The 72,089-nt window shown below is 39.2% G+C and overlaps 3 protein-coding genes across 5 annotated transcripts; all 3 read right to left on the bottom strand.

Moving 5' to 3' along the window:
* Positions 1-4,825: 4,825 nt before the first annotated feature.
* On the bottom strand, positions 4,826-14,219 carry LOC121926746 (pulmonary surfactant-associated protein D-like). 2 transcript variants are annotated; one of them, XM_042459971.1, is made up of 5 exons: positions 14,062-14,219; positions 11,762-11,931; positions 11,105-11,203; positions 9,106-9,189; positions 4,826-5,587 (listed from the first exon to the last, which is right to left on the bottom strand). In XM_042459971.1, the coding sequence occupies exons 2-5, from the start codon at positions 11,919-11,921 to the stop codon at positions 5,211-5,213; spliced, it is 720 nt and encodes a 239-aa protein (XP_042315905.1). In that variant the 5' UTR covers positions 11,922-11,931; positions 14,062-14,219; the 3' UTR covers positions 4,826-5,210. The 2 variants fall into 2 exon arrangements, with proteins under 2 accessions (XP_042315905.1, XP_042315906.1); XM_042459972.1 differs by having other exon boundaries at positions 14,067-14,217.
* Positions 14,220-17,584: 3,365 nt separating this feature from the next.
* LOC121926745 (pulmonary surfactant-associated protein D-like) lies at positions 17,585-42,279 on the bottom strand. The gene is made up of 8 exons (XM_042459970.1): positions 42,192-42,279; positions 41,049-41,260; positions 32,804-32,920; positions 28,474-28,581; positions 25,738-25,854; positions 24,786-24,902; positions 23,439-23,522; positions 17,585-19,650 (listed from the first exon to the last, which is right to left on the bottom strand). Exons 2-8 carry the CDS (start codon positions 41,242-41,244, stop codon positions 19,274-19,276), a joined length of 1,116 nt encoding a protein of 371 aa, XP_042315904.1. The 5' UTR covers positions 41,245-41,260; positions 42,192-42,279; the 3' UTR covers positions 17,585-19,273.
* Positions 42,280-56,807: 14,528 nt separating this feature from the next.
* Positions 56,808-63,246, bottom strand: LOC121926990 (phospholipase A2 inhibitor alpha-like protein). Of its 2 annotated transcripts, none has more exons than XM_042460436.1 (4): positions 63,134-63,246; positions 62,006-62,102; positions 59,961-60,044; positions 56,808-57,382 (listed from the first exon to the last, which is right to left on the bottom strand). In XM_042460436.1, the coding sequence occupies exons 2-4, from the start codon at positions 62,082-62,084 to the stop codon at positions 57,042-57,044; spliced, it is 504 nt and encodes a 167-aa protein (XP_042316370.1). In that variant the 5' UTR covers positions 62,085-62,102; positions 63,134-63,246; the 3' UTR covers positions 56,808-57,041. The 2 variants fall into 2 exon arrangements, with proteins under 2 accessions (XP_042316370.1, XP_042316371.1); XM_042460437.1 differs by having other exon boundaries at positions 63,138-63,244.
* Between the last annotated feature and the right edge of the window lie 8,843 nt (positions 63,247-72,089).

Below are 72,089 nucleotides of genomic sequence, written 5' to 3'. Positions count from 1 at the left end.
TCTATACCCAAGACAGCAGTGTATCAGCAACCTTTAAAATTTTAGTCATATGTCTTTAAGGATGCTGAACTGAAATACACATCATTAAATAAACTGTTGTTGGCAATTCATCTGGCTACTTTGATTGATGATAATATAGTCCAGGGTCAGCCAATAGACCTTTATTCAACATTAAGAATAATGACAAGATTATAGACTTTGCAGTCGATGAAAGCAAAGCATTGCATAAACAATGGTTAAATTGGGCTTTGATGCTGGAGAATACACAGATTGCCTTTCCGACATGAGTGTCTATGTTCAGGCAAAGAAAGATTTCTTGCTGCAGAAACAGCCTAATGAGGCATATGCTGCTATCTTATATACAGATTACTTTTCAGCCACATCCAAGGTAACAGGAAAAAGCAAGTCTCCAGCAGCAATATGTATTAAAGCTCAATGGATCAATGGACACATGCAAGTCCTGAAAGAATGGAAAAGTCCCGGTTGTTATCATTCAGCCCAGTATGGTGAGCTAACCGCCTTGGAAATAACAGCTTAATGGAACAACTAAAGAGCAGCAACCCACATTAATTGTGACTGATTCTGTGTATTTACACTAGGCTTGCAGAGACGATCTGGCCATATGGGAGTCCAGTGGATTGTTGATGAATAAAAAGAAACCACTGAAGTAAGTATGTAAATGGAAAGCTATTGCTAAAATTAAGCTGGACACTCCATTAATAGAAATTGTATATGAACCATGGCACCGGGATATAAAATCTGCATCTGTAGGTGGGGGGACTTGGAATCCCCACCAACAGTAACAGAATCTTCTTAGTACTGTATTTTGGGAAATGTTATTAACTAACAGAAGGCCTGTGAGAGGTTAGGTAACTTACAAAATCTTTTACAACTATGTATACCAGTACTAACTGCAGAAAGACTGCAATATTTGGTGAATAAACATTTTTATTTAGAAATGTGCAAAAGGGTATGCAAACACACAAAACCAATGCACCTTGAAGAACCATATGGAGCTATCAGAAAGATAGACATGAAAGGTTGGAAAGCAAGAAATCAGAAGTTAGCAGGGGTGATAATTACCAGTCCTTGTTTCATGGAAGACAGGGAGTGGTTCAGACGGGATCTGAGGGCTATATAGAGAGTGGAGCTCTGGTCTTTGTGACAGAGCTTCAGTCTGTAGCAGTGAATTGTCACAGTGTGGGGCCAATATTTATATCTGATTTCTAGTTTCGAGGCATGCTTGGTGCTATCCTGAACTGTACCTAGACTGTTGGGGCAAATTAGCTTACAGTTGTAAACTGCTTAGACACTGCTTAGGCGGTATGAAGTGGTATATAAATGAAGCTTGTTTGTTTTGTTTGTTTTTAATAGCTTCTGAGGGAATCGACAATGGGATTCTGGAACAACTGATAGCTTTAACCTTGGAGTAACAATACATTGAATGGAGTGGAAACAACCCATGGATGAATGGATGGATCAGAAAGGTAAATTGGGGCACAGCCCAAGGTAAGATGGAAATGTGGCCCGTAACTGCTTTGTAATGGGAATCACACAGTTTCTACTATGAGACGATATGCAGAGAGCCGGGGGGGGGGGGGGGAGAAAATGGAATGATCAGAAAACCCATTTAACCTTTATTTAGTGATGTTTAGATCCCCCACAGGTCTTCAGGTCAGCATGCCTTTCCCATAGTGTTCCAAAGGGCATCATGACCTCAAAAAACATGCCTGGCTCTAGATAACAAAATATGAAAAGCTGAAGCTATATATTCAGTGTGTGTGTGTGTAGAGTATGCTAACACGTCCCCGCATAGGAAGGGCAACACTCTTGTACATGCATTAACACAGACAACATTTAATGCAGCAGCAATACAAAGGTTAACTTTAAAACAGAGCAGCAGCATCTAAATGTTACATGGAAGTCAGTACTAGAACAGTGGTTGAATAAAACAAAGAAAAATCTGCTTGGGTTTTAATCAAGAAATTAATATTGAAACACTTTCTCTTGCACTCTCCATTTCAGATTTATGAACATTTCCCATAAATTAAAAAATGGAAACACTGAAGAGTTTATTGTTATCATAGATCTGCTCTGTGGTGGAATACACACTTAAAAAGTGGAGGAGAATAGAATGACACTTAAAAAACTTCCCTTCAACCAAGTAACCTCACTTGATTTCAAATATATCAGCTTGCCTCAGGCTTTATGTCAATGGAAGAAACTCCATGGTTGCTATCTTTCATTTAAAGTAAGATAAACCTCACAAAAACGGGACTGCAGCAAGCATAAACAAACACCTACTTGAACATACACATGAAAGGGCCAATTTGTTCATTCAATTTGGCAATCAGAACTGAAAACAAACATTTTAGATACCGAGTGGACACACATTTGGTCTTCCCATATAAGTATAGATCAACATCTGTAAAGGAAAATGTTTTTTAAAATCACCCACAGATCGTACCTCATATCTGCCCAATTTTCTAAAATGTTTATATCAAGTTGTAGAAGGGGTTGTAAAAATAGTGGCTCTTATCTATACATGTGGGTTGAATGCCCAGGGTAAAAGAATTTTAAAATGCAGTTAATCTCACACATTTATATGTACATTTTTGTCCTGCTGTGATCTTACTCTCATTCTATGTTCGCAATAACACCAAACTGAAAGACAGAAGATAGGTTGCCTTTTTAATTGTTGTGTTCTATTTTTATTGTTCTTATGTTTGTTGTTACCTGCCACAATCCAATACAGGGAGAAGCAGGATGCAAATAATAATAATAATAATAATAATTATTATTATTATTATTATTATTATTATTATTATTATTAATCAAATACTCCATATCAGAGATGGCCAAATGTTGTTAATCTTCTATGACAGAAACTGTCAGGTGATCTAAGTAAACCCTGAACTAGGTGACCACCCACTAATCTGGTCCAGAGAATGCTGGTATGGAAGTGAATGAGGTATTTATATACTGTGTGACCCTGGGTGGGGGGAGTGATTTCCATGTTAATCTTTAACCAATGATTTGGTGGCCAACCCTTTTGTCTCAGTTCAAGAGAAAGAGAGATAATTGAGGACTAAACACAAATAAGGACATTATTGCACTGTTCTTAAACAGTGGGATAGAAGCCTGATTGTAACTGTAATCATTGGATCTTAACACACTAGATGGTGGTTAGGCAATAGGAACAAGTTGCCCGGCTGCCTGGACGTGAGCTGGGTTCTGGGTGCTCCGGTGGCGCAGTGTTTATATGCTGCACGCTGCTGGAGCCCTTAAAGTCAGCTTCCAGTCATAGCGGGGAGGAAAAGCCGGCTTTTTGTTGGCACAAAAAGGGGCGGCTCACAATAAGGTAGACTGGGGCCGTGGTGTGCAGTTGCTGCAGCCCCGATCCGTCTTCAGAAAGGGTAGCTTAAAGTCACTCCTTTAGAGTGGTCTGTTTCCCCCCCACAGTTGTCAAGACTTATATTTTTAGGTTTAAGACAGATGCAGGACTGTGGAAACATGTCAAAAGAGGAAACAAATATGGATTTTCATAAAGGTAGAATGTTGTTCATTGTATAATATGTCTGGAGAGTGTGGACGATGTGCTAATTTTACCGAGAATTTCATATTTCAGTTTATTAACACTTGCTAATAGCCACGTCCTGATTGTCAGCACCACATGTCATGAATTTTGATCATCCCTTTTTGCTATTTGGAAAACCTGGCAGTCCCAGAGAGGTCAGACTTCGAAATGAACAAGATTAAGTTTTGCCCATTCACTCACTCCTACAAAAGATACAGGCAAAGACATATGCAACAGAAGTTTTTAATATCATTTCCTGTAATGCACTTCAGACATTATCCTGTCACAGTGTTTGCTTGTTTGTTTTGTTTTATGTATAAGCCACTTTTCTCGCAGCATGGAAAACAAAGCAGCTGACAAAGGGTAAAAACATGACAATCAAAATTAAAACACGAAGAAATCATCACATTTACACCATTACATTTCAAAAAGGATGAAATCATTCAAAAGTGTAACAAAGTTCACTATGGAGCATACCCACCCTGGAGTTGCTCATTAAAAGCCTTCTTGACCAGAAAGGTTGTTGCTTGCCAGTGAAGGGAATTCCACAGGCTGAGGGCAGATACTGATGTCCTCATGAAATGAACCTGTAATGGTGGTGGGACCAAGAGAAAGCTCTCCCTGGAGTATCTTAGGGTTCTGGGTGGATTGTATAGGGAGATAAATTTAGGAGAAGTGGTTCCCAGTTTTGAACATTTCTCACCAAACATGCAAGTAGAAAATGAGACCATTGAGAATATTTGGAGAGAATACTTGTATCTGATGTGATAGATTTTCTTTTAAAAAAATTACTTTGAGCTTTAAGAAATTAAAACTTATTTGAAATTGAGGAAACCTTGAAAAAACTGGGTCCCAGAGCATGATCCTAGTATTGCTAACTTGTGGATTGTTATTACATTGTTGTTGTTATAAGATGCTTTCAAACAGACTTATATGATAAGGCTTTTTTGATAAAATTTAGCCAGATATGGTTTGGCATTTCCTTCATCATAGACTAAGGAGTTTATCAGACAAGGGAAATTGGAAGTATAATCCAATGGCAATCTGAATGCAATCATGTGGTTTAACGTTATTGCGTGATAACCCACTAGATGCAAATTCGGGCAATGGAAAGTCAGTCCAAGTGCAATCATGGGGTTTCATGTTATTGCGTGATTGACTACCACACGCAAATTCGGGCAATGGCATGCTATTGTTGGGCAATGGGAAGCCAGTTCGAATGCAATTCACATTCATGTAAATTTGCTGAACTAGCGAATTCACGTGAATGTGTTCTGGCCCCACTTTCTTTTCACCCGAAATTATGAGAAATTCCTCACGTGTGATAAAGTCCTAAGAGAGTATGACTTGTGTAAGGTCACCAATGGGTTTCCAGAGCTAAGAAGAGATTCATACTCTGGTCTCCCACAGTCCTAGTGCAACAGTCAAACCACTGTACCACCCTTGCTCTCATGTCATTATATTCCTTCTTTTAAAAAGAAAAAAAAATAACCTTCTATCTAAGCTCTGCCAAATGGGTCACTTCATGCTCCTAGGTGACAGGAGCAGCTACAGGGTTCCCATTGTGAATTCCCAAATATGACTGATTTTAAGGTTGTAGTTGTGCAGAGGACTTCAACTATAAGGGGAGATATTAAAATTCACATACAATTAGCCGTCTCTCACTGCAAGACCTGTCATTCCACTTGCCATCCAGGTAAATTTCAATGCAGTCCTCTTTCCCTCCAGCGTTGTTGGGCTCTTCGTTTGCCCAGTTTGTGTGTTCTACCTCATCACCGTTCAGATGTTTAAATGTGCCTTCTGACTGCAAGTCATTCATCCCCAGGTATGCTGCCTTGTTATGTCGAGCGACTATTTGCTGGATGGCTGAGTTCTCAGCAGGAGTCCTTGGGGAAGCAAGCTGACCACCAGCCTGGAAGCAGGTGGCCTTGGAAGCCTCAAAACTGCCTTGGGAGCCATCTGTTTTGAAGAGCTTTTGATGAACACTTCTGCCATTTGGGAATAAGTGAGCTAAGGGGACACAGGATCAGTAAGTGAGTTTTGCTTCTGTCACCTGAAGTCCAAAAAACTTGCATGCAAAGTTTCAGGAAAATGTTTTCCAGATTTGGTTAGGTATTTCATTCCACAGCAGTTTGTGGATCTCAGGGTGCATCTACACTGTAGAAATAATGGAGTTAAATACCACTTTAACTGTCATGGCTCCATCCTATCGAATCTTGCATTTTGTAGTTTTGTAAGGCACCACAAAACTACAAACTACACTTTGGCAGAGAAGGGTAAAACCCTTATAAAACTACAAACCTCAGAATTCCATAGCACATAAAGTGGTATCAAACTACATTATTTCTAGTGTGTAGATGAACCCTGATTAGAGAAATCCCCACAGAGAAGACTGTTAAGCCATGAAGCCCTCTATAGAGTTTATCACACGGGACAGATCCTGTGTAGACACTGATTTTAAACGGGAAAAGCCCCGCAAAAATGGGTAGATTTTCAGATGATGCCGGGGGTTAACCCGAACAGAAAGTGGACACAACCCACAAAAGCTGGTTGATTTTCACATGACGTAAAAGTTAATGAGTATTAATGCAACATTAATCCGAACAGAAAGTAGACAAAACCCGCTCCTTTTTACTTTCAGAAAATCCCAAAAGCAAAAAAGGAGTGGGCTTTGTTGAGTTTCCATTCGGGTTAATGTTGTGTTATTGTTTATTAACCCCAGTGTGTCTGGGTTTTTGCAGGTTTTTTCTGGATTTCTAAATCCTGTTTCTGCACAGGATCCATCTCACATAATAAACTCCTATGTTTCCACTCATAAATTAGAAACAAGAAAAGGAAAGTGCTTTTCAGCTGACAAATAACACAAGAAACAGAGACCAGAGCTTGTGAAAGTTCCTTTTTGGATGAAAACTCCTAGAATCCATCAGCCAGGCAAAAATAACATTTCTAATTCTTGAATTTCTAATCCATTTCCAGCTATTGTTCTCTGTGACTAATGTGGCCTCCTAGACTCCAGAGCTGCTTCCAACTGGTAAAGGGATATCTCATGCCTTTACCAATGGATACAATATTGACGACACCCTTCATTCACGCCAACCCACAGCTATGGAGAAAATAAAATGTATGGTATTTATATCTCATCTTTCTCCCAAAATAGGATTCAAGGCAGCTAATCGTCTTAAATATATCTTTTGAGCTAGAATAGTGGTATTCAAACTTTTTACCCTTGGGATCCCCTTTACATCTACATATGGGTGTCATGTACCTCTACTCACTGTAGTCTATGAATAAAAATATTTTGTTTATCTAGTGTATTTTCTTTCACACATTCATGTATATTCATAGTTTAACATTTTATAGGTAAATAACATTGTTCAAATTAGAACAGTTTTATTTAAGTAAATTAAATATTTGGCTCAATGCATGTGTATATGTTACACATGAACAAGTCTGGAAATAGGAGAAGGAGGAGGAGGAGGAGGGATCATAGCCTCCAAGTCTCAAGCCCCCCTTGAGCAACTCTTAAACCCCCTCTGGAAGTTCTGCTTCACCATTTGAGAACCACTGAACTAGAGAGATATAGATAGGTAACACTATTTCATCAATGGGAGGAACGTGCATTTTGCCACATTTGTTAAATAGTACAACAATTTCATCTAGTTAGACAATGTTGAGTGGACTTCGACCTTAGAGGGAGCATCGATATTTTCATTAATATTTTTATTCAAGGCATCACACACACACACACACACACACACACACACACACACACCATAACTAATCTAAACCAACAGGGGAAGGGGGGGAGCAGATGACTTTCAATTTAGGAAGGAGTCAGAGTATATCTGTGGCTTTGTTTGATTGCTATGTCTGTAGTCAGTGGAAAGTACTAATGGCCAAATGGCTGCTAAATCTTCTTTTACTTTTGAGATGGTTAACTATATATATTTTAAAAGTTATATCATTGTGCCAATTGCATTCCATATTTGGTTTTGCATCCCCAGGTCTATAGTGAACTATTTGCTGGGCTAACACAATAACAGCAAATTGAATCTCACTATTTTTTCCAAATCCAATTATTAGTTGAACTAGAACAGATCAATTGATTGACCAACTGCCCATTGGTTCAAATGGGCCTATTGTAGCTGGGGCTGACAATTAGCTTTAAATCCTTATTAACAAGTACCATTTCTTCTACCCTATATTAAGCCATATCCACCAGCATAGCTCAGGCAGTCAGGAAAGATTCTCACTCAGACCTTTCAACTTTGAATTAAGGGAAAATGATTAAAAAGAGCCACTGGTCACATTGGCTGGGGTGATCTGGAAAAGGCTGCTCGAAAATGTCATTTTTACAGGCTGTGAAGAAAGATATACAAGTGCTGAACATGACTGAGGTTTATTTGGTGTGGCAGGCATCCTCAGCTCAATCCTTCCTACCTAACATGGAACTTTATTGCACTGTCCCTAGAACGGTCCCATCGTGTACCAAAAGGGGGGCATGATGAGAACAGGATGGGGCTAATAATGGATCTTACCACACAGGGGAAAGATGCTGCCGCCGCCGCATGTTCCCATCATGTTCTACATCCATTCCAGAGAGTGCAATTTTTGAGAATGCTTTTGAACATTTTTCAAAAATCGCACCCTCTGGAATGGATGTAGAACGCAATGAGAATGTCTGGTGGCAGCGGCGGCATTCCCCTGTGTGGTAAGATCCGTTCTTAGCCCCATCCTGTTCTCATCATTCCCCCTTTTTGGAACGTGATGGGAGCGTTCTAGGGACAGTGAGATAAAGTTGTTTGTATCTTACTATACATAAGGTAAGTTTCTTCTTCTTTTGCTGAGATGATATACTGAATCTGCAATTTAAAGTAACAGAGGGGCTGTACATACAGCTCCTAAGGGGTGGCACACCGCCTCTTCTTCAGCTGGAATGGGGCCATGGCAACCACACGCCATGGCCCCAATCTGGCCTTTCCAGGGCATGAAAAGGAGCTGTATGTGTCATGAGGACGCTACACCCCAACTTCACCCCCATGCCTGCCTTAATGGCCAGTGGGTACAGGGCCAGAGTTCTAAATTCTTTTAATCACAAATCAACCAACTGGATTAATTAGACATCAAAAGTTTTGGTTTAAAGAGCCAGAAACAGCTGGATTACAGTTGTGCCTGGTCAACATATAAATTCTTTGTCTTTGTCTTTCACAGATGGAAGTGAAAACATTCAGGGTATTCAACTGAAAACAACACAAAATCACCATCACATCCAGTTCAACCCAGGCTACATATGCACAGCAGAAATAGTCCAGTTTGACATCACTTTAACTGCCATGGCTCAATGCTATGAAATTCTAGGAACTGTGTAGCTTGTTGTGGCACCAGAGCTCTCTCACTGAGAAGTCTAAATGTCTCACAAAACCACAATTCCCAGAGTTCTCTAGCTTTGAGCCATGGCAGCTAAAGTGGTGCCCAACTAGATTATTTCTGCAGAACGGATGACACCCTAGTTTATTCCATTTTCTCACCATTTTGATTTCTGAGGATAGCATTTCTCAAATCTTCTAGTTGTTCTTTCAAAGTGGTCACCTCAGATTGAAGGTGCTGAAGTTCTAAATGACAAAAGAATAAGATGCTTCTTTAAACATTGCCTGATTAGTATTATTTTTTAAAGCATGAGAGCTAAAGGAACTATTCCCCCCCCTCTAAAAATTGCAAGTTTGACTTGAAAGATAATTAGCCTCCACGCAGAAATTATTATAAAAAAGTGTCTTAGTACAACATTTTACACAGTTGAGAAGTGAACACTACAGATTACAAAACTAACAAAAAATGGATTCAGCCATGGGCTTTATGTATTACTGTATTCCTGCTAATTAGGGAGAAACTGGACACTAGGGATATAAATAATAGTAAATTTTCACGTTCTTGATGAGAAAGTGTCTCAACACATCAAGACAACTCTTTAATGGTCAACCAACACAAGCTTTTTTACATTTCAGGACTTATCTTGCAAAGAAATAATTTATACAAAAATCAGGAGGGTATTATATTTTTGCACAAAAATCTTGAGATAGAAACAAAACAACACACTGTGCAGAAAACAGTCCATTTTGTGCAAATACACTATCTTTTCTCGAGAAGAAGCTTTTGTGCAAATGTTGTTGATTAAAAAAAGAAAATATCCAAAATAAGGGGGGGGGAGCACCATAAGCAAAAATCCCTGTAATCTCACCCATCAGCTAAAAACATTTCCAATTACTCATTCTTGCACGCAAGAAGAAAACAAGTGAAGGTTTACATCTCTATTGATGATTGGTGTAATTCATTCTTCTTTCTCCTCAAAAGTAGCTACTAGGTACAATTCCAGCTTTCTAAAATAGGCCATGTGTGTAGACAGTCCTAGTTAATTGTGAGTACATACTGTTGGAGCAGGACACACATTGCTTAGATAATGGTGATGCAGAATGCAGCTGATTAAGGAGCAGCCATAAGATAGACAGAAATTATACTATTTGATATGTTTTAAAGAACTCATATTAGTGCTATGTTATGAACCAAATGATAAGAATGAGGAAGAGAAGGAGGAAGAGAAAAGGAGGAGGTGTCTGTTATTCAATTATCCACTTGGCAGAAGAATACAAAAAAAAAGTAAAATTACAACCTGTCCCTAGGCAAACATGTCTTCATGAAAAAAGAACAAACTCAGTGTTGGTGTTATTGATGCCCGTTATGGTTATCCACTAGGGATGGAAAGAAGATTCATACATATTAGAATGATAGGTGAACAATGGGTTTGCTCAGTATTGTGAATCCCAGACAAATCCCCCATCAACACTGCAGAAATAATCCAGTTTGTCCCCACTTTAACTGCCATGGCTCAGTGCTATGGAGTTCAGGGAATTGTAGTTTGTTGAAACAAGCAAACAAACTGTAGACAACAGAATCCCATAGCACTGAGCCATGGCAGTTTAAGTTGTGTCAAACCAGATTATTTCTGCAGTGTAGATGCAGCCAAAGAGAATTTTGGACAGACAAAAGTCTCTTTGAAGATCTGGATTTATTTGCTGCAATGAGATGTATTTGGTCATTAGGATTTATTTGCTGGGGGAAAAAAGTGTTAGGCTATTTTTTTCTGTGCAGGAAACAATTGCACATACACAAAAATATTATCCATAGAAAATGCTGTTTTCTCCATAGAAAATAACAAATGTGTTTGAAGATGGGCATTTCTGGGCAGAAAATTCTGTTTTCTAATTAGAAACTGGCATTTCCATGTAGAAAATACTGCTTTCTGAGCAGAAAATATTGTTTTCTGTGCAAATACCAATGTGCACTTTTGACAGTGAACAACTCCTTGTATTGTGAATAGTCGGACAAAACTGCACAGTTTTCAAGGACTTTCTTGCATTGAGGAGAAAAATGATAACCTTGAAAGAATGATTTATAAAGATTTCCATCCTTGTTTGTCACATTGTTCATCAATGAGGCACAAGTGAAATACTTCAAGTCAATCTAGCCTCCTACCTTTTCCTCCATGGTCTCCCTTTGGTCCTCTGTCACCCATTGGTCCATGATCACCTTTAGGACCTGGAGGTCCAGCTTTTCCAGGAGGTCCTTGGAGTCCTTGTGATCAGTGTTTAGATGGATGAGAAGAACCAGGACAAATGAAAAGAAGAAAATAGAAACTGATACCCAAGGTCTATAAGTGATTGTTCAAATTGATCAATCTAATAACCCAAGATCTCAATGAAGAAGGAAGGTCATGTAAGACTCTCAGTTTTGCAGGACTGTATAATTATTAGTCAATAATTCGTAGGCAGTTTGTTTTTATTTATTTTTTAATCAGATTGAATAATAACAGCTTATTTCCCGCTGTGCCACAAAGCTTCTCTAAGGATCAGTAATAGGTCACTGGGCAAAATATTTCTATCTGCTCAGTTTTTAACACAGATGCAACAGAGGTACTTGGTAAGAGTGGATAGTACTAAGACAAAGGCAGGCTGGAATCTTGTTTGAGAGGGTTTCTGGCTTTGGATAGTGGAGTAGTGCCATGACCCTAACCCTCTTCACTCCCTCCTCAGAATGGGTTTCCAGTAAATCTAGTCCCTGATCAAAGACCTTATTACAGGCATTGCCCAATATTTTAGCAAACACATCTCAATAACTTTAGTATAATTGTACCTTGATCACCCTTTTGTCCAGGTGGGCCACTGATTCCAGGAGTTCCTGGAATGAAAGAGCATATATTTGCTCTCTCTTCACATCTGCATTGATCTGGACTGGTCGTTTGTGACAATGCCACTCCCAGGAGAAGATAGCCAAAACTCCAAAGGGAATTCATTCCTGGAAATCTGATTTTGAAATAATATTTATATCACTTTAAAAGGATTACATGAACAAATCTTGCCAAGAAAAGCCTGTGGTTAGTTCTCCTTAGGGTCACCGCGAGTTAAAAACAAATGGAAGGCACACAAAGCAGCAATGAAAGATCTTTCACAGCATGAGCATTTCTGAAGTTACCTTAGTAATGTACATTGACAAAATAATCTGCCCGTGATAAGAATTTATTTTGAATCATTTTTAATAAATAAATTCCAAAATTCACAATGCATTTGTAGATGTGAAAAAAAATTGCTTTCTAAAAACACAACGGAATGTATGAGAAAATGAAACCAGCAGATTCATTCCTCCTCCAGTTGGAGGACTCATGTCTTATAGGTCTGTTTTTAAATCTTTGTTTAGGCAACCATGTTTGTGGTGATGAACTGGAGTTACCAGTGTTCCATAAAGTGAACATATAGGACAAGATCCTACATAGATCAAGTAGCTATATCTCTATAGATATGTCTCCTAATGCTAGTCCTCCACCCAAATCACACCTTATAAACAGCACAGCCCTCCAACACAGTCATACCCATGTTTTTAAAGGTGGGGAATGAATGGAGATGCATCTAGCTATTTTCCTGTAGGCATTTGTAGGGATTGTCAATAGTCCTCAATAGACCTATGTAAACCATGCATTTACAACATACGTACCTACAGAAAAATAGCTGGATTTGCCCTTGCTCATCCTCCTCTCTCAGACAATGTGGAAATGGGATGTTTGTAGGGGGAGGCAGACTGTCTTGCTTACAAGGAAGTTCTTTAAGTGGGGGATTTTGGCCATTGCATGGTCAGCTCAGAAGAGAATTCAAACTTCTATAATAATCAAAATAATGAGTTGTGATGACGTAAATCTGACTGATGGCATTGTAATTCACCAGTGTGAATTTGAGTTGATTGGTGAATATGCATAAACATCACTGATTGCACATACAGGTTGAGCATCCCAAATGTGGAAATCTGAAATCTGGCATGCTTCAAAACCCATTACTGACTAGATGGGATACAAATCATGCAAACAGGGATAGTATGAATAGCTCAGTTACAAGTGGTCATGAGAAATTTCAATTGGATCCTAACATGGTTGTTAGCAGAGATTTAAAACTTTGAACCTGCTACATTCCAAATCAGAAAAGGGAACAATGGGAGGTTTTCTTCAGAAGCAAGTAGCTTTTTGTTGAAATTAAAAGAAAGATATTGAAAGCTACTCCAAGAGACCCCAATTTTTTTCAACAACTGAAAAACTACGAAGTCAGCGTTCAATTGTTATGATAAATGTATTAGAAGCTAAATTGACATTTGTGAAGTGGAGGAATTTTGCATTTGGTAATAGATGGTTAGTATACAGTATAAGCTTTGTGTGGGCTGCATTCACGCTGCAGAAATAATCTAGTTTGACACCCCTTTAACTGTCATGTCTCAATGCTATGTAATTCTGGTAATTGTAGTTTGTTGTGGGACCAGAGCTCTCTGTCAGAGAAGCCTAAATGTCTCACAAAATTCAGCTTTGGTCACACAAAAAGCTACAGATTTCAGAATCCCATAGCACTGAGACATAGCAGTTAAAGTGGTATTTCTGCAGTGTGGATGTAACCAATGAGAGAAATAAAAAAGCAATTTCAAAAATTGAAATATATTTTTAAAATCACTTTACAGTATCGATAAAGCTTATTTGTATAGATGTTAATGGATTAATCAATTAACTCATTCCACATACATTTTCAAATGCCTTTAAAAAACTTTTTAAGAAGACGTTAAGACCATTTGGTGTGGCCAAAACATGGAGGCATACCATCTCAAAGACTCTGCTGGGCAGTCATTGTTTTTTACAGGTGTTGCATGACAAAAATCTTAACATTTAGATGGTCTATAAACACATCAGTTAGGCAACAAAGTCAGCCATACATGGAAATAAGAGCCACTGAAATAAATAGGAACCTCTAAATACAGATTTGCTTTGACTGTTTGGCCCAGTATGCTTGCAGGTATTGTGACATATGTCTGTCTGGTTAATAGACAACTGCAAATCACTTTTGAATGGGAATTTAGCTGAGGAAATTACAGAGGACTGTAAAAAGATCAATCTTTCTCTTGCTTACCTTACCCCTACTAGATCACAGATTTCCTGAAAGTCTGCTATTTTCGGGATCCAATTTGCATTCTGTGTGTCCAGATTTAGTTCCCTGATTGGAAACAGCCACCTATTAGGGACTTTTTACTTTGCTCCTAAAATCATTTCTGTTTTTGGTCCCGCCCACTCAGTCTTCCAGTAGCAATTCTAGGGGGCAAAGCTCAGGTCCCACCCCCTCACTATTCTGCCTTCTCCCCATCCAAGTATAAGCAATATAGAAACTCTTCAACCTGTACTGTCTTTGCATACAACATATTCTGTTGAAATATCTTTGGGGGGATTGATCAATGTGTTTTCAACTGGCAAAGTAAACTGCCAAGAAAGAATGGACTCATCCCCTTCCACACTTCTGGGAGTATCAAATACCATTTCAAACCAGCTCAGAATACAATTCAATTTTTCAGTTGCATTTTATTGAAAAACAATGTCCCAAAGGCAATAGCAATTCTGGCAGAACAGGCTATGACTCTATAGATCAAGAACATTCTTTGCAATATACAAAAAGGAGGGTGTGTTATACAGATGAATAGAAAAAGAGCTGCTATTTCTCAACTATTCTTTCACATAGTTCTTTTTATGCTTTTTGCGAGAGCGAGCATCACGTGATTCTTTTGACTGTAATGTGCCAATAAAGATTACCTCAGAGAGAGCTGAGTGCCACTCTGGCAGAGCTTGGGAAAATTATTATGGACTACAGACCCCAGAAACTCCCTGCAGGGGTTTTCCAAGCTCTGTTTTGGACCCAAGAGCTGAGCAGAATGTGGAAAGTTATTTAATAAAGGAACTAATCTGAGGACATGTGGGACCAGGATCCTCATTCTGCTTCTGTTCAGTTATGGATGGTTCAGTATACCATTCAGTATGTATTCATTCTAAGGTTTGAGTGGTAATGGGCCAGTTTCCTGGGACTTTATTCCCTAAGACTGGTAAATAGGATAATAGGCGGTTTACAGATCGCCAAATAGTACGTATACAATACGTACTAGGGTTAGGAAGAGGCGGTGCTTCCGCACCCCCCTAACCCTAGTACGTATTGAATACGTACAAGATGGCGGCGCCCTGTACACACGGGCGCCGCCATCTTTACGTACTGGACGCACAGCGTCCAGACGCGTCACGCCGCTTGTGACGTAGCGAGCGCGCCCCTGGCGCCTCGCTACGTCGCAAACGCGACGGTAAAAGAAGCTCCATTTTGGAGCTTCTTTTTTTGGTCCGCGCGGGAGTCGGGCCGTCTGAAGGCTCCGACTCCCCCGCGGACCTACTGGCAGCGGCGGCAGACCGCCGCAAAGCGGCGGTCTGTACCCCGCCATAGTGTCTCTAGCTGGTACTTATCACATGACACCATTTCTCTCCTGTTTCTGTTATGGTAGAACACACTTTTTCGTTAATGGGAAAACCCATCAGTGGCTCCCAATATTGTTGCTTTTCCACACTACTTCCTTTGGTGTGATAGGTCCTTTCTGCAGCACTTCTGATATTCAGGCAGTCATGTAATGTGAGTGGGTGTAATTCTCCTCTTCCCCTTGATATTCCCAAGCAGGTTGAGGTTGCTTTTACTTTGTTTTCTTTTCAGTTTTTATTTCTTTTCTTTTCTTTTCTCTTCTTTTTTTTATCATTTTGCCATAATTGTGCAATCACAGCAATATAAATAAATAAATAAAATCAAAAGAAATGCATGTACTGGGTAAGACATATATGGAGACAAAAGTGGGGTTAGTGAGGTGGTGTGGAAAAGTGGGCCCAAAACCATGGATCATCAAAACATCATAACAGTGTGATTGCAGAAAAGTTTGATACTGATTGTTTTCAAACCGGTATGTCCCTGTCTACTTCAACAACATAATTGCTGTGAGACAGCAGGCTAATGTGACAAATCCCGTAGTGAAAATCAAATTTGGTGAACAGGAATGCATAGAATGCAGTGTTCTCTAGGACTCATTTCTTACCCTGTCTCCCTTTGGTGCCTTGGGCTAGATATGCCATAGGTCCAGAGATGGCCCATCCAACTCCAGAAGCTGCAGAGATTACTCTCTCTCTCTCTCTCTCTGTGTGTGTGTGTGTGTGTGTATGTGCACATGCACCTTCAAGTTGCCCATCCAGTTATGGTGAACCTGTGAATTTCATAGGGTATACTTAGGTGAAAAATCCTGAAAAGGTGATTTTTTCAGTTCCTTCCTCTGAAAGCTAACTTGCATCACCTGATATTCCCTGGTGGTCTTCCATACAAGCATGAAACAGGGTTGATGGACCCTGCATGGCTTCCAAGATCATGATGTTCTTGGGCTGCAGCTCCTACCATTCTTCAGCATTGCTACACCAGCTAGGGGCTGCTCCCCCTCCCTTATGTGACATTTTCTGTTTTACTTTGACAAATTTGAATCCAATCATGGCAAAAACGCCACCAACACATACTTTCAATACCTCATTGGCAAGATAGTTTGGTATGTCACTTGCTAGACTTTTCCAGTGCAAAAAATGCACACACTCTTGCATCCCTGGTGTTTTATTGCACTGATGCAGTAAAACAATAAAACATAACAAAACGAATTTCAAAGGGAATTCCCTGCCCATTTACTTAATTTGCAAATGGACCATCTGAAAATGTTCACACCTAGGTGATTCTGTGGCAAATTTCTTGGCTCGTACATAAAACTATTAAAGCAGCTGAGAAATCAATAATTTGTATGTTTACCGATACAAAGCGAATTATTGTCATGTCACTACTGGTGAGTCACAAATACATTTACTCTCAGAGGAAAGAGAAAGAGGCTGAATTATAGTTCATAAGATCAAGGAATTGATAGGAAATATTGATAGGGAATAATTTTATTGCTCTATTACTGGACAAGTGATATGCACTGGTGGGGACAGGTGTGGGCCACACTAGGGGGGTGCAGGCCAGACTGAATGACACCCCAGAGGGGGGTGTCAACCAGTGGAGTGATACATCTGGTGGGACTGGCACAGCTGTTGTGTGAGTGAGAAAGGGTATTGCATCCCTTTCTTGCTGGTCCAGCAGCCATGATGGAGCCCCAATGTCCCTCTGGAGGCCAAGGCACCACCCTCTCCATAAGTGGTAGTACTGGGGTGGGGCAATACTTTCTGGAGGCTATGGTAGTCCATCCCCCCCACTGCCTCCCACTCCACAGTGGGTGACACCAACCCCAGGTCCACGACTGGCATGCACTGTGATCATCCCAACACTTTATGTATGTTGTGAAGTAGAGGGAAATCATCTATTTTAGATTTGATCATAACCAACAATTATGACCTGCTTATGGGGTGGAAGTGGCCCATATATATATATATATATATATATATATATATATATATATACACACACAATAAAATTTTTTAAAAACAATTAAAATCAACTAGTTAAAAACAGTACAAATTACATGGGTGGTTTCTGAGACCATGAGAGAGAACAAAAGATGAAAAAATGTATGTATCCCTGATTAGCAGCATGATTAAATGCTTTATTGCCCGTCTCCACCTCAAATAAACACTCATAGCAACATTGTGTTCATATAATGAAAAATACTTCTGTTTACTAGTGAAAAATCGTATTTAATGAACCTTTTCCCCAAATAATAAATACAAAAATATATTATGTAAGTAATAATCAACACACACATATCTAAAATGATGCACCCCAAACAGATACACACATTTTTTTAGATTTTAGATTTAGGAGACCTTACATATCTTTCTGAAAACATGCTTTAATTAATTCCATGAAATGAAATGAAATGAAATGAGAATTGATGCTACTGATTTCCCCCCTTTCCTAACAATGGCAGGAACCCTGTGTCAGTTACTTAGTTAGGTGTAATTAAATAAGTAACCTCTTGTGGCCTGACCCTTCTCAAATCTGACAGAAACATTATTAACTGACACTCCAATGAGCAGCAGAATGGATCTCCATCTCTCCATGCAGCTGATGGCTGGTAATATAGGTTAGGAAGTGGGGAGTTATGATCATGACACTAGTGCCACAATTATGACTTAATAGTGATTATGAATATGAAACACTCACCTAACTGTTTTGTATTCATGATTACTGCCTTGTCATGACTTTGACATCACTGTCACAATCGTAACTCCCCCCTCCAAGCTACTTTATGAACCATCAGCTACATGGGGAGAAGGAGACCCTTTCTGTTGGCAATTGGAGCATGGGTGAATCGTGTTTCCATCAGGTTTGGGGGAGTTGGTTCAGGAGACACTATTTAACTAAGATCCAAAGTACACTGCAGAAATAATCCACGTTGAGACCCCTTTAACTGGCCTGGCTCAATGCTAGGGAATTGTACTTTGTTGTGGCACCAGCTCTCTCTGACAGATAAGGCTAAATGTCTCACAAAACTACAATTCCCAGAATTCCCTAGCACTGAGGCAGCACAGTTTAAGCAGTCTGAAACTGGATTATTTCTGCAGTGTGCTTTGGCACTAAGTAGCTGATACAGGATTCCAGCCCACATACTTTAAATAGTGATAGGCAAAAAAAGAGAGGCCCTTCTCCAAACAGTTTACAATCTGAATGTTGACAGAAGATGAGATAACACAAAGGTGAAAATAAATGTGCACTCTAACTGGAAAACATTTTTCAGTGGGTAAAGCCTTGGGAATTCCACATCACATGTTCTTTGCTGGAGATCTGATGTTTGTTATTCGAGTCTGCTTGTTTTCAGAAAGATCAGTTTCCTTTTTAATTAATTAGACCTAACAAAATTGCTAGTACCAACTAGAAACAACAAAACGCGCAAAAATGTTGATAGATCAAGTTATCATTGATGCAATAGAACTCCTTTAGTTGTGATTAGCAATTGGATTTAGGCTTCATAATTCTTCTCCTAGAACCTCTCAAGAAAATAGGGACATTTTATTATAATACAATGCATAGTAATACAATTGGACTTCATTAAGGGGCTAAATGGATGAACTGGCTTTTGCAGCAAGGTTCTGATTTTGTCACTCATCACTATTTAGTAGAAGAGAGGCCCTTCTACATTAATGGTTACATTAATTATATACATGTACCAACAACCAACTTCATTGGAATTTTGTGAATCTGAATGAAATTGTTATTATTTTAATACCTACTGATAAAAAGTAAATGGAGTAATAAAATTTGTGGGCCTCAATGTAATTAGGTTGAACATTGTATGATGGATGGGCTAAAATTCACAGAGTATTAGCCTCTTTTCCCCACAGGATTTATCATTCCATTTGCCATTTGAATAGAGTTCAACACAGTTCTCCTGTCTCTTATCATTATTGGGTTCTCCCGCCTGCCAGTTGGAGTAGACAATGGCCTCACCATTCAGGTATTTAAATCTCCCCTCTGTCTGGATGTCAGTTATCCCAAGAAACACTGACTTCTTATACAGAACAACGATCTCATGTATTGCAGTGTTCTCAGCAGCATTCCTGGGGGAAGCAAGCTGGCCGCCAGCTTGCTGACACCTCTGCTTCAGATCATCAAAGTTGCCTTCATAGCCACTGGTTACAAACACTTTGTTGCCAACAATTCGGCCACCTGGGAATGTTGCGACTGAAATAAAAACAACATCAACAAAAAGGGTGTGTATGTAAATCTCTACATCAGGGGTTAATCAGCCATTGTCTGGGTTGGTACTTAATACTAAACCAAGGTGTGCTTGATTGAATTCTTGCTCATTGTTACATTTGACCTTGTCTCTGAAAATAAATTACATGCCAGCTGGTGTCCTGTTAGTGGTATTTGTTGTTATGAATTGCCTTTGAGTCAACTTTGACTCATGACTGGTTACAGGGAGCATACAACCCCCTGTTGCAACAGCTCCATTGGCTGCCAGTCTGTTTCCAGGCACAATTCAAAGTGCTGCTTTTGACTTATAAAGCCCTGTACAGCTTAGGTTCAGGCTATTTGAAGGACCGTATCTCTCTGTATGAGCCCCCCAGAATATTGAGGTCATCGGGAGAGGCCCTTCTCTCTATCTCACTACCCTCTCAGGCATATTTGGTGGCAACAAGAGAAAGAGCCTTTTCAGTGGCTGCTCCCAAGCTGCTCCCTCCCCAGCCCTATCCACACACCAGACTGATATGACTACTGCATCCATTTGTTATAGGTAAAAAGATGGACTAGCGATTGTTAGTGCCTCTTTTGGTCTTTAGCAACATATTGATTCTCAGGAATATCCACCACTTGTAGAAGCAAGAGAACCACAGCCTGGTCCAAAGATTTTCAAACTGCTCCTTAGCTATAAAGGAGCCCTGGTGATGCAGTGCTTAAATGCATGTACTGTAAGCCATAAGGTTGTGAGTTCAATCCCAGGAGCTGCAAGGTCCACGCAGCCTTACATCCTTCCATAAGTCACTAAAATGAGTAGCCAGCTTGTTGGGGGCAATTAGCTTACACACTGTAAACTGCTTAGGGAGTGCTTAGTCCATTGATAGGCGGTATCGAAATGTAGTTGCTATTGCTATTAGCTGTCGCTATAAATAGGAGCTCTGAAAATGTACGACGGACATGTCTGTGACCAGGTCCCAAAGTGGCTATTGCAGATGTAGTTCTGAAATAACTTCTTTAAAAAAGAAAATTGCATTGGCTTTTAACCTTTCTTTGTAGCTTTTTGTAAATGCTAGGAATATTTTGTGGAAACATAATAGGCTACATTGGGCCCTTGGTATTTGATGAGATAGATATCAAAATCCAAGGATGCTCAAATCCCATTAAATACAATGGTATTTAATAATAAAATGCTGTCCTATATATAAAATGGCACAATCAAGGTTTGCTCTTTGGTGTGTGTGTGTGTGTGTGTGTGTGTGTGTGTGTGTGTGTGTTTAAATATTTTCAAGCCATAGATGGTCGAATCTATGGCTGCAGAGTACAGAATACATTGCCACAGTAGCCAGATACAGAATACAGAGAGCTAATTGTAATATAGGGCCAGAAATAATCCAGTTTGAGCCCAATTTAACTGCCCTGGCTCAGTGCTAGGGAATCCTGGGAAACGATGTCACCCCAAGCACTCTGACAGAGAAGGTTAAATGTCTCACAAAACTAAGTTCCCATATTTCCCTAGCACTGAGCCAGGGAAGTTAAAGTAGTGTCAAACTGGATTATTCCTGCAATGTATTTTTGTCCTTAGGGCTTTTCTGCATGGAGATGGGGCAAGATTTATTTGAACCATTGTGTAATTAGCAAAGACAGCCTCACATAGGCATCATGGACACATTGATACTCACAACAGAACCTTACAAAAACAGTACTTTACATGGTTCTCCAAAGGTACTAACTTTGGAGAACCATGTAAAGTACTGTTTTTGCAAGGTTCTGTTGTGAACATCAGTGTGTCCATTGTCAGGATGTTTGCAGGCACTGTAACGTGTTATACACATGAGCACTTTGGTGCCATCACATATAATGTATATGTGGATTTGTATTTGTTTTTAGACTTTCTATTAAGTATCGGCTTTGCCAAAGGATGTTTCACAACATAGTTAATCATTCTCTTGTCATAGGATCTAACTCATTAACATCAATTACGTTATAAGTTAAATTATTAATATTCTGAGAAAAAGAGAAATTTTGATTAAATTTCTTTTAACCTGATTGATTGGATTAAGATAGACTTTTAGCACTAACTTAATTCCGGAATTAAGTCATCAAGTCATTAAATAAGTTATTAATTCATGAAAGGAAAGATCAGAATTAAGTTACTAATTTTTAAAATGAATTATTAATTAATTAAATGAGAAGTTATGGTAAAAACAACAAATTTCAGATTTCCAAACTTTATTCAATGCCTTATTGCCTTGGATTTTAAAAATTATTATTGTTGTTGTTGTTGTTGTTGTTGTTTCGGCAAGATTGCTTCTTACTTTTTGTTAGTTCTCCAAGGTTAAGAAATTATAATATTCAGGTTACAAGATTCAAATGATTGCAGACACAGTGGTTATAGGAATCTTATTTTTGTTCATTTCCTTTCATGATTAGAGTATTATAGTTTAATTAATTCCAAGGTTGAAATTTTTTGATCCAGAAAGCTGTGAGTTCATTTGGAATTTAGGTGGTCTTCTTTGTATCCTGGTGGTTCTCCTGTGTTCCTCACAAGATACCACATACAGCAGGAGTGGGTAACTGTGGAGAGCGCAGAGGCCAATTTTTACCTGCATGTCCCTATGAAAGGCACACTGTCATATTTCAAGAACAGTAGAAGTGATGTCACATCACTTAATTTTTTTAAAAAAAAATCTGAAAATCTGCTCAAATTGTGGGCATAAGTGATGTCACATAACATTACAATTTTGGCATTTTAAAAGTTTTTTTTTTAAATAAGTTACAGTAATTTGGGTATTGGAAGTCTTTGGGATGGGGAGAAGCAAACCACCATATTTGTGGCCAGTTTTGTGTTGGTGTGAAAAAATGGGACTTTTTTTTAAGCATTGGGAGGCTTTGAGTTTTGCCAGGGGTTTCGATGGGTGCAGAAATAGGGAGTGGGAGCCACATGTGGTCCACAGGCAAAACTTTCCCTATCCCTTGTCTATTCCCTATCAAGCTGTTCCAGAAAATTGACTCTTGTAGATTTTAACACAATGATTCTTGCTGGGAGCCATTAAAGCTAAAGCAAGTTGGGGTGGGGGAGAGGAGAATATAAGAGACTGGGGCGGGTTACACACCGCCCAAAAGTACGTGCTCAGCATGCACTAGGGTTAGGAAGGGGCGTCCTTTCCGGATGCCCCTAACCCTAGTATGTGCCAAGCACGTACAAAATGGCAGTGCCTATTCTACATGGGTGCTGCCATTTTGATGTAGCAGATGCTTAGCATCCGCATGTCTCGGCGCCATTATGACACCGCAAGTGCGCCAATGGTGCTTTGTGGTGTCATAATGGTGCCACAAAAAGAAGCTGCATTTTGCAGCTTCTTTCTGTTGCGCAAGGGAGCCACGCAGTTTGCTGCGGCTCCCTCATGCAACAAATGAGGGCGGAGGGAGACCTCCCTTTTTGGGCGGTCTGTAAAGCGCCATAGAAAGTGATAATGAAACAATAGTTTTGGTGGGGTGGATGAGAAATGGGCTTTTCAAAAATTCTTGTACCTGTTTCCTTCTCTCTGAAGCTAAAGACAGCGACAAAAGCAGAGGGAATAAAATCATTTCCCACCTTTATTCTGTAAAGATTTTAATGTAAGCTTTTATCTTAAACTGGTGATATAACTCAATAGTTATTTTCCTCCTTCTAACAGAAATTCCAATAAATTGGATGTTTTAAAAGCTTATTAATGATTAACTAAACACCTTCACCACTTTCTACTAACTTTCTCATGTGTTTTCTGTTATTACATTCAACATTTTACCTTTTTGATACTTGGAGAAACTGGCTTGTAGGGCTTTTAGTTGTCCCTCGAGTGCAGCCACCTGTCTTTTCATAAGGTTGACCTCTAAGGAAGGAACAGAAAAATCAACACCTGAAAAATATAGTACTGTAGCATCATGTGGTGCAAGACATCTTCACAGTACTAAACCAACATATCTTTTGCTGATTCAAATGGCACTCCCAAATGCACATATACTCACAATAAATATAGTAATATCGGTATGCACTCCAACCCATCCCCACAAGAAAAATAAACTGCCAATTACTGAGACTTTCCCATCCAATACCCAATAATTGGTTTGATCCTACATGCACATCTCTACACTTGACCCTCCAAATGTGCAGCTTTGACACTTGCTGTTTTGATTATTCTTGAGGTCAAGGCCAGGTACATGCACACTCTTCCTCCTCTTTCTCCCTCTCAGGAGTTTTTCCTCTGTAAAAAAGCCCTGAAGGGAGGGAGAAGCCAGGAAAGGTGTGCACGGCAACCTCCATCTTTCCTGGTCAGATCGCTGCCTTCCCCAGGCACCAATCCACCTGGGAAAGGGGAGAGGATAGATCCATCCCCTCCAACTCTCTTTCCTGGGCAGATGGATGCCTGGAAAAGGGGAGGAAATGGATCCATCCCCTCTAAGCCTCTACCTGGGCAGATGAGTGCCTGGAAAAGGCAGGCACCGATCTAGCCGGGAAAGGGGAGGGGATGGATCCATCCCCTCCAAGCCTCTTTCTTGGGTGGGTGGGAGCCTGGAGAAGTCAGGTACCCATTCACCCAGAAAAAGGGTGGGGAGCCAGTTAAAAGGACTGGAGGGTGGGGGGAAAGAGGAGTGTGCATGCCTGGTCCTCTTTCCCCACCTACCCCTAGCTGGCTTCTGTGTGTGGGGGTTATTCATGTTTCTTTCACATTCATGGGGGCCTTGCAACCCTAACCCCCAGAGAATGTGGAGGACCAAGTAAATTTGTTTGCTATCTTTTTTTGGCTGGAAACATATAGCATCCATGAGTTCCACATGGGAATTGGTAATTTTGCTGAATAGGCTATAAATAAATATATTATCTAAACATGTTATCACTGGAGTGGTCTCTTCCTCTCTCTCTCTCTTAAAAAAAGGTAAGTCAACAAGAGAGTATCAGTCCCAACTTGGAAGCAGATTTTATTTTTTCACTGCAAATTCTGTTGAACAGCTGAGTTTCAAATACCCCATGGATAGTGAAACCCTACCATGCTAAAAATAGGAGCCAAAGGAAGTAATGAAAGAATAGTATTCATCAGATGGTAAAAGGATTTGTTTAACAACAAGCAAACAAAGGTTCTTCCACTTAATCGTACCTGAGAGACCACTGTCACCCTTTGTACCCTTTTCACCTAGAGAACCTTTCTCTCCTTTTGGTCCAGGAGGGCCTGTCTTCCCCACAGACCCTTGTGGTCCTGTGGCTCCTTGTAACCCTATGTAAGATATAAAAGAAAGTAAAAGTAGGTATTTATTAGAGTGATTAACAAACAGAACTTAATATTTCAATTAATGTTGGCTTCCACCTTCCTCCATTGTGCTTAAAATAAAAGTGAGCTTGTAGACAAAGTGGGAATTTAAAACACCCCTTCAGTAACATTCTTAAGTGGATGTTGTATTGTTGTTTATGATGAGACTATGTAGTGTTCAAGTCCTGAATCCAAGGATCTTGAAATTTTGTGTTAAAATGTTTGAATGAGAGGGTACCTCAGTTCCAAAGAGGATCAAATCAGAAAGGCTGTGGTGATTTGAGTTAAAATGTCTGACCGCTAGTTGCTCAGACTTCCTGGTCAGGACTGAAGATTTGTGGTTCCTTAAATGAGTATGCAGTTTGTGGTTGTTTTCCCCATGGCATCAAATAAATATAATTACAGGATCAGTATGTGATGTATTGTTTGATCTAGTAGGTCCTGCAAATCACTGTATTCCTGAAAAGGACTGTCTCCAAGAGATAAATACAGTTGATGCATTGTTTGGAATCACAAGGGTGCAATCCAGGATTGCTGACTGGTGTTTTCAAGACAGGTTTTCAGGACAGATGGAAAGCTGTGACAGAAGGCTTGTGGATGGCTCTAGCAAGCTCATATGGCTGCAAATGCCACCAGCCAATGGCACATTTGAAAAGTGTCTGCTCTGCTTTCTTGTGTCTGTTCAAGAGCTTTCTGGGTCAGCAAATATGCTTGCTCAGATTAACTCTTTTTAAGGTATTAGGGATGTAATAAATATTAATTTTTTCCACCTTTAATACATTAATATATTTTCATAGCTTACCCTTGGCTCCTACATCTCCTTTTGCTCCCTTTTCACCCACTGGCCCTCGATCACCTTTGGGGCCAGGGGCCCCTGTTTTGCCCTGGGGACCTTGGGCTCCAGTGGCTCCTTTCAGACCTGTAATCATATTCATTGTTGAAGGAAGGGAGATGACTCCAAGTGAGAGTTATTTTAGAACAATTGCAGAAATAAAATTAAGGCAGGATACAAACTGCCCAAAAAGGGTTGTCTGCCGGTGCCTTGCTTTGCTCCGCAAGAAAACTGCAGCGGACAAACCGCACGGCTCCCTTGTGGAGTAAAAAGAACCTGCAAAAAGTGGGTTCTTTTCCCAACACACTTGTGACGCCCGAATGTGCCAATGGAGCACTCGTGACATCATAAGTGTGCAGCAACATGCGGACGCTAGGCATCCGTCGCGTCAAAATGGCAGCGCCCGTGTATACAGGGTGCCACCATTTTGATGTATGGAATACGTAGTAGGGTTGCAGGGTGTCTGTAAGCGATGCCCTGAGGCAACCCTAGCATGTATTCCTTATGTGCTAAAAGGCCCATCTGTAATGAGCCTAACTTATCTCAAATTAGCCCCAGTTCATATAAAGATAAAATGGATAGATATATTGTTTTGAACTTCTCCAAGCAAGTGCCCTCTAGACATGCTGGACTACAATTCCTATCACCTATCATCAAAGCATGGCCTTTGGGGGGCACTAGAGATGCAAAGGATATTCACACATTTTCCCTAGCCTCAGCCATCCTGCAATTATGTGAATTTTTTCACACTCTGAGACATTGTTGGTGAAAAATTCACTAGTGAAAAGACTTGTTTTGCTCAATAATTGTTATTACATTATAAATAACATTTTGCACAGAAAGCAGTGCATTTTGCATGAAAAGCATTTTCTGTCTAAAAAAAATATTTTGCAGAAAAGATAAGGTTTTGTGAAAACTTTTATTTCACAAGAAGTGTGGAGAAAATCCATGAAAAAAGTGGAGAAATGCACACAAACACAAAGTTAAAATCTCTGGTGCAGACAAAGCATTGGAAATCATTAATTTTTGCATGCAAGAACAAAATAAACAAAGATTTTCATCTCCAGTGAGCACCAGATTTGGGGAGGCTGGTTTTATGCTTCATTCTCTGGAGGAGATAGTGCAAATCTGGTTCTAGAGGAATAGCTTCATTAGTCTGCTGCTGCAAAACAACCATTTTGGTACCTTAATGTTCAATAAATGCATTACAGCATATGTTTTTGTGAACAAGAGTCTGATAACATATGACAAGATGGCCTTAGCCCATAAAAGCTCATTCCATAATACAGTTCTTAATCTTTAAATTGCTATAAAATCCTGTTGCTTCTTTCAGAATATTGCTGCCTTGGTTAAGTCATTACTGACAAACCATTAAACACTAAGTGTCAAAAAAGCATACAAGATGTTAAATCAAGCATCAGTATATGAGAGAAACTGACATTTGTAGGAGAGAAAAATCTATTTTATATTTTTCTGCCTCCTTGAAAAAAATTATTGAAAACCACCAGCCTTTCCTGAGTCTATTTCTCTCCAAGATGGCATCATGGTGTGTGGACTGTACCACTTTAGATTGAAGATCCACATAATTTAATGCTTTGCACATTAGAAATTTAGATATGAATGAACTCAAACATTCTACATGTAGGCATCAGGCATTTCATAGAGAAGACTAGGCTAGAATCCCCCTCCTTAACATGCGAAATCCATATATATATATATATGAAGAGTTATTTAGATTTTAAAATAATAATAATAATAAACCACAGAGCTGCCACCTGAAATTTCAAGTTGTACAGCCCTGATACTAGGTTATACAGAGAGCCAGAGCTATATTCTATCAACTGTCATGTAAATTGACACCATCACGGAGCTGGTTGCGGCCCTCCTCATATAAGGGATTGGTTTGCATTGACGTTTTTCCATGTGGTTGTACAGTACACCCAAATTTATAAGTATGTGGAAAAGATAAGCTCTTCTTGCTTGTATAATCAAATACTTGGCTAAGCTAGTAGTTAACAAAGGAATGTGAAAATATGAGTTTCTGTTGAACTGATTTTGCTGAAGTCGATCTCAAATAAATGTTGACTTCACATTTCCTCCTTCTCCCTATTTGATAACTTCCGCTTTTTACATTATTGCCCAGACATGTAGAAATAGAGTTAGACCTGCTGTGGGTCACACACTCCTGGGATGTTAACCTGTTATCCAACAATGGAGAGTCAAGCTTGAGGGATATCAGCCAACCAAGTTTTTATTGTTATTTCATTTGTTTGTGGGAAGACATGCAGGAAGCATGTGCATAGAGAACAGGTGGGGAGAAAAAATGTCAAATGTATGGACATTTAGATTACTTTGCCCATTTGGGTCTCTATTAAGAACTAGTACATATTTGAAAAGCAGCAGTGAAGTAAACATTTACAATGGATTTATTTAAAAGTGACAGCTAAGATTTAAAAAACCATTTTAGGCATCCCCAGTGGTTCAGTGGCTCTATGACTTCCATCATCATCAGTACAAGATCCAAGACAATAGATCTCTGTGACATCATAGATGGCTTTTGGAATGGTCCTGAAACTGCAGTTGGAGACACAGAACCCCAAAGCCTGACTGGGCATGCAAACGTGATTATTTAAATTTTAGACAGTGTATTTTATTAATCCCCCCAGTATAAATTCAGCTATCCATCTACTCAATGGTCAGACTTACCTATTTCTCCTTTTACACCTCTTTCACCTTGTGGGCCAGTGTCACCTTTTGATCCAATAGGCCCTATACTTCCTGGAGGACCCTTCAGACCTTGGACTCCTCGTGGTCCTGTTCAAAAATACATGATGTGAGTTGACAGAGAGAAACAAAGCACCAAGCAAGACAAGCCAGCTTGGCCCCAGCATGGGGAGTTGGTTGAAGGGGGAAATTTCCCAGGCTCTGGGCTCACCATGGTACATTGCAGTGTGCTAGAAGCTGCTGAGACTATAGCTGGGAGCACTTGAACCTGTGAACTGCAGGTCAGAAAATTCTCTGGACTGCATTGTGATGCAGTTCTGTACCTGCTCATTCATTGGCTCTCCCTGACTCAGAAGAATTCCTAGATGAGTCAGAAACTGTTGCCTGGGAAATATGTATCCTCAACTGTCCTTGCCTGACTTTTGACTTTTTATACTGTGGCTTCTCTATGATGACCCTGTAGATGAGACATCTCTAAGTTTCCCTGTCCTCCACTGGTCTGGTCAGTTCCTGCAAATTCATCCCCATGACCTCTTTTATAGAGTCCATTCATCTAACATGTGGCCTTCCTCTCATTCTACTACCCTCCATCTTTCCTAGCATTATTGTTTTCTCCAATGCCGTCTCATGATGTGGCCAAAGTATGACAGACATAGTCTAGTCATATTGGTTTCCAGAGAGATTTCTAGCACCCTTTGACTTCTTGACTGTCCATGGTATCCTCAGCAATCTTCTCTAGCACCACATTTCAAATGACCTGATTTTCTTTCTATCTGCTTTCTTAACTATCCAGGTCTGATATCCATACATGGTAATAGGACCATCAGATGTGTTGGCACTTCCATGTCTTTAAGGACGTTCCATAGCCTTTAGTGATCAATGCAGTCAAAGGCTTTGCTGTAGTCTATTAAGCAGATGCAGATTTTCTTTTGGAGCTCCTTGGTGCACTCCACTTATCACTGTATATTTGCAATGTGGTCCCTAGTGTCTCTTCCTTTCCTGAACCCCTCTTGAACCTCTGGAATTTCTCTCTCCATGTATGGTTGGAGTTTATGTTACAATTTAAAGGATAACTTTGCTTGAATGAGATATTAGAGCTATGGTTCTATAGTTGCTGCAGTTTTCTGTGTCTCCTTTTTTTGTGGATTTAGATGTATATTGATTGTTTCCATTCTGTTTGGTTTTCCATATCTGTTGACATGTATTGGTTAGCACTGGTTTTGATTCTTTCAGTGTGGATTGAAGCAGTTCGATTAATATATCATTTGTTTCCAGTGATTTATTTTTTCCCATTTCTCTTATTGCAGCTTCCACTTCTCTTTTTAGAATTTGTGGTTCAACTTTATATGGCTCTTTGAACCATGTGTCCTTAATTTTGTTATCTCTTTTATATAATTCTGCTGTGTATTGCACCCAGCATCTTTTTATTCCTTCCTGGCCTGACCCTTTGTTTTTATTGTATTTTCCTGTGAGGGATGGAATGAAATGAAATATCCCACCTCTTGTGCCAAAAAGGTGGTTGACTAGGCATGCTGACTTGGGTGAGTGGGGTGCAATTGCTGCTCTGCCTCAAGCTGCAAAACATCTTAGGCTGGCCCTGAAGTCCCAGCACTGAGATCGAAATTTTGGTGACTAAGTATACTAGTCTTGCAAGATTTTGGTTTTGTGAGCTAGATCATCTTATGCTAACTATCAACAGCAATCAACTTATGGAACCTCAATACAAAGTTACTACTGCTTCCCTTACTGCTTCCCTGACTGGTCTTCTAGCCTTACTTACTTACTTACTTACTTACAGTTCTGCTACCTTTATGCCCCTTTTCTTATACCCTTTGTGAGAATTTTCTTTTGATATCCTATGTACCTAGAATTTGATACCAGAATGCTTCTGTATTACCAACTTTCTTCTGCCTTTTGGTTTCTCTTACAGCAGAAATGCCATTTGTGCATATTCATTACCTTTACATTTCTTTACTTTCTCTTTTATAGCTTTTTTATTGTTGTTATTTCTCCCATCATTAAGATTGCAGGCTCTCTGGAACAGCATTACTTACACTTTTCTTTTCTTTTTGGGCTTGTAAAAGTTCCTTCAGGGTGCCATCCCCTCCTTATCACAAGTTCAACTTCTTGTAATTGCATTCGCTTATTACAATTACAATTACTGTTATTATTATTATTATTATTATTATTCATCCTTCTGTTTTCTTCATCATCACACTGTAAATTGTAAACTTCTCTGGGGCCCAGACTTAATGCAGGTACATATGTTGGACTATCATAGCTGTCTGAGCTAATACAAATATTACACAGGCCACCCTGAGCACTACGCCTTTTGTGTCCAATCCTGTAGTCTCCAACAGATTCATTCATACACCTTAATGCTTTGCCACAGCCAGTGAAAAATTAATGGCTGCTATTAGCACAGCACTGGTCATCTGAATGACACTACAGGCGATGACATACTGTGTTAGCTTGCAATGCTGATAACAACATAAGAGAATGAGATGTTGCACTTCTAACAGCAATCATTCAACTCCATCTAATACACTTAGTTTGCAAGAATGGGCTATTATTAATCAGAACACACCACTGAAAGAAGTGTTTCTATGGCTGATGAGTTTAAGTTCCTGATTATAACATTCATCAGGCAAAGGTGACTGGGGTTAAGACCTGCTCAGGTAAAATGTGCAAATTATCATATAAAGCTGATCACAATTTATAATCAAAATACATCACTTTACGGGTCAAGATAATGTCTTCATTCACAGATATTTCTTTTCCAATGAAGTCATTTTGGAAGCAGATAAGGAAGCTGAGTGCACCTTTTCAGATATAGATTTGGCAACAAAAGAGGGGGGGAAACCACACAGACATAGTAATTAATTAACCTTTTTGGCCTGGGAAAGAGTTTACTGGAATAGCATTTATCCACTTGATGGTTAAGAATATTAAATAGCTTGTGATCAGTGTATTTGAAGGCCCAGTTTCATCCCCTTCTTGATTGGTCATGATTAAGATCTCTTTAGTTAGTATGCACAACAGATGGGATTTTTGTTGTGATGCCCATCAAATCATTGTGATTATTGTAGGTTCAAGGTTTTTTACCTCACTTCTCCTGGTATTTTATGTAAATATGCTTGTTGCAGTATGACAAGATGATACTGCCTTGCTATTGAGTTAACTACTTATATCCTCCTGTGTCTTTTCCTATCTCTCTCTTCCCTCCTTCCAACTGAGATCCAATTTCTAATCTAGCACATTGGTAGTACTCCTCTTTATCGAGTACATTGCAAGAGGTTCCAAGAAACACCATCACTCTCCACAAAATGTAACATAATAAAAGTAATATCCAAGTACTGTATTCTATATTTTTCTCTTTTTATTTCCTGTACTTCAGTATACATTTTCCAGAATGTAAGCTCCACTGAATTCAATGATTTTTACTTTAGCATTGGCAGAAATATATAGAATATATAGCAAGATTCCCTTTCAGAAACCCATGTGCATTTGCATGTGTGCACCAGTAAGTGTGCTATCTGTCTGTAGTCTGCACAGGTAGGGATTGTTTTCTCTTCCACAGTATACATCCAGGAAAAATATTCCATGTTCCCAATGGTAAGAATGACTTTTAATAATGTTTAGGGACAGGCATGGGTTTAAAAAAAGGATTGAAATAAGTAATAAAAAAGTAACTTTCCCATGCTCTGCTTATAATGATAAGTGGCTTTGGTTGTATGCTGCACATGTCTTGCATTGTGTACTTCAATCTAGTGCTGGTTATTACCTATAAAGCCCTACATGGCTTGGGTCCAAGTTACTTATGGGACCGCATCTCCCTATATAATCTGCCCCACACTCTTAGAACATCGGGTAAGAACCTATTGGAGATAGCAACCTCTATGTATGTTGCTACTTCACAAAGAGCATTTTCAACAACGGCTCCAAGACTCTGGAACAGTCTTCCTGAGGAGATCCGCTCGGCAGCCTTGTTAGAAACATTTAGAAAAGGAGTTAAAACCGAGCTTTTTAGCTGAGCATACGCCACCTGATATGAATACCCCCCTGATATGAATGACATGCCCTGTCTGTGTATGATCCCTGCCTGCTTGTTGATGCTATTTTTATTGTCTGATGTTGGATATTTTATTGTTTTTAGCTGCTTTTAATTGAATTTTATGTAAACACTTGTGCTTTTATTAGTCTGTAACCCCGCTTCAATCCACTGGGAGAGGCAGGGAAACATAAATAAATATTATTATTATTATTATTATTATTATTATTAACAATTCATTTGGTTGAAGGCACTTCTTACCCATCTCTCCAGCATCTCCTTTTAGTCCTTTCTCCCCTTGTGTCCCCTTTTGTCCTATTGGTCCAGCTGGGCCCACTTTTCCTGGAGGACCAAGTATCCCTCTTGGTCCTTGCAGTCCTAGTGTTTGATAAAAAAATTTAAGAACTGCATTAGTAAATAGGCCAACAATAGGTGTTTTGGTAGATGAACATAAGGCTGATTAATTATAGATAAACTTAGCACAGAGAAATACAAAGTCTGTTAAACTGTGTGAGCCATTGCATGAAGGTTGAACCTTATCCTTTATTCAGTTTAACAACACACATATTAAAGACCAACTATAATGATGAGTGAGGTTTCATATAGCCACTACTATTGTTAAATCATTTAAGACAGTACATGTATGGTTACTATGGATGTTGTGGCATTCAACGCACCCCACCTCATGGTACTGCATGCCTGTTCCTTCCTCAGAGGCACTTTTTCATCCTCTGGATGTTTCACTTTGGGCTTAAATCATGACCATTTTAGGAGAACCCTATCTTTGAAAATTCATCTGCGCAGCTTTCTTAGATCCTACTACATAATGGGCTTCTGGAACAACCAAAAAGATATCAAAGAAATGGTATTATTAGTACCAAAAAGATCCCTCCAACTTGCTTGAACATTCTAGTGCAAGAGCACAGACATTCAGTCACTTGGAGGGTCACTGAGACATTTTGAGGAATTCAAGAATGCCACCTTACTACATGAATTATGGGACAAGGCTGTTGTTACCATTTTAATTCTCTAATAGTTTTGACCCAATGTCTGTAAAACCTTCTCTGTATCTCACTGCAGACAACACATTATCCCTTCCTTCCTTCCTTCCTTCCTTCCTTCCTTCCTTCCTTCCTTCCCTCTCTCTCTCTGCCCTCTCTCTTCCCCTTGTCCAAATGTACTGTACACGTTCCTTGTCTCATCCTTGTGAACTGCCGGCCTGCACTGGCTTCACAGATAGAAGATGATATTTTGAAGTGTAATGAACACAGAGGTAAAGCAAATAACAAAACCTCTCAAACTAGGAGGAAAAAAACCTCCTTGATTCCTGTGAAATTTCCATCAAACTCTGAGACACAGTAAAACTTATATCTACTATTAAGGTAGGGTGATCGACTTTTCTAACATGGCAAAAGGCCTAAAGAGAACTAGTGTGGATGTAGGCAATCTGTGGTCTATAGCCTAGTTTATGGTGGTCTTCTGTCCTGGTTTCTGTTTGAAAGGCTGCTCAAGGACAGTCTTCTATTTGAAGGCATCTTTTATTGAAAGCTTGCCCACTTCAAATCCAATTCATAGTAAATAATTGTATGAAGGAAGGACAGGGAAACATTTTGAGGCTTCCTGTCAAATGCAGCACCTGGGCAGTAGATAAAGCAAATAGGAGGTCATGTTCATGAAGGTGAGCAGGATAGTCAATCCATTAATTGTTAGTCATTCAAAGACTGAGCTCATGTAAGGTAGTTACAAGCTATAAACTATCATAAAAAATCAATAAATACGCTTAGGAAACATCAGGAAGAAACTCTTCTATAACATGGCCGCATAGCCTGAAAAACCCACAAAAACTATGGATGCTGGCCATGAAAGCCTTTGACTTCACGCTTAGGAAAGGTTTTGCTCAAAGAGTATTGTGAGCTACTGCAGTGACCCATGACTTGTAAAAGTTGACAGTTAATATTGTTAGTTCATTCTGCTAGTATAAATGATATTGTTCTCAGAGAAACTAGTTTTGAAATTTACACAAAGGGGAAATCCAACACAGTCTCCAATTGTCCAACCAGTTGCAGATCGAGTTGCAAAAGTGGTTGTGTGACTGTTAGTATCCCCAAAAACCACAAGGATGAATGTGCATAAAAGAACTCTTCTATCAAGTATTTTCCTTTGTGTATATTATGTTGGATTTAGGTCACCAGTCATTAAATATAGCACCGAGACAGGTCCAGTAGTATAAACTCATCAACATCATTGGGCTTCAATGCCCCAAAATGCATGTATTACTGATTGCTTTCCTAGTACAGACTTATTCAGAATGTGCATTTTTTCACTTTTTGTCTACATCCAGAATAGGACACAGTGACAGACAACACAGACAAAGCTTGCATCATAGTTCTGGGTTCAGTTTAACACAGCACTCAGAATATTGTGAAGGGGCCAAAAAGGAGAAGTAGAAAAATAGTTTAGCAGTTAACAGAGGTAGTATGAGAGGGATATGTTAGAGTTCAGGGAAAGGTTAGGAAGGATGTAAGTGTCATGGTGTGAAACAGGAACAGTGAGATAGCCCAGTATGGTTTATGTTTAAAGAAAAGCCTTGAACATAACAGTTGTACTGTTTAGTTTCTAACCTCTGCCTTAAGCTTATTTCAGGAGATTTATTGAATCATAGAATCATAGCGTTGGAAGAGACTGCAAGGGTCATCCTGTCCAACCCTCTGCCATGCAGGAACTCTCAATCAAAGCATCCCCAACAGATGGCCATCCAGCCTCTGCTTAAAGACCTTAACAGAAGGAGACTTTAAGCAGAGGCTGGATGGCCATCTGCTGGGGATGCTTTGATTGAGAGTTCCTGCATGGCAGGGGGTTGGACTGGATTGCCCTTGTGGTCATCCAGTCCAACGGTCTGCAGTCATTGAGTCCCAGCCATGCACCACCAGAGGCCTGAAGATACATAAACTTGTCCCTTTCAGAGACATAGCTGTGTTAGTCTGGAATATCAGTATGCAAAGGGATCTTGTTGCACTTTTGAGACTGTGTGAAAGACGTTCTGGCATAAGCTTTTGTAGTCTTGGTCCACTTCGTCAGATGCATGCATCTGATCCATGCATCTGAGAAACTAGACCAAGTCTATGGACCTTATTACATGAGGAAAACCGGGCAAAATCAGGGGTTTAAACAGCAATTATCCCATGTAAAACATGATATCACAATTAAGATTTTCACATGTCATCACTATTAAACAGGCAATAAACAGGTAATAAACAGCAACAAATCATTCATGGGGAAATCCCCAAAATGATTTGTTGTTGTTTATTGCCTGTTTATTGCCAATTTAATAGCGAAATTGTTTATGGGAACTGCAGTTTAATAAGGCTGCACATTGCAGAAATAATCCAGTTCAGCACTGCTTTAATGCTATGGAAAATCCTGCAATTTGTAGTATGTTTTGTGCCACCAGAGCTCTCTGACAAAGAAGGCTAAATGTCTCACAAAACTACAATATCCAGATATTGTTGTTGTTGTTGTTATTTTCTTATATCCCGCCTTTCTCCCAATATACAGACTCAAGGTGGTGATTTTCCATAGCATTAATCTATAGTATATCTTTCTACAATGCAGATGGACACCTCCATTACATAATTTGTTGAGGATGCTTTGACTGGGAGTTCCTGCATGGCAGAATGGGGTTGGACTGGATCAGGGCCCTTCTAGGGGTCTCTTCTAACTCTATGATTCCATGATTCTGTAGCACTCTGAGCCTACTGTGATTTTAATAGTTTTTAAATGTATAAAGGTATAAAGTCTTATAATGCAATCCATGCACTGATGGACTATTGCACTATAATTTTTTATTGATTGATTTTATACCCTGCCTTTCTCCCAAAATAGGATTCTCTTAAAGGGGTTTGTTTAATATAAAAAGAAAGGCTTGGAATTAAAAATTATGGTAGATAGATAGATAGATAGATAGATAGATAGATAGATAGATAGATAGGTAGGTCTTGGAATTAAAAGGTGTGTGTGTGTGTGTGTGTGTGTATCTCAAAATTAAAAATCCCTCTTGGAAGTGGGAATGAAATGTGTGGATGCAGCCTAGGTTCGTAACTCAGCTCAGATGTTGGAATACAGTGTCTCAAAGCATGAGCAGAGTGTGTCTGAGCATGAACAGAGTGGCTGCCGCTCATTGCTTGAGCAGCTGCACTTTGCTTTATCGAGCTGAATTTATCTGATGTAAACACCTTCAGAGGAAGGACTCAGTTTGCATCTGCACTGAAAAAATAATCCAGTTTGATGCCACTTTAACTGCCCTTGGCTCCATGTTGTGAAATGCTGGGATTTGTAGTTTGTTGTGGCACCTGACAGATGACTCAACAGGTCCTCAAAACTACAGATCCCAAGATTCCATAGCACGAAGCCATAACGGAAGTTAAAGTGGTGCCATCGAGGTGTCGCGGGTAAACGCTCGACCCTCTTTTTGTGTCTGGGGGGGGGCTCTTAGCCTCTCAAAATGGTGGCACTTAGTCTTGACCCCCCCCCCTTCCCAAAATCCTGGCTACGTCCTTGCACCGGTGCTTCCTGAAAATGAAGAAACATGGTTTTTTAAACATTTTTTTCAAATATTTTCTAAGGCTCTTTCTATTTTTGGACTGCGGGCTGCCATAATTGTCCACTTTTACCAGGGACAAAATGTAGGACAAATTCAAGACCAAACTGTAGGGCAACTGCAGGACAAAACTCAGCTCAAAATGTAGGACATTTAAGGTCCACCATTTTTCTTCAATGTCCTACATTTTGGGCTGAGTTTTGTCCTGCAGTTGTCCTACAGTTTGGTCTTGAATTTGTTCCACATTTTGTCCCTGGTAAAAGTGGACAATTATGGCAACCCGCCAAAGCAATGCTATGTAGACATACTGCACTCACATATACATTCAGATGCACATCTGAATAATGGAATAAATTTCCTCTTGGGTTTTCTGATGGATCCATTTCTTTCAGGTATCCATTTGCACTGTAAAAATAATCCTGGTTGACACCCTTTTAACTGCCATGGCTCAATGCTATGGAATTATGGGAACTGTAGTTTATTTTGGCACCAAAGCCCTGTTTTGTCTCATTCTCTGGATTCCTCCGTTCCGGTGTTGTAACAAACTACGAACTACAGAAATTCCATAGCATTGAGCCATGGCAGTTTAAGTGGTACCAAACCAAATTATTTCTGCAGTGCAGATGCAACCAAGGTGTCCTTGGATGTTATCTAGCAAAAACCAAACCAAAACAAAACAAACCCTTTCATCTCAATTCACATGTTTCTTCTTTTTGTCTACCATATGTTATGAGAGTTTCAGCTCCAAGTTAAATTTCAAATAGTTATGTACATGGCATGTGCAATGTAGAAATGTAATCATCTTTTTATACACTGTAAAAGATATGCATTATTTTATTATGTATTTATGCATTGTATCTGTTTATAATTTTATATAGTCCCTGAAGAAGGCCTTTGAGAACATACACAGCCCAAAATGTGTTGGGCTTTTTATTAATAAATCATTCATCTATTGAGCACCTTGAGACATGACTCCAGGGTTGTTGTTTTTTTCTGAATAATGAATAATGAATAATGCACATCTGATATACCTGCTGACATATTTAGATATCCCTCAATGCCTACCCTAGCATCAGTTCTGCTTAATTAAATACCCAGTCACAACTAACTGGAGCTGCATTCAGAATGTATATATTAAAAATTCAAAGTGTTTCAGGAAACTTAGCCATCCTTGAGACACTGATGCCCAAACGGAAACATTTAAGCATAACTGATGACTTGTCTCATCAGCTAATTGGGAGTGCAGTTGTGGATCCTTCGGAGGGGGAATTACATCTAATACATCTTTTAATTGAAAGTCTGTGGAATTTCATGGTTTGCAGGATTTTGCCATTAATGTATTAACCAAAATTAGGACCTCGAGCATTGAAACCAGGAATGGGCAAAGTCCAGCCTAAAAGCCACATATCCCATCCACCTCCCTCCCTCCCCTGGAAAAAAATAATGATAAAACAATGATCCTCTGCTAGAAATCAGTAGTGCACTAAACTAATGAAATCCAGCAGCATCATGCAATGGGCTTAATGGAAGCGAAGGAGAAAACTTTTAGCTTATCTTTTAATCAACACTTTTCACTAGAATCCTCCTGCTGCTTTTTCTGCCCCTGCCCCCCCCCCCTCAAACATTTAGCACTCATGGTAGTAGGATTTACTATAAAACATGCACATTAAACAAAGAGGCAATAAGAGCAATTGTTTTAAGATGTTCTGTGGGCTGTATTATCATTTCATTTGTTGTTGTTGCTGTTGTTGTTAACCACCCTTGAGTCGATTTTGACTCATGGCAACCATGTGGATGAAACACACTGTCTCCTCCTTCTCATTTAGCACTAGTGTGCTGGCCAAATGGCTGTAATAAAGTTGTTGTTGTTGTTGTTGTTGTTATTATTATTATTATTATTATTATTATTATTTAGCACTAGCAGCAAGCACTCATCAGCATTCATGACAAAGTGCTAAAATGTTTCAGATCCTTGCTGCTCAATCAAGGACCCCACCTTATTGAGCTCTCATCTCCCATGGGTGCATCTGCACTGCAGAATGAATGCAGTTTGGCACCACTTTAACTGACATGGCCTGGGTCCAGTCTACTTGAAGGAACACCTCCTCCCATACAATCCTTCCCGTACCCTCCGATCCTCCTGGAAAAACCTCTTACAATCTAAAAAGACCAGACTGGTGGTGACCTCCCGGAGGTCTTTCTCTGTCACCACTCCAAAAACCTGGAATGACCTGCTGGAAGAGATTCACCAATTATCCTCGCTTGAGGCTTTCAAAAAGGCAACAAAAACCTTTCTCTTCTGGCAGGCCTTCCCCAAACGATAATGTCCAGAATCAATTGAATACTCCTCCTTTTATTATTTTTCTTAATTGTGGTTTGTTTATTAATTTTGATGTATTGTTATGTATTTTTAACCATGTTTTATTGTTTAATTTTATACTTGGGAGGGAGGGTTGGGTTGGGGTCTTGTGGAGCTTGTTGTTTTTATTGTTGTATATTGTATAAACTTTGCTGTTACCCGCCTCGATCCCCAAAACGGAAGAGGCAGGATATAAATAAATATTTTATTATTATTATCACATGGCTCAATGCTATGAAATTCTGGGACTTGTAGTTTTGTGAGATATTTAGATACAACTGTCAGAGAGATATGGCGTCGCAACAAACTACAAATCCCAGGATTCCATAGGATGGAGCTATGACAGTTAAAGTGGTGTCAAAATACATTACTTCTTCACTGCAGATGCAACTTATCTCACCTCACCACCTTCTACTGCTTCAGAGACATCTTTCTCTTTACTGAGAAGAAAGCTGTATACTAATCTCTGAATCAATTATGGTTTGTACAATCTTGTAACAAATTTTAATGTTTTGATGGTTAATGTTTAAACTTTATAAGTTGTTTAATTACTTTTTAATTATTTTTAATTTACTCTTTTATAAAAGTTTTTGTATTTTTTTTAAATCTACAGTTTTAAAAAATATTGTTATTTGCCTTGAGTCCAAAGGACCATTGTTGGCAGAAAGGTGGGATATAAATGATGATGATGAAGAGGAGGAGGAGGAGGAGGAGAATAAGTAATACTGTACCAAGAGAAGTGGGCTAAGATATAAAGAGCTTCTGGATTGCCTGTGTCACATGTTCCATTTACTGACCCATTAGTTTTGTCTGCATTTTCACTACTAGTCCCGGTTGCACCAGATGACGGGAGTAATTGGGGTGGGGGAATGAGACCATTACCCCCAAATGAATTTTTCCTTCAGTTCCCAAATTCCTACCATTGCAGATAGTGAGATGCTAAAAGTGAATCACACCTAGAACTCTTACATTTGGGGGGGGGGGGGTGTTTGCAATCTCTGAGTAATTTTGACTGCCCTTTTACTTTGGATGCCTTTATTCTATTTCTGAATGCACAACTGAAGTTTTGTTACTGCTAGGGAATAAAGGGACTAAAGGGGGAGGGGAATCATGAAGAGGAAGTGGAGAATTCCAATTTTGGAGGGACAATGTTTTCATCCACCCTCCACCAGCAGCCCTGTCACTGCATCAATAGCCAGGGAAGAGGAAAAAGGTGGCGCATTGAGAAGAAAAATCACAGCAGAGTGCCAGAGCCAAAGAAAGGACCTTGGAAATAGATGCACTAGTAACATCATAATCATCTTTATAAAAATATTTTATTTTTAAAAGGAATTTAATTAAGTTAATATTTAATGAAGAATTAATTTTAATGATTAAAATTAAAGTATTGATTTTAATCAACTCAAAAATATCCAACATTTCAGTTAATTTAAAAAAAAAACAAGAATAAATATGACCTTTGAATACTTGTCCAACCTAAAAGTGGCCCTTGTCCACATCACAGTTGCCTATCCTGGTTTAGACCTTTACAAAGTTATATTTTCCCATACCTTGTGCTCCCTGTTCCCCCTTTGGCCCTTGGATTCCATCTCTCCCATCTCTCCCTGGTAACCCTCTTTCAGATGGTCCACACACAACTAGCGAACAGGCATTCCGATCCCAGGATTGTACCACTTGCTGTGGTACTGGAGCTGTTGCTGATGATGCATGCCAAACCAAAGCACAAAATGTTACAAGCCTCAGCATTGTCTACTGGCTTGACCTGGGGAAAGAATTTAGAGAAGAAAGATGAAAGCGTTAACTCAAGACATTCTTAGTTCAAGCAAACTGAGTTGTGCTATACTGCAAAGAAATGAAAGCAATCTGTTGACTTGTATTGGCTTTCTAGTGTTTCAATGAGGAAGTGTTTCCTCATTCTACCTTCAACCAGTGCTTGGAATACTTGCTTCTTTGGATTCTATTTTCCAGAGTCCCCAGCCAGTGGCCATGGTGTCTGAAGAATTCTAGGAGGTGCAGCCCACGAATGTAACATTTCACAGTGTTGCCTAAAAATGTCAGAGACTAGACCCAATTTTGTACACATTAGCACAAAGTAATTACTTTCCCCCCATTCTACTAAATTCTGTTGATCCAAAGTTATGTCAGACAAATATAGATGTGATTGTATGACCAAGGTGAAAAGACTGGGTCCTCAATTCTATACAAAAGGGTATCACATATAGCCTCTCCCTTCCCCCACTTCTATCACAGTCCTGACTTGCCAAATTTCCCCCTTCTTCTTCAATAGTTCTGACAGTACAGGAATTTTGCAACAAGACATCCCAACTTTGCCTTCCAGAAGACAGTTTCCCAACTCTATTTAAATGAAAGTGTTAAACAAAGAGATCAGGAGATGTAACAAATTATACTGCTGATGTTGAACAACAACAAAAAAAATATCAAGTCGCCATTAAAGCTGGAGGTAATTATTAGATAAGCACAGAGAGACGTGAACATAGAAAGCACTTAATAATCAAAAGATAGCTTATCAGTGAAGCTTGAATTCAGGAGAAGATCTAGCCTGGATGCAATTAATCAAATGCGTTGAGCATGATACAAACTGACCAGTTTTTATATGGAACTGGTGGCAGCCTTCATATCATCTATCAATTTTTCTCAGACACATTAAAAAACCAAATTAACAATCCACTCACTTTCTTTGCAATTTCTAGTGCTCTATGAAGACCTTAACACGGATAATCTACTAGGAGTTTAGCCCTCCTTTTATAGGCTCTGAGTTAAGTAACACAGGCTCTAGTTTCTCAATCACATGACCTCACAGAATACTTAACAAGGAATCTGACTGCAACCTTCCAGAGCTGATGTCCACTATTAATCTTGCATAGCTGATAGGAACCGTGAAGCAGAAGGGAGGGGATTTTCCACTGTTGCTATGCTAGAACATTTGTCAAGGCTGGAACAATATGCCGACATCACCACTTTCTGTTTGGGCAAATCACCTAAGCAGCCCAATGTCAGGGCAAGTCTTGCTAGTAGTAGACACTTAGCTCAAGAGCTCGCTAAATATGGCTAACAGTCCCGCTGGGATCAAAGAAAGACAAATAAGTAATAGCTTGAATTAAGCAGAAAGGGAATGTAAGAAATGTTTGTTCATTACCGGACATCTCTTGACGGCATGAAATAACTGATCCCATTTGAATGGACTGTTTTTGAGGCAATATACAGTGGAAGAAGTGACTGATATGGAACGCACTTACACATGCATATTTAATGTATGGTAATTGCTGGATCAAATAAGGACAGGAGAGCCCTGCTGGGTTCAACCATAGACCACAACAGATCTTGGAAAAGTTCCTTTTTTGGGTTATAATTCCCCACCAGCATGTTCAATGGCAGACAGTCTAACTTTCCAAGATTTGGGCTACCTCAACACATTGCTTCTCACAGAGAAGGTCATTGGCAGGACACAAGGGCAACATTAACTTGCTGTGTGTGAGTGGACCGTCACACATAGAATGTTAATGGTGCCTCATACATATTGCTTTCATGGGAGACAGGCCTGCAAGGCTAACCTGACAGATATATAGTGCATAAAGGGTCCAAACAAACAGGCCAAAATAAAGCTGCTTCAGTACACTTTGGAGGTATGCTTTTAAATGACACACACATCTTAAGAGGCCAGAAGCTGCACCAAAGCTGCCTTCCAGTCCTTAGCGCTAGAGCATGGCTTTGATGCAGCTTCTGGCCTCTTAGGATGCGTGCATCATTTAAACAGCATACCTCCAAAGTGACCCAAAGCAGCTTTATTTTGGCCTGTCTGTTCGGGCCCAAAGATACCTTATTCTGAACCATGTCTTCGGTGGTATCAACTCACAATGGAAGTGGCTCTCCAAGTCTCAGTCAGCGTCATCTGTGTCCTCGAGAGCCATATTGCCTTGTAATTGTGTGTGTGTGTATCCCCGACTTTCTCCCAGTGGGGGGAATTTATATTTTATGATACTTCTTTCCCAATATTAAAACACAATAGAGTTAACGGATTGAAAAGTTCACCATTAAAATGATACAGCACAATAAAAAAACCTTCCTCAAAATCCATTTAGCTGACAAAAGTGTTCCTGAATAGTTAAAACTCTTTGCTTGGTAGTGTAAGGACAATGAAAACTGAGAACTTGCAAGGAAGCTCCACAACCTGGAACCAGCCACGGAGAAGGACTTGTCTTCTTTCTCTATCAGATGTGCTTCTGAGGTTGGCAAGACTGAGAGATGAGCCCCCTGGACATTTCAAAGCCATGTATGAGATAATATGGTCCTTCCAATAGCCTGGACCAAAGTCATATGCTACCAGAGATTATCTGAAGATTGTAAGAATTGAATTTGATAGAAAGTGAGTCTGCATGCATAGGCTGTGTACCAGAATTTGAAAGGTTACTTAATGGACTAAACTCCCAACCCTACTACTTCTGGATTCTAGGAACTGTAGCTTAGAAGAGTAATTTGTCCAAGCTGTGATGTAGGACAAAAGTATTTGGTGTTTTTGAGACAAATTGAGAGAAACCAAAACAGCTCTAGCACACAAAGCTTTCTTTTCTAAATTTACAAGCTGTTTCTCTTATAACATTAGAAATGGGTTTTGCAAAATTATGGCATTCTTATAGCAAAAAAACGACATTAGCTGAATAAGCAGCTCTACAGAGTTGCACAATGTGATGTACTGTTCTGGGACTATGAGGAACTCCAAATAGTTTCTGGTCATTTATTGGTAATCCCGTCCACATCCCATTGAGACATATATATACCACACACAGTTTTTTTTATATATATACCAAAGATTTTTTTAAGCAATAGTAAACTATAAGGCATACAAAAGCTGATTCATTTCTATAAGCTTTGTGCCTCCCATATGTTTATTGCAGGTGTCATTCAGAATCACCCTGCTGTTATAAAATATTAAGTTTCACTTCACTCGGTGATAGAGATTTGCTCAGAAATTGAAGATTCCATGGCTTCAGTCCTAAAATTTCCTTCTGTAACTGAAAATAATCATTCTTTTTCTTCTCCTCCCAGTTAAGGAAGTGATTTTGAACTAGTGGAACTTCCCACTAGCCAAGTGTAGCAGGATGTGATTTTTAAAAACTTTATTCTTTCTCTCCCCTTGATTCCCATGTATCACCTTCCATCATCTTCCTAAGAAACTTTCAAATCTGAAAACAGATTTTCCAGGTAAAAGAGGATGAAACTGTCAAATATTGCCTTACCTTCTATCACAGGGAGGATCCAATGACTGGAATTAAACTCACATGGAGTTAGAACCCAAGGAACTGTTATTTGATTGATTGATTCATGTATCATCAAGGAACATATTGAAAAAGCTAGCTAAAAGTGAGACCATGCATATGAAAGTATCACCAGAACATTAAAACCAAGGGCCAATTTGTACCACATCATTATTGCAATACTATTTCCACTGAGATAGCCAGCATGGTGTAGTGGTTTGAATGTTGGATTATGAATCTGTATCCCTGCTAAGCCATGGAAACCCACTGTGTGATCTTGGATAAGTCTTAGCCTCAAAGGAACCACATGGCAACCCTCTCTGAACAAACATTGACAAGAAACCCTATGATAGATTTCGCCTAGGGTTGTCTTAAGTCAGAAATGGTTTGAAAGCACATAACAACAGCACTTTGACTTGAACAGCCATGGTTCCATCCAATGGAAACTTGGAACTGGTGAGGCAATAGAGTACATGGGCTGAGAATTCTATATGCCTTTCCCTAAATTGCCAATCCCAAGATTCAATATGTGGTTGTCATGGCAATTAAAATGGAATAATAGCACTATAATTCTGTAGTGTGAATGGGCCATGGGGGAGAGAAGATTTAAATGTCTTGGATGAATACAATGATCTTCACTGGGAATTGGCTGTATTGGGTAAGCATAATCCCAGATTGTGAATAATAAAGAGTTTATTGATTGTTGTTCTGGTTAACTGCTGCCAAATTGACTTCAGTTTATGGCCACCCTATAAATGAGTGACCTCTAAGTCACTCTATCAGCAACAGCCCACTCAGCTCTTGCACACTAAGGGCTGTGGCTTCCTAGATCGAGTTATCCAACTGGAATCCTTTTTCCTACTGCCTTCTATCTTATCAAGCATCAGTTTTCTTTTCTAGTGAGTCATATGTTCTCCTGATATGAGTGAAGTATGACAGTGTCTGTTTAGTCATGTAGACTTTTAGGGAGATTGCAGGCTTGATTTGCTTTAGGATACACTTATTTCTTTTTTTAGAAGTCCACAGAATCCACAAAACTCTTCTCCAGCACCACATTTCAAATGAATTGATTCTCTTCCTGTTAGCTTTCTTCACTGTCCAGCTTTCACAACTATACATAGAAATAGGAAATATGGTGGCATGCATGGACAATCCTAACTTTAGTATTTAATGATGTATTTGCACTCTCAGAATCTTGTCTAGTTCCTTCACAGCTGCTCTTCCAAGTCCTAGTCTTCTTCTGATTTCTTGACTGCACTCTTCATTCTGATTAATGACAGAGAGCCTTGACAGACGGACAATAAAGGCTGGCATCGAGGCAGAGTGGAGTGTGGTGCCTACATGATGTACACCCCGACTATGGCCCCATGCTGGTGTGATGCCATGCACCCCACCACATAGCGGGGGGTGTCATGGCAAGTGGCATCACGGCACTCCTCTGGCACAGCATCCAGATGACACAGCGCCAAAGGAATGCCGAAAAGCTGCAGCACTGGCGGCTATGGCACCTTTATTACTGCACAAAAGGGAGCTACTTTTTGAGGCTCTTTTGTGCACTGTGGAAAGGCCAGATTGGGGCTGGAGCATGTAGTTGCTCTGGCCCCGATCCAGCAAAGAAAGGGGAGGTCTGTTCAGCCCCTTGAATACAAATAATCTTGAATTATTTCAATGTCTTCATTGTCTACTTTAAAGTTATGCAAATCAATAGTAGTCATTATTTTTGTGTTCTTAATATCCACCTGTAAACCTGCATTTGCACTTTCTTCCTTGACTTTCTTCAGTAATCATCCCAGTAGCTGTTTTGCACATTCAGTCTGGCTTCTCAGCCTCAGCATAGCCTCTTGTCTAATAGAAGCATGAAATTCCACCATCACAGAAAAGTACCACCATGGTTACCTGGTTACCTGTGGCAAATCAGAATTTCCTGTAGAGAACCATACAATGAAACACTTACAATGTTGAAAACATTTCTGTCTCTGCCTCTGTCTCTCTCTCTCTCACCTTTGAACTGGCTGATGCAGAAATGTGGGCTAATAAATGTTGTTTCTCTACTAGCAGCAGGGTTGGATAATTCAGATCTTCCTAAGGAAAACTCAGGGACAGAGATCACTATCTAAATGGGACAAATGCACACCATAAATAAGAGCATTATGAGTTCACATAACTATTAAATCAGCAAGTAATCCAGGATATGGCTTTACTGCTAACACCACATTTGTCAACAAAACTATTCTTTGTCCTCCTCATCTCTTATCACTCCCAATTGACAATGACCCATTGTAATGAGATTCTTATGTATAAGAACTAGGGGAAGGGCATATTGAACAGATAAAGGAATAATTACTGCAAATAAATCTGTGTGGGCAAAGCTGTGGTGGTGTTCCTCCCTTCCTGACGCAGTTGCAGAATTAGACTGATATTAAGGATGTGATATGATGGAAAATAACAAATGGTATATATATCTCAGGACAGGCTGGGTGACAGAAGTAAAGAAATAAAGAGATGATTATCATATAATTATATGGTTTTGTGATTCCGTTGTTCAGCTGAGTGTTTTGCCAACCCTCTGTCAACTGTTGAATTGGTTTCTCCATTTGAAAACAGCAGATATTGCTCTAGAAGTTTTGAATATCCTCTTCTCCTACTGATATTAATAGATTTCTTAATTGTGATGTGTGATTGCAGTATGAGGAATGGCCCTTTCAAGACCAGGATTTCCAGCTTAGGCAACTACCATTCATGACCCACTGGCACTGAACCATAACCTGGGCCCTCATTGAAGGTGACCAGCTATGCATGTTACCACTTTAAATATCCCACAACAGCCTCAAGCTAGCATCAGTCAAGGACATTATGAGAAATTAAATTGGAACTCTGCCCCTCAAGTGGGTGACACCATTGAAAATATGGTTGTTGTCCATCCTTGTTCTAATTAAAAAAAAATCTCTGTGTTTATTCATGTGAGCTTGGCACATGTTTTCAGAACTGTACTTAGAAGAGATAGATTCTCCATCTAAGTGTTCACCTGTAATTCTCTGAGCAGGTGTTCATCTGATTATTGCTGTTTAGGGGAAAGGGGAGGACCATGCCCATCATCTGCATTTCCACCACCCTATACCTTACCAGTTCTGCCCCACACCACCATCATATTCACTATGGGGAACTTACACACGTGGGGATCCCCTGCCATTCTTACCTTGTGGGAGCAGAGCTTACACTCTATACTTCCTCTCAACACATTGATATAAATAGATGGGGATACAAATAGATGAGGATTGGCAGAGGATGTGATGATAGAATGAGGCCAGTTTTCATTTCATGGAAAAGGCATAATGATTAAATGGGGTGACTGTCCTAACGTTGACCCTTTTGGTTTTTAGCCTTGTCCAGGTGTTTGCCTGAATATGGATGGGAGAAAGAGTATAATGTGAATACATCAGAGCTTATAAAATCTGGACTATAAATCCCATCCCTCAAATGGACTTTTCTGAGTTTCAGGAGATATGCAAGCCTATCCACAACACCTCTGGGTACAGTCAGTAGCTGCTCTATAGACTTTTGCAAGTTCGTTGATGAAGGTCTAAAGAGTTTTTAACCATTGAATCAGCATGCTCAGAACTCTAATAAGGCAGGGTTACTAAACTGCAAAGTGGCTCTTAAAATAAATGTACCTGAATGTCCTTGGAAATCCCTTTTAGACCTTCATTGTTGTGTCTTAAAAAGGTCTGTATAGCACCCAAGAAAATGGGAATGGGGGCTTGCATGTGCACCAGTTATTCCCTCCCCAATTTAAGTCTTCTGTTGAGCAGGGCTTTTGTTTTGTATCTAATCTATAACAAAAGCTGGAGCTGGAGCAATTTCTTTTCCTAAAATATTATCACACCAAAGAAAGGTATTGACTACGTTAAAGATTTTTTTATTTGTTTGTTCCAAAGCACCCTACCTTCTGCTTGCCAACTCTTTGCTAAACATCTGAATCTGATAGGTAATCCACATGCTCTGTAAATCTTTATTTCTGTCATAAATAAATCAAGACTTGTTTAATACTTGCATGAGCTGACAAACAAGCAGTGATCCTCCTGGCAGCGACAAGCAACAGAATGAAACTTTAATAATGCATATGGTATGATATAGGAAGACAAATATACCCATTCACTAGAGATTTTTTCTTTCCAACAGTAAACTGTCACTATCTCTTATTAGAAGATCTTAATTGGAAATCACATGTGTTTTCTGGTATGCTCTGCTCTAGTTCAGAAAGAGTCTGTAGGTAATTTTTAAAAACCTGTGTCTCTTTCTGTATGGGGCGGGGGGCAGCAAGGTGACTAGACACCACGGATCAGCACTGCCATTGCGGCTAGATAAGCCATCTACCTCACGGTTCCAGGTCCTCCTCATTGCTGGAGGTTCAATTAACCCCCCCCCCCAATTCTTAAGAGTTTTTTCTCCAGACTGGACTCCGTAACAGAATTTGGAAGTAGTACTGGAGAGACCATCCAGGAAAGGACACACACTAAAGAGAATAGACCCATTGAATCAATGGAATTTACCATTCAGCAACTGATTCAATGGGTCTGTTCTAGGTGGGTCTAGCTAATACAGTTCAGCCAATAGGTTTTAGGAACCTCTCTAGAATTCAAAGAGTGGGGTGGGGAAGAGAGGATTGGCTCATGTTTATATCTCTGAAACTTTCCCGACATTATAATTTGTGAGAATCATCACTCCCCCCAGTACAATTTCTGATATTGTTCTCATCTCAGTGTCACAGTCTATCAGGTGTTACTGAATACAGTTTTGAACACCATCAATGGTTCAGATTGTCTCAAAGAATCTAGGAATTATTGATGTATCATTGGCTAATGTGGCTTGTTCCAGGTAGTGTTTCTTTTTGTAACAGTGCTGTTGTGATTCTATCTATTATAATTATATTCAGATGTTTTGGCAGTCTGTTTGGAATTGCTCCCTGGTTACCTATCACTACTGGAACCACAACTATTTTCTTTTTCCAGGGGTGCTAAAGCTCAGTCTGTAGGCCTCAATATTTCATGATCTTTTTCTTCAGTTCTCCTGTCTCCTTGGACTGCCACATCTATAATCCAGGCTTTCTTTTTCTCAACCACTGTTATGTCTGACATATTATATCCCATTGTTTATCAGTGCATAGATTCCAAAGTATAATTGGAACCACCTTGTTATGGTATTTCCTATATTAATTCTGTGTGATGCTGCTGAATGAACTGATAAGATGGTCAACTATTTCATCTTTTTCTTAACATAAATGGCATTTACTATCTATAGTTGTTTCAATATTTGTCTTGATGCTATTGGTAGGAAGCATCTGTTTTTGAATATATATTTATTAATTTCCACCAAAGCAAATATAAAATACATAAACACATCAACAATCCACATTTATACATTCAAATATCCACAGAGTACATAATACATAATGCAATACATGGACAAAACAACATTAAACATAAAACAATTATTTACAGAGTCACAAGCACACCACATTGACTTCCTGCGGAGTGATCTGTTAAAGGAACTGTGATCTGTTAAAGGAACTGTTAAATGGATCTGTAATTGGTTGACCTGTTAAATGGATCTGTAATTGGTTGTAAAGGAACTGTTAAATGGATCTGTAATTGGTTGACCGGCCGAACCCAAAGGGTGCTCAACAATGGCTCCTTTTCATCCTGGAGAGAAGTGACCAGTGGGGTCCCACAGGGCTCTGTCCTGGGCCCAGGGCTATTCAACATCTTTATCAATGACCTGGATGACAGAATTGGGAGCATACTTATCAAATTTGCAGATGATACCAAATTAGGGGGAATAGCTAATACCCCAGAGGACAGGATCAAGATTCAAAATGACCTGAATAGACTAGAAAGCTGGGCCAAAGCTAACAAAATGAAATTCAACACGGAGAAATGTAAGGTATTGCACTTAGGGCGGAAAAATAAAATGCACAGATATAGGATGGGTGACACCTGGCTGAATGAAACTACGTGTGAAAGGGATCTAGGAGTCCAAGTAGACCACAAGTTGAACATGAGTGAACAGTGTGATGCGGCAGCTAAAAAGGCCAATGCTATTTTAGGCTGCATCAATAGAAGTATAGTGTCTAGATCAAGAGAAGTAATAGTGCCACTGTATTCTGCTCTGGTCAGGCCCCACCTAGAATATTGTGTCCAGTTCTGGGCACCACAATTCAGAAAGGACATTGAGAAACTGGAGCGTGTCCAAAGGAGGGCGACAAAAATGGTGAAGGGTCTGGAAACCATGCCCTATGAGGAATGAGTTAGGGAGCTGGGGATGTTTAGCCTGGAGAAAAGAAGGTTAAGAGGTGATATGATAGCTCTGTTTAAATATTTGAAAGGATGTCATATTGAAGAGGGAGCAAGCTTGTTTTCTGCTGCTCCAGAGAACAGGACCCGGAACAATGGATGCAAGCTACAGGAAAAGAGATTCCACCTGAACATTAGGAGGAACTTCCTGACAGTTAGGGCTGTTCGACAATGGAATGCACTCCCTCGGAGGGTGATAGAGTCTCCTGCCTTGGAGGTCTTTAAACAGAGGCTGGATGGCCATCTGTCAGGGATGCTTTGATTTGGATTTCCTGCATGGCAGGGGGTTGGACTGGATGGCCCTAGTGGTCTCTTCCAACTCTATGATTCTATGATTCTATGATTCTATGATTCTATGATCTAGAACGTGACATAGCCAAGCTGTACTTTGATACAAAAGAAAATCACCAAATATATCATACCACACTTGCGTTTACCAATTTACCAATGTAGATATGATGTATAAATTAATATCTTATGTATTTTTCTTGAATTACCAATAAAAGTTATTTAACTACAATATGAAGAGATTGTGAGCAGTATATTCAGATCTATATCAGTTTCCCTGAATTTAAAAAATCAACCAAAAGGAGCCAAACCATTTTTTCTTTGTTCCAGTTTAAATTCTCAATATAGCATGTTAGCTTGTCCAATTCCATGTAGTCCATGACCTTCATTATCCATTCCTTCCAAGAAGATATTGCTTCCCCTTTCCAATATGTTGCGAGAGTTATGCGTGCAGCAGAGATCATATAAAAGAAGAGTTTGCCATGTTTGGCCTCGAGACGATTATCTGCAATCATATTTAGGAGGAAAAGTTTAGGATCAAAACCAAAATCTTTTTTGACAATTAGCTTCAGCTTACCATAAATCTGTTTCCAATACTTATTAACCATTTTACAATTCCACCACATATGAAAATAAGAACCTGGGCTGTTGCCGCATTTCCAACACATTGGGCTCTGGTCTTTATATATTTTACAAAGTTTCATAGGAGTGAGATGCCATCTATTTTGCATTTTATGGTAGTTTTCTTTTATGGCTATACAGGTGGTATACTTAAGCCTAACATTCCAATTTTTTTCCCATTGTGATAATGGTAATACTTCCTCCAGTTCCTGTGCCCATTTGATCATACAGGGTTTTATGGTTTCCTCATGCATTTCTAGATCCAGTAAGAGATTATAAAACTTAGAAATCTTTTTCTTATTTACCCCCAGAATTATTTTATCCACAGTCGAATATGTTGTGTAGATGTTAAAGGATTTCAAATCAAATAAAAATCTCTCTCTAATCTGACGATATAAGAACCAAATAAGATTATAACCCTCTGTTTCCAATTCATCCTGCGCTTTCATAGTTATCTTATTAGTTTTTTTGTCTATTAAAACTAAGTCCTGATAAGTTACCCATCTGTTATTACAAATTACATCGTATCTATGAAAGGCCTCATTAATTGAGGTCCAAAGAGGCAAATTCGGGTACAGCATCAGCTTGAACTTATTCCATACATGAAACACTGCCTTTCTAATTGTATGGTTTGTAAATTCTTTATTAGCGGCTAATTTGTTATAAAATAGAAAGGCATGAATCCCAAACACCGTATCAGATAGTTCTAAATTCAAAAGCTGCTTGTTTTGCAAATTAAACCAATCGACCATCCAGTCGAAAGCACAGGCATAGAAATATGTTTTCAAATCAGGAAGACCTAAACCACCCCGAGTCGGTTTATCATATAAAATTTTGAATCTGACCCTGGGTTTTTTACTGGCCCAAACAAAATGGCAGATATCCTTGTTCCAGTCTTTAAAGGGTCGGTCATTTTCTAAAATAGGGATTGTTTGAAACAAAAAAATAATTTTGGGAAGTACAGACATTTTAATCGTTGCGATCCTACCCAACCAGGAAAGTCCTAACTTACACCATTTGTTCAGATCCTTTTTAACATTTTGCCAGAGTTTAACATAATTATTTTTAAATAGTTCTGAGTTTTTATTAGTAAGCCAAACACCAAGGTATTTTACCTTGTCTGTTAATTTATAACCAGAACGTCTGGATAGATCTTCTCTATCCGTCTTATCCAAATTAATAGTCAGCCAAACAGTCTTATCTCTATTAACTACAAGTCCAGAGACATTACCAAATTGTTTAAACAATCTATTTGTTCTTTCAATATCCTGCAAGGGTTTGGAAAGTGATAACATAACGTCATCAGCATAGGCTTTGAGTTTCATCGTATCCCCTCTTATTCTAACGCCATGTTTTTCATTGTTGTTACGGATTTCTATATTTAAAAGTTCCAAAACCAAAATAAATAACAAAGGCGATAGAGGGCAACCTTGCCTAGTACCCTTGAAAATATGTATTGTTTTAGACCTTTCACCATTGATAATTAAATTGGCTGATTGCTTCTGATATATCCGATCCAGCCAGCTACCAAAGTTTCCTCCCAAACCAACCTTCTTACAAGTTTCCTTTATAAATTTCCAATTGATTCTATCAAAGGCTTTTTCATAATCAACAAATAATAAAGCCAATATTCTATCACAGCTTTTACCATGATAGTCTATAAGGTTTAATACATGTCGAACATTATCTCTTAATCTTCTTCCTGGTAAAAAACCGACTTGGTCAGGATGGATATATTCTTTAAGTACAAATTTAAGTCTGTTGGCTAGAACGGCAGCAAAGATTTTATAATCCGCGTTAAGTAGAGCGATAGGGCGAAAGCTTTTAGGCTCAGGTGTTTCATCCTCTGTCTTTGGGATTAAAGATGTGAAAGATTCAAGCCAAGTTTGTGGGATGTCACCATGGGATACATTGTTCATGACTAATTTCAAGGGGATAACAATCTTGTCTATAAAGGTTTTAGAATACTCGATTGGGAAGCCATCCGGACCATCTGCTTTTCCTGATTTAGCAGCCAAAATCGCGGCTTGTATCTCCTGTGTTGTAATTTCTTTATTCAGCAGATCACGATGTTTCGATGAGATCTTTAAAAAGTTCTTATCATTCAGGTAACATGTAATTAAATCTTCAGAAATATTATCTTCCTTGAATAAACTAGAATAGTAATTTATGAATATCTTTTCAATCTCTTTTTGCTTAGAAAAGATGTTGCCACCATATTTTATCTTAGTTATTTGTTTCCTGTGTATTTCTTTTCTCAGCCTATGCGCTAAGAATTTACCTGGTTTATTAGCAGAGTGAAAATTTTTTTGCTTATTGTATTTAATCTTTTTGTTTGTTTCTTCTGTCAGTAAGATGGAGATTTGTTTCTTAATTATATTCAATTCCAGAGTAAGATTTCTATCATCTCTATTTTTAGAATATTCCTTCTCTTTTATCTGGAGCTGGTTTTGCAATTCGTGTAGTTCTCTTTCCCTTATCTTTTTAATTTCTGAACTCTTTTTTATGAAGAAACCTCTCAGGACGGCTTTTGAAGCATCCCAAATAATATTGATAGGGGTTTCTTCCAACATGTTCTCTTTAAAATAATTATCCAATTCATGTTTGGCTTCATCCACTATTTTATCATCATTGAGAAGGGTTGTATTCATTCTCCAATTGAATTTATGGGAGCCAAATGATGCTATTGGTAGGAAGCATCTGTTTTTGAGTACAAACGTATATCAGTCAGTTTCTTTCCTTCTGTTTTAGTGTCCTATTCTGTATTCTGTAGTCTCCTATTCTCAGCTTTTCCTTCTATGTTTCTTCAATGTTTAATAAAAATCACCTCTCTATATTAACATTATTCTTTGCTTCCTTTTATGTATCCATTCAATGATCTGGTCTATTCTTAATCATTTTACTTTACTAACCCTTAGCCACAAATATTATGTGATATTATATAGTTGATTTGGTTTATCAATATCACCTTAAGCATGTAAAGCGTGGTTGGTTTTCTGAGCTTTTCTATCTAGTGCATCATCCTCACCATCCCTGCCACCTACACCGCCATCATCTATATCCCACCTTTGCCTCAGAACTAGGACTCAAGGTGGCTTTCCTCTGCTTATTGTTTCTTCAGCACTATGAATTGACCAGGGGGACTTCTCTCTCTTTCACAAAATGACCCTAGATACACAAGCATTTGAAACTGACTATGATGTAAGAGCAATGTCACAAGCTGTTACATGTGGTGATGTGACAAGGCAAATGAATCTTATTGAAAGTGAGGAACAAACTCCAAGGCTGGTCAAATGGATCATCTTAGCCACTTAGGAAGGTAATAATGTCAGTGAGGGTAAAATGTGAGTACTTTTCACTCCTTTTTCCTATTTAGAGAGCATCACTTTTCACAAGGTTAATCTTTGTGTGTGCATGTGTGTGGACAAATGTGTGTGCTTATACAAATCCACAAGCAATAAGGGTATTACTGATTGCAAACCATTGTACAAAATTATTATTATTATTATTATTATTATTATTATTATTATTATTATTATTATTAACCTTTATTTATGTGTATCTTTTCATGTGGCTTGAAAATTTTGTTCAGGTAAGTTTAAATAGATATTATTTACTATAAGGTTTTTATATTCTACATATGAACATGATCTGTATTAACTATGTAACATTTTATGTTTTGCAATATTTTGCTATATGCTATAACTATGCAAAAACAGTAGAAAAAGCAGTTTGGCATATGGAATAAGATGCAGCTGTGCTTTAGACTGACTGTCATGAATGAATTGGTTTTATTTAATTTTACTTGTTTTTATATTTTTCTTGGCTTTTCCCACCTGGAATTTAGCTGGATTAGAAAGCTGGGATAGAAATGTTGTTGATAGAGGAACAAGGGAATGCATTTAGTTCTAATAAATGAATGAATTAATATATGGTTATGTCACTTTGAAAAATGATGGAACTGGATCTTGTTGCACTGTTCCATTTAAAAAATAATAGTTGTCCCAACCTCATATTTTTCTGGGAAGGATATGTATATTAAAATATGAAGTGCTTATGCTAAAGTTTGTCCCCACAACCACCTCCACCTCCATTCACTCCTAGTCTGTAGAACAAAAGATACTTCCCCAGAGGAAAACCTGGAATCCTTGCATATATGACTGTGGTCTTACTTAAACCCATCACACACTTCACTGCCAGAGGAGGGAGAGTGCAATATGCATGAGAGATGCTTTGGAAGGAGCAACTGTACAAAATGGATGGCTTTCCCCAGTACATTGACTGCCATGATAATGTAAATAAGGCTACCCTTGCTTGGTTTTATATTACCTGATAAAACACTCACATAAAACAGACACTAAGGATGATGCTATTGCTATTTGTAGCCTGTCCCTCCTTGAGAACTTAGGATGGGCCAGAATAACTTGGAGGAGAAAAGTTAATACACATTTCCAAATGACAGAAACCTTTTCCCCAATTAAACACCCAAGACAATTATATTAGTCAGTTTCTTCCCTTGTATTATGTTAACCTTTCAGGCGTAGTCAGCTACCCAGCCAGAATGATCAAATTAATTGATAATTGCTGTTATTCTTCTATTCTGTCAGGAAGATTTTTTTTAAGATAGTGTTACACATACATGTATTAAATAGTCCCTGGGAGAATACCTGACTATTTTTTAAGCATCAAAGAACCAAGGCATTTCCATGCGAGGTATATTTTATGTAGCCAGGGTTGCTCCATGATGTACTAAAGTATAACCAACATAACAGAGAGGTGAGAATGATGCATTTATTCAGAAAATGTATATGCCATTTTTTTCACTGAAAAACTCAAGGAAGCATACATAGGCATTATTCAATTTTATCATTATAAGAGCCTTAGAAGATAGGTAGAATAACAGTCATCCAATGAGCTGGAGGGGAGAAATATATATATATATATATTGAATGGAGGTTTTGAACCAACACCCTCTCCAGTACACCACAGTGGTTTTAGACCCCAACCAAAGTTAAGGGACAAATGAAAATTCACAAACTATCAAGTGCTTCTCTTCACAAGATGCAGCACGCCACTTGCCATCTTTGTCAGTTTCCCCACAGTTCTTTGTTCCATCAGAGTTGTTTGGCTCTCCAGGGGCCCAGGCAGCAAAATCTGCTGAATTGTGGCCAACGATGAAAGCAGATTTGTTGCGACGTTCTAAGACACTCTGCAGGGCCTTGTTCTCCCCTTCTTTCTTTGGAGACGGAATATGACCCCCAGCTTGGATACAAGTGGCATTTGCGACCTCAAAATTCCCTTCTTGATTATTGGTGGTGTATAATTTTTCACTGCCTGATGCAAAAGACCGAGCTGGAAGTACAACATAAATACTCAGTTGTTTTATAAACTCTCCTGTTAAAATCTTGCTGAGAAAGTTAATTTGTTAATATAGTGGTCAATATACTGGGTGCCTCTACAGAGCAACATAATCAATAGTTAGGTTTTTGCCTCAAGGAAATGATCATGCAAATGTGAATGATGGGGATGAAGAAGGCAAAGGAGAGAGGCGGAACATGGGAGCATTGGCAATAGATGTGGGTAAAGGTACTTAGATCAACCAGGTACCTTTTCTGAGTTGGACTACAACCTGTGTCATCTCCAGGGGAGATGATAGGGATTCAGAATGCCATTGTGGGAGAGAATTATAGGAATAAAAGAAATAATAAATATACAGGGTTGTTTTATGAAGGCCAAACTATAACCAACACTATTCACACTTTTTTTTAAAAGTGAGCTTAATCTAGACACATTACATTGGTAAGAGACATGATTCCTGACCTGGATTGTGTCCCCATGCCAATACCCTGCTCAAAAAGTCATCCCCTCTGGCCTCTCTTTGACCTTAAAAGCACTGTTTCCAGCATGCTTGAGGGCACATAGCAAGTAGGCATTATCAGCAGAGAACCAGCCTATGATCCAACCAGAAGCAACTTCTGGATGGTAGCCCAAAAGCTGTTTTTCCTTCAAAGTTAAAAAAAAAGGAGCCAGATTAAGCACACTTTTTAAAAACTGTGATGAATGTTGCATAGATGTTCTAGAAAATTACTCCTCAGATTCCAGGATATCCACACTTACTCTGTGTATGTTTGTGCATATTTGGAATGGAGAGAATATTGCAACTATTTGAAATATGGTTGAAAAGTGTTTCATTAGTATTGGGAAATCCTGACAAGGAGAATCTTGGATTCATAAAAATCTTGAGTTTGGGACTTACACTGTTCAAAATTACCTTCTGTTAAACAGAGGGAACAGCTTTGTTTTCAATGCAGAAAATGCTGTTTCCTGTGCAACCCCACCCACTGTACAAACATGTGAATTTTATACAGAGAAAGACCCAGTACAGACTGGTGCAAAGCGCCAGCTTGGGGCCGATTTTAAGGAGAGTGGAGTGTCCGCATGCACCTGAGCCCAACCGTGCCATCATGGCTCACCCCCATCCACATGGGGGCCACTATGATGACATATGTGTGGTGCCACATCTAAACAGTGTGACGCCGCATGGACATTGTCAGTGCACATGTGGGTGGGACTGGTGCCCTGCACACAGCAAAAGAAGAAAAGCCACCGAGAGTGGGTTCTTTTTAAGGCACCTGGAGGCTGCAGCATTTGGTTGCTGTGGTCTCCTTCCGGGGGAGAAAGCAGTGGCATCTCGGTGCTCCTTTCTCCCCATCTCTACAGGCCTAAGTCTTGAAGTGTGAACTATCTGCACTTTTCAAATGCTTTGTTGCAGAAAGAAGAAAAGTGATAAAATTACTCACTGATTCCTTTGAGAACAAAATTAGCAAAGGTTACATCCTATGTGTGTATGTGTGTGTGTACAATGGAAAGGAGAGGAAGGGAGAGAGATGGTATAATGAGAAGAGGTTGTGCATTTATACCACCTTAACTATAAAAGGTCGAAACACTGACAATGTTCTGAAACTTTATTAGTCACTCAGCAATGAGTTTTATTGCATCTGAAGTCCAACTGCACCTGTTCAAGTGAATTGCAGTTTATGAAATCTGATACCAAGTAAAACTTGTTAGTCGTTGAGGTGCAAGAACTAGACAAGATCCTAAAATGTAAAGATAAAGAACTGAGTACTGAACTCAGAATCATCCAAGCCATTATACATCCCATCACCATGCATAGATGTGAGAACAGGACAGTGAAGAAAGAAGATCAGAAGGAGAAAAAAATTCATTTGAGATGGGATGCTGAAGAAGAGTACTGAGGATACCATGGACAACTAAAAACACAAACAAATGGGTCCTTGAACAGATCAAGCCTGAACTCTCCTTGGAAGCCAGGATGATCCTATTGAGGCTGCCACGTAATGAGAAGGTATGACATTAGAAAAGACAATAATGATAGGAAAGGTAGAAGGCTACAGAAAAAAAGGAAGGTCACACACCAGATGGCTAGACTCAATCAGGAAGGTCACTGTACTGAATATACAAGACCTAAGCAAAGCAATGGAGGACAGGGGGTCTTGGAGATGTCTCATCCGCAAGGTTGCCATGAGTCAGGATCAACTCAAGGACAGTTAAAAATAATGTGAAGAAACGTTTCCTTTAATCTATCTGAGCCTCCCTGGAGGCAGAAAAAGAAAAGAAAAAGGAAAGTCTGTTCCAGAGGTACAAAGTTTGGAAGTCAGTGGCCTAAAATAGAAATGTTCCCTTCCTGTCTCCTCCCCACTAAATTTCTTTTATGAGTGAAAAACTGCTGAAAATTATGAATATAAATGCATTTACAAACAAAATAAAATGATAACAAGCAAATAGAAAGAAAGTCAATATAATAAGCACAATTTAACAAGGCTGGCAGGGTTCATGGATAATGGTAAGTGAGTTTGAAAGTAGGATTCTATACATGATTTTGGATAAGGGATATCTCTAGTTATCTTACCTCTGTGCACTGTGATAAAAGCATTTCCGAAATAGGTAACTTTTTTATCCAGATTATCCAGTCTTTCTTTCAAATGGTTGATCTCTAAAAGGGAAAAAAGTATTATTTTCACTGGGCAACAGAACTTTAAGCAAGTGGTGACTGAATGTTCCAGACAACTCCAGTAATTAATACAATGTGACCCTTCTCAGAGTTAGCACAAGAAATTTTACTGCCTCTGGCAGGGCAATAGGTGACATAATTCATCAACCCAAGTCAAGGGTCCATTGTGCCCAAAGTCAGTCAAGTTATTTTGGTACATGAGTCAGAAAAAAAAAAACAAAAACGGACAAACACCTATCATCCTCTCCTGTTGTAAAAATAGAATAATAGCCAATAAACCTACTCATCATTTCTATGATGCTCCAAATCTGCTGCCTGCAGTGGCAGATTCATCCTGCCTCGTTGTAGGGCCTTCTTGTAAAGAAAAACTATGCATCTAAAAATCTATCCATTTTGCTTCCTGTTTTCATCTCCAATTAAGGCATAATGGTCAGCAACAGCAACCAAGTTGCCAAACTTGCTTCTGGACTGGATCATCTCAGATGGTAGGGGCAGAGGACCACATAAGTGAATGGCAGCTTTGAATTCCTAAGCTGCCATGGAAACCCACTGGGTGATACTGGGCAAGTCACATTCTCTTAGTTTCAGGGGAAGGCAAAGCCAAAGCCTCTCAGAACAAATTCTGTCAAGAAAACCTTGGAATTTATCACACAGGCCCTAGAATGGGAATGTGAGGCGGCATAGAACGGATCTTACTGCACCGGAAAACACCACAGCCACCGCCGGAAGTTTCCATCGCATTCCGGATGCATTCCCTAGAGGCTGATTTTCGGGAATGGTTTAGAAGTGTTCCCAAAAATCAGCCCCTCTGGGATGCATCTGGAACATGATGGGAACTTCCGGCGGTGGCTGTGGCGTTCTCTGGTGCGGTAAGATCTGTTCTATAGCTGCCTCCCGTTCCCATCATGCTCCCTTTTGGAATGCTACAGGCCTGTTTTAGGGCCTGTGTGATAAATTCCCTTGTGATAGAATTTCCTTAGGGTCGCCATAAGTCAGAAATGACTTGAAGGCATACAACAACATAATGTTAATCATCTGAGTCCCAACTAATGGTCTAAGGTGATATGGATACATGTCAGAAACAGATTTCCTATTGTCATATACAGTTTGTGAGAGCTGGAACAAGCAGAAGTTTTGACATGAAGTAGATCTGTTGCATCTTAAGCAAGTGTGTAAAGTGGATCCTTGGTGTCTGCTATCATTTGATTCCAGAACTCCCCGTGGATACCAAAATCTGTGGATACTCAAGTCCAGGGGTAGGCAACCTGCGGCTCGCGGGCCGGATGTGGCCCGGTGAGGCCTTGGGACCGGCCCCAGCCCGGTCCTGCCGCCGATTGCCGCCGGGGCCTTTGGGTGGCAATTGTCTATAAAAGCCTCAGAAACATGCATTTATATTAACATTTTTTAAAAAATAAGCAAATTTTTTTGTGTGTCCTCCATTTTTTTTTAAAAAAAGTGTCTTCCATTTGAAAATTTTGTCCTATATTTGTCCTGGTTTATTTATATATTTATAAATATATATATATTTATAAATATATATAATTTTTTAAAAAATTATTTAATTATTTATTTTTTGGCTTCGGCCCCCCAGTTGTCTGAGGGACAGCAACCTGACCCCCAGCTCAAAAAGGTTGCCTACCCCTGCTCAAGTCCCACTATATACAATGGTGTAGTAAAATGGTGTCTCTTATATCAAATGGCAAAATCAAGCTTTGTTCTTTGGATGTGTATGTGTGTGGAAAGGAATATTTTCAAGCTGTGAATTGAGAATCTGTAGATAGAGAGGTCCAACTTTATTTGGAAACTGAAAAAAGATATGCAGCTTCCAGAAACTCTCAGCCACCATGTCCACCATGTCTCCCTCTGGGAGTCAAAAGTAAAAATTCCAGGCTTTGGCTATACCTTAACCTATGGTCCCTCCTCAGGCTCACATATGGACATACCGTCATTCACACCCATAGCATGTGGACTGGCCAGGCATGTTCCCAAAAGAAGAACACTGAGCATCAGAAATGGAAGCATCTTTCAATGTGTCTTCACCTGTGAAAATTAAACAGAGTATTATCTAGCCATATTCAGCCAGCATGCTTGTTTTACTTTGCAGTGCTACAGGTCCCTTGACAATGTCCTCCTTGGTTAAAGGCAATGGATTCCTGATTTCGAACAATGGCCAACAGGTATAGTTTTCACCTGCTGGACACTACTGTGCCCCCTCCTTTAGACAGGAGGCAAGTTTCAAAGGTTATTTTTAAAAAGTTCTTCTTTCTATAAAATTGATACAAATGATTTTACCATGGACTTCACTAATAATAATAATAATAATAATAATAATAATAATAATAATAATATAGTTTATTTGTAACCCGCTTTTCCAAAATTTTGATCAAAGCGGCGAACAATTATTTATAAAAACATTCCAATAAAATCAATTAAAAACAGCATTAAAAGCAACATAGTAATACTAACGACAAAAGGGCCAGGTGCCCCTCCAGATGTTTTGGATTAGAGTTTCCATCAGTCCCAGATATCATGTCCAATGGTTAAGAATGATAGGCAATGCAATTGAAACCATCTGTGGGAACCAGGTTTTTTTCAAGAGGGCAAAGAGTAAAACATGTTTGAGGAGCAAAGTATTTAGCTTTCAGTCATTTCAGGCCAAGGCAAAGTTAAATGCTTTCGGTTCACTTACGGCAACCTCACTATTTTCTTAGGTTTTTTTTTAAAGGCAGGGACTACTCAGATGTGATTTTGCCAGTTTCTGCCTCTGAAATATACAGCCTACAACACCTGATAATTGTTGGCAGTCTTCTGTCCAAGAATTAACCAGGGCTAACCCTGGTTTAGTTTTCATGATGAGACATAGTCTAGTGGCTTTAGGACTAGTCTAAAAATAGTATAATGTATTAATATAGCACAATATCAAACAATTTAACAGAAATAATAATCATACAGTTCATTCTGCTCTCAGCACTGAGAAAATGGATACATAAGTGAAATTGCCTCTTACAATTGATAAAATTCCTGACTAAAGAACGGAAAGAACAAAATAGAATAAAATTGCCATCACTTACTTACTCTGAGATTTCAGGTGTTCTAGATGAGGCTCACCAAAACTAATTTTTCCAGCACTGAGATCTTATTTTATATAGAAAATGTGGATTGAGCAACTGAACAGACACTGATTGTGCAAAAACAACAACAACATCTCTCTCCCTTTTGGTAAATGACAGATGTTTGTTTAAGAAGAGTTTGTCCTTTTAGAATATATAGTCATTGTTGCATATTGTGAAATTCTGATAAATCTCCAGGAATGACAAACTCAAAAGGACGAGGAAACAAAGTTAGGGAAATTGTGAGAATTAATTTATCTGCAGATTTCTCAATGAAGTGCAGTCCAAACCTGTTTTTATTTCTATATGAAAGAATGCCTTCAAAGATGTACAGAAGAAATCCAGAATTACACAATCTTGGCAGAAAGCCAGTGTCATCAGTCAGTTGCAGAAAGGATCTGATCTGAAAAATGTCTCTCTCAATAATAATACAGTAAAACTATCACAGACCCCTGAGCCTCAGGTTCAAATCAGAGTCCAGAAATAAATCCAAATTGCTAGCATCTTCTTCAAGGGGAGTTTAACCCCACTGAACACAGGCTGAATCTCTTTTCCTTGAACTGTCTTCTGACTTGTCTAGTTTACGTTTCAATTTGTTTGCCTCTATCCAGTTCATTACTGATGACAAACACTAGTTTAGGACCAGGAAACTGGTTTAAGACTGCCTTTGGATTGGGGCAGAAAGTAGTAGTAGAGTTAGGTGTTGGTCATGTATTGATGGCAGCCCAAACTCCAGACAATCTCTCCCAGAAGTTTCAAAAGGCCTGTACAGACAGGCCAAAATAAAGCTGCTACAGATCACCTTGGAGGTATGCCGTTAAAAAATGCATGCGTCCTAAGAGACCAGAAGGTGGGCCAAAGCCATGCTACAGTCTTAAGGACCAGAGCACAGGTTTGACACCACTTCTAGCCTCTTAAGATGTGTATATCATTTAAATAGAATATCTCCAAAGTGACCTGAAACAGATTTATTTTGGCCTGTCTGTACCTGCCCTATAACATGGATCTCTGAGGGGCACATAGGTCAATGGCCAGGGGATTAAACAGGAGTCCTCCAGCATCACCCTCTGAGAGCACCCCTCTAGGAGACAAGGGAGACACTGTAAAACAGCATCTCCCAGTCCCATCCCAGAGAGGTGGCTGAGAAGGATGCCATGATTGATGGTACTGAAAGCTGCTAAAAGGTATAGCAGAGTTAACAGAGACACGCTCCCCCTGTCCAGCCCCTTGTGTAGGAAACAAGGCAGCTAACACTGCCTCTGTTCCATAGCCAGGCCTGAAACCAGATTGAAATGTCTCTAGATAATCCGTTTCATCCACAAATCCCTGGAGTGTGGAGGCCTCCACATGCCCCAACACCTTGACAATTAATGGCAGGTTGGACACTTGCCAATAATTATCCATTATAGAGGCATCCAGGGGTGGCTTTTTCACTATAGTGAAACATATATATGGGTTTCAGAACAAACCTGATCTTCCAACATGAGATCTTTTCAGATATTACTGATGCTTGTTTGTTTTTTGTTTTAATTTTTAAATTGGGTTTTGCAACATTGAGAAGTTTTTAAATAAAATCAACATCATACATTCCTTATACAAATCATCTAACAACACAAATACCAGCAATCCAAGGACAAAAATCACACACAAATGCAGTTATTTACTTCTTTTCCTGCAGTGCTTGGATTAAAAATCCCAAACTACATGTAGTTCCTTGAAAAGCTTCTCCCTTATTCTAATGCTACAAACATTCTTTTTTAATTTATACTTTTCCTTTTTATCTTACCATTAGACTGGATTTCTTATTTTTGAAACCCTACAGCATTTTTAATTCAAGTATATCATTACACTATTCCAGTCTTTTTTGAATGTTTCCAAATTTCTGTCACTCATTAAACTGGATAGTCTATCCATTTCTGCCATGTTGTATAGCATTCAGTAAAGATGAGAGGAGTATGAGTTTAGTTGCTCTGTCTCCCTCTCCATATTCTCATGAAACCTTACAGGCAGAAGATCTGAAGAGAACGTAACCTGTATCTGGGGAGGCTGTCTCCATAAGCTAAATTCCTGGAAAATGAAGATTTGAAGTCACATAAGCAACTCCATGGAAAGCAGAGGCTCTATGGTTCAAAAAGACACCTTCAATGTTTAGGAGAGCAACATAACTAATTATGGAGGAGACAAGGCTACATATTCCTTCTCTTTATATATTTATTTATCATGCATCAACAACTACCTGTCTATCTAAATGTGGCTCTCATGTTTCAAAATTCCATGTCTGAGACCAGCGAAGAACTAGATAACGCCAAGCAACATGCAGAAAAGTTATACGTTTTGATGCCAGAAGACTCGTTTGATTTACTCCACTGGTGGGCATTTAATGGCTCACGCTTTGCCATTGCAAATGCTTCAGGGCTGCACCCTTTACCTGCTGCTGCTGCTTCTGATGTTCCTGTTTGAATTTAGTCAGGAGCTTCAATAATTCTATAGGGAAGGAGGGTACCAGAGCCTCCATCTGCACCATATGAATCCACAAGATATGTTGGTTTTCACTCTTCTATTGCTAAATGAGTCAATAGAAGGGAGAAAACTGCTATGGTTCTTATGGTGAAAAAATATAATCATCATCATCATCATCATCATCATCATCATCATCATCATCACACCTTTCTCCCAACACAGGGACTCAAAGTGGCAGGATATGATAGCAGTGGCATCATGTGACAGCAGAGATGTTGTGGGGACTGTAATAGAGGTGGGGGATTGCATAGGCTCCATGCAGCTCATAGGACACATATTGTCCATCCTGCCCCAGTTGCCTCCTGTCCTGGGGGGGATTAACACTCTGTGTGTGTGGGGGGGGGGATTAAGTTTGCCGCTTGGGGGTGCGCTTGGATTTAGGCTTAAATCTGGATGCCTGGGTGGTTTTTGTTCCTAAAATAGTCATCTAGAGTTTTGGATGGTTATGCAGCAGCTATGCTGGTTCTTAGCCTCTGGCAGCTTTGGGCATTTATGGGGCACTCTTCATGGGGCCACTTTAAGAAAAGTATGAAAGCTGCTACTGGTGCAGAACACAGAAAAAGAATTGCTAATGAGGACAGATTTTAGGGAGAGTATTTCATTTGGGTTTAAACATAAGCAAGCCATTTTAGGCTGGATAACACTTAGCATTCAGATGCGATCAGATGTACTGGATTCTCATACAGCCTGGACCCAAGATACTCTCAGACTATCCTGACTCATAAGAATTTCCCTGCCTGCCATGTTTAGATCATCTTCTGACAACCTAGTAACCATTCTGAGGCATGGTTTGTAATTATGAGAACAATCTGTGAAACTCTTTTCGGAGTGATTTCAGGCTTATTCATTGCTGGCTTTTAGGCTACTTATCCCTGGACTTTCAGCCACCATTTAGGAATTTCACAAAGGTCAACATGGCTTTCAAAAAAGTGCCCAAGAGCTACTGAATGGTTTCCACCGACCTCAATACTACAGTTCTGGAGACTGTACTAGTGACTTACACACACACAAAACTACTGTTCTTAAATGCTTGAAAGGGATAACAATCTGCACACAGCAAATACAATGGAGGAGTGCTGGATTCTTACCAAAGGGTATTATATTTCATAGAATCATGGAGCTGAAATGCACTACAAAGGTCATATAGTCCACCCTCTTCCATACAGGAATACATGGAAATGACCACAAGGGCCATAGAGACCAGCCCCCTGCTGTGTAGGAATATCACATAACTAGAGAAGAGTAAGCTACATATATATATATATATATATATATGGATGTTTGCTCATTTAAAGCCATCAGTATTTGACCTGTGGTCACTACTGATAGCAAAAATCTAATCTAACATATTCATGATTATGGGATTTTGAGGAGAGACCTTCCATTGAAGAGAGACATTGCATAACCTGGTTTACGTAAGCCAATTTATTTTCAGTAAAAGACAGACTGAAACAGGAAACTATTATTTTTCCTTTCTGGGAAAATATGCTAAAACCTTCTTCTAAAATCCCTGGTTACATGAGACATTTACGAAATCAATGCCCACAAAATTTCATACCTTGCTTAACACTGATCTGAGCTTTTTACATCACAACCTTTGGACATAAATATTGACAGTGGTGCCAGAGGACTTTTGAGAAAGAGAGTTGGCACCATCTCATATGTTTATCTGAGATAGGGCAGATTTACAGGGACATCTTTCTTCTGCCAGTGGTTTGCAAATTCAGAATAAAATTCAGCAGGAGCAAGCAGCATCTTGTGCATTTTGCAAACCCATAACACAACGTCTGGGAAAAAATAGGAGGATTTTATGGAACCAGCATATTACCACTTGGAAAAATATATGAATAAAAATCTTTTTACTGATGTGAAACAGTGAAACTTCTGATTTTTGTGCCTCCAGATTGTTTTTTTTTATTGTATTATTAGTATCTGTTATAAGTTGGTTCAATAGCCCAAGAGGAGTTATTTAAGAAGAATATGTTTTCACACATGCTCCAAGAAATTGTGAGGCAAGGTAAATCAAATTCACTGATGTGAAGGAATTTTCTTCTTTTGGTCCCACAGGGCACAAACTGGGATCCCTAAGTAAACAGGGTTCTAGGCTTTTTATTTCAGTGACTTACAGGCTTGAATCATCTTCTTATGCAGGACATATGTATGTGAAACAAACAACTCCATACTGATCCTATTATCATCACTTTATATGGATGGATGGACGGACGGACAGATGAACAGGCAGGCAGGCAGATCACCTATGCACAATGAAATTGCTTGTTCCTTTTCAATGTCATGGGTTTTCTTTTTCCTTTTTTGTACCTGAACTTCTTTGTTTATCAACTAAAAATTTAAAAAATCTTTCATTTCCTCTGAAGGTAGAAAAAACGGGAGGGGGAATTACCTACATTGCTATGTTGGTTTTCTGACCATTTTCTACTTCCATCCCCATCTCAGCCTACTCCACAGTTTGCTTTGGGTTTCCTGGTAGGAAATATTTCTTCTGGGTTCTTATGCCAGTAAAAATACATGTACTTTGCAAGGTACAGGACAATATGACCAGCTATGTGTTCACAAGCTATCAGCATAAGTTGTGAAACACAGGGATTGTGAGTGGGTATGGGAGGGGGTGCTGGCTTGTCTGACATATGCTGCTTGATCTGCTGAAGAGGGTTCAATGAAAAAACAAAGGTAAGACAAGCAAGGCCAGATATACTTGCCATAATTGTCTACTATTACCAGGGACAAAATGTAGGACTAATTCTAGACCAAAATGTAGGACAACTGCAGGACAAAACTCAGCCCAAAATGTAGGACATTTAAGGTCCTCCATTTTTCTTAAATGTCCTGCATTTTGGGCTGAGTTTTGTCCTGCAGTTGTCCTACATTTTGGTCTCAAATTTGTTCCATATTTTGTCCCTGGTAATAGTGGACAATTATGGCAACCCTATGAAGGGATCTATGTTTGGGAAGATAACAGTGAACTACCTTTTCAGATGTGGTGGTGTATTTGTATTCTTCATGGAGGATTTGAATGGACACACCAGGAAGTACATCTGGTTATTCCATAGCTACACTGCCTTTGCAAGAATGTACTTTTCAATACTTCCTATAGAAAGTCACACATCTAAGTTTCAACATCTGTATGAGGGTATTTGGCATCTCAAAAATCAAGTCAAGAAATGGTAGCCACAGTGATCAAAAGTTTAATAGTGATCCCCACAAGGAAATTCTAAACTATTCTAAAGTATCTTAGGATAAAAGATGGATAGAAAAGATGGTCCTGATCAAACTGAAAAGGACTGATTATTCATGTTGTAGAGGAAGAAAGTAAGGAGGGAGTTGAGTTTCCCCCTTCTCATAATGTTGCTCAATTGATTGGCATCAGACATAACAAGGACAAACATCTTCATTCATTGACAAAATGTTTATTGAATTATGTTTGGATGAAACAAATTACAAATAAATCATCACTTGTAATTAATTTCTTTTTTCCAAAAATAAAGACTTAATAAAGTTACACTACAAATGTAACTTTGGTCCCAAACACACTGCAGAAATAATCCAGTTTGAGACCACTTTAACTGTTTTGGCTCAATGCTAGAGAATTCTGGGAACTGTAGTTTTGTGAGATATTGAGACTTCTCTGTCAGAGGGTTCTGGTGCCACAATAAACTACAATTCCCAGGATTCCCTGGCATTGAGCCAGGGCAGTTAAAGTGGTCTCAAACTGGATTATTTCTGCAGTGTGTTTTGCACCTTCATCATGAAAACTTTACTACTATTGCAACATAACTGTAACCTTTTAAACTGGTTTTATAGTTACAGAGGGGTGGCGAAAAGCTAGGGGAGGAACATCACGTCTTCAAGTGGTAGTTTGTGCTGTGTGATGTGCTGCTGCCACCTTGTAGTCTATTCTGGATGCTGAAGCAACACTGAGGTGAATGGGAGGGGAACATATTTTATACCACAGGCCAGCAACGTGTGACATATTGGTATGTTAAAAAGAAAAACCTACAAGAAACTATTTCAGTTACTTTCGAGAAGTGAGAAAATAAAGTCCCTTGCAAAAATTTTATGGTCAACTATGTCAAGAGCAAACACAACATGGTTGCACATGGACGTTCTGAGGTGCATGCGATGCAGGGAGGGGGTATGACCTTTTTTATTTAATGGAGTGGATTGATTGAGATTGAAACCTGATTTAAAGATGTTACTTTTGCTTACAGAAGTTTTATTTTAATCATACCTGCATCTACTACATTTTATGGGGAATCTAAGGCATTTGGGAGTCTTAGAAAGATTGTCTTTCCTCAGGATGCAACCTTGAACATCCTTCTTTATAGATGTAGTTCTAAAGGTTTTCCTTATAATGCCATTAATCTGAATTGGGGTGTGTGTATGTGTCATGAAGAGTGAGATGCCCAGCTGGATTTGAAAAGTTATCAGGCTGAAGAGTTCTCTCCCACTGCCCTCTCATTTTAATCCTGGCTCTGTGCCTAACTCTGATTAACTAGTTGCATCAGGGCTCAGTTCCTTAGTGAGAGAATGAGGTAAGATGGCTAGGTGATTCATCTCAATTATAGTTCATCATTAATTCAACATATGAACCTTTGGCTAGTTATTGCGTACCCTTTTGCATTGGCCTAGACCACCTCTCCAGAAAGACTTGTTGTTGGATAGTTAACAGGGGTTGACCTGGGATCTGGAAAGTTATATGGTTGCCTTGTATACCTTAATTCTTTGCTGCCTAATTTACTCAACCACTCAGTGAGAAATATAATGTCAGACATCGTAGGAGACTGGCATCCACAATCTTTCCTTAGATTGTTTTAGTGCAGGAGACTAGTTGGGGCTGTTGGACGGCTGCACCACCACCTAGTGATTTTTAGACCCCCTCCCAGCACCATCATGGAATGTGAATATATTGCCATCACATATTTGGTCTTTCCTGGGCCATTTTAGGTCCAAGAGAGACCTTTTTTGTTGTTGTTGGTAAAACAGGAAACGTCACAAAATTCAATTCTGAGTTTTTTTAAAGGAAAGAATACGAGAGAAAGAGAAACTGTCAATTTTTAATGTTTAGATATTTTTTAAGTGTAGATGTATTGAATGCATCTAACACATGACAATGACACAGAAACTGGAGCGTGTTCAAAGGAGGGCGACTAAAATGGTGAAGGGTCTGGAAACTATGTCCTATGAGGAACGACTTAGGGAGCTGGGGATGTTTAGCCTGGAGAAGAGAAGGTTAAAAGGTGATATGATAGCCTGATTAAATACCACCTCAACATTAGGAGGAACTTCCTGAGAGTAAGGGCTGTTCAACAGTGGAACAAACTCCCTCGGAGTGTAATGGAGTCTCCTTCCTTGGAGGTGTTTAAGCAGAAGCTGGATGGCCATTTGTCGGGGATGCTTTGGTTGAGATTTCCTGCCTGCCAGGGGGTTGGACTGGATGGCCCTTGTGGTCTCTTCCAACTCGATGATTCTATAATTCTATGATATATCATATAACTACATAAACCCAGAAGCCTGATTTGGTTCCAGTTCTTTGTAAAGTGTCACCTAGGTTTACTACTATGTAATGTGTGAAATGGACCTTACCTGAGAACATTTGTTACACTGTGCTATATTGAACGGGCAAGATAATTGACAGGTGTGGTTACTGCAGTCCTAGCAGGCTAACTCAGTAAGATCAGAGAAATGCCTTCAGACTGTCAGCTCTGAAGGGCTTTAACTCCACAAAGAAGAAAATGAACCCTCTAGGCAGTGAACGATACTGCTCCTGAGAGATTTGAAAGCTATTCAAAATGTTTAAAGTTAATGCTCTTTTTGAAATGAAAAAGCAAGTGGGAAGCCCCAGTTTGCTGGCAATCAAACTGCTAATCTGAAGTCAGTGCCAAAGTATAAGACAAATAACTAAAGCAAAGAGACTGAAATGAAAATATTCACTCAGGAGAGATTTAGGACCAGTACATATACTTACGCTGCCAGCTTTACTTAGAGGAGTGGGTGCTCATGTTGGTGACTTTGGCTGAGGAAATCCCTAGATATTTTTGTCAAACTGAGATGAATTGTCTGCAATTGGCTTTATTTGTCTAAACCGACAGAGTCAATTTTACCTCTTTCATGCACATTTACTGTTTAAAACACAAATGTGAAAAGCCAGAGCTTGAGAAGCTAGACACAACACCCCTTTTCTTTATTTTGTCTATTAATTTGATATTATTTTTGTTCTTTTTCATGTTTTCTCCTCTCTGTTTCATTCTGCATGCCATTTTTATTATTATTTTCCTGTCATTCATTAAAAACACAAAAATATTCTTTAAAATAGTATATATGTTTTTAAAATACAGTATACCCTTTAAGGAGTCTTCAAAAACCACCATTTGCTGAAAAA

Source organism: Sceloporus undulatus, chromosome 3 (assembly GCF_019175285.1).
Source record: "Sceloporus undulatus isolate JIND9_A2432 ecotype Alabama chromosome 3, SceUnd_v1.1, whole genome shotgun sequence".
NCBI lineage: Eukaryota > Metazoa > Chordata > Lepidosauria > Squamata > Phrynosomatidae > Sceloporus > Sceloporus undulatus.
Note: the sequence above shows the minus strand (reverse complement) of the source record. Positions and strands in the feature narration are given on the sequence as shown.

Bases quoted from the DNA above. Each gene is read 5' to 3' on its own strand.
- LOC121926746 (XM_042459971.1), bottom strand. From the start codon at position 11,921: ATGAATTCCCTTTGGAGTTTTGGCTATCTTCTCCTGGGAGTGGCATTG. The intron at 9,190-11,104 runs GTAGGAGGCTAG...TTTGTCATTTAG, and splicing joins GGGAGACCATGGAGGAAAAG to AACTTCAGCACCTTCAATCT. The intron at 5,588-9,105 runs GTGAGAAAATGG...GTGTCCCCTTAG, and splicing joins TATCCTCAGAAATCAAAATG to CTCACTTATTCCCAAATGGC.
- LOC121926745 (XM_042459970.1), bottom strand. From the start codon at position 41,244: ATGCTGAGGCTTGTAACATTTTGTGCTTTGGTTTGGCATGCATCATCA. The intron at 28,582-32,803 runs GTAAGAAGTGCC...ATTTTTGAACAG, and splicing joins AGGAGATGCTGGAGAGATGG to GACCACGAGGAGTCCAAGGT. The intron at 19,651-23,438 runs GTAAAATGTTGA...TTTTTATTTCAG, and splicing joins TTTCTCCAAGTATCAAAAAG to TCGCAACATTCCCAGGTGGC.
- LOC121926990 (XM_042460436.1), bottom strand. From the start codon at position 62,084: ATGCTTCCATTTCTGATGCTCAGTGTTCTTCTTTTGGGAACATGCCTG. The intron at 60,045-62,005 runs GTATGTCCATAT...TTTCCCTTTTAG, and splicing joins TGCTATGGGTGTGAATGACG to AGATCAACCATTTGAAAGAA. The intron at 57,383-59,960 runs GTAAGATAACTA...TTGTACTTCCAG, and splicing joins TTTTATCACAGTGCACAGAG to CTCGGTCTTTTGCATCAGGC.